Raw genomic sequence first — 71,720 nt, forward strand, 5'->3', positions numbered from 1 at the left:
GTCGAGAACTGAATGCAGAGGAAGTGCTACCTGTTTCCTTCCTTCTTTTCTCTCCTCCCCAGGCAGAGAGATCATATCAGGGACAGGGCCAGCCCAGCCACTCGGAGCCTGAGGCATAAGGAAAAATTGGTCATACAGACTCATTCTTTCTTTAAAATATTGATGCATTTCTTTCATCATGGATTTTTTGGCATTCATTTTCACTTTTTTAAAAAAACTATCATGTGTCATATGGTTTGGATGCTTGGCCCCTCCAAATCTCATGTTGAAATGTGCTCCCCAGTGTTGATTGTGGGGTCTGCTGGGGCGTGTCTGGGTCACGGGAGAGGGTCCCTCATGTTTGGTGCCCTCAGCATGGTGATGAGTGGGTTCTCGCTTTATTAGTTCAAGAGTTGGAGAGTTGGTTGTTTACAAGAGCCCGGCATCACCTCCTCCTGCTCTTTGCTCCTTCTCTGTCCACGTGACATGCCTGCTCCCCTCTCACCTTCCTCCTTGCTTGGAAGTTCCCTGAAGCCCTCACCAGAGCAGATGCTGGCGCCAGGCTTCTCATACAGCCTGCAGAACCGTGATCCAAATAAACCTCTTCTCTGTATAAATTGCCCAGCCTCAGGGATTTTCTTTATAGCAACATAAGTGAACTAATACAATGTGAAAACATTATCTGTCTTGATTATTGACTTTTTAGCACCCCCTTTTAAATTTTTTGCACAGAGACAAGTGCCTGGTTCCCCATACCCCAGTTTGGGCCCTGGCACCCCAAATAATCAACAAAGCCTCTGCTGGCCTGAGTGCAAAGCTGACCAGGATTCTCTGTGGACTTCCCTAACTGCAAAAGTTCCCTGTACCCCAGGTTCTGGCAAGCCGTATATGGAACAATTTGGTCTGCAAGGCAGAATGATTCTCTGGTCCTTGAGGGATGCATTAATTCTTATAGGCATTGGGGTAAATTGTTTTTTTTATTTTTTTCTGAGATGACCTAGGGAAGGGCTCTGGCAGGAAGGGAAATGAGCTACATGCAGGATTTCCGCGATGTGATCTTTGGCCAGTTTTACCTGTGTGTGGCCTGTGTTTCCCTGAGGAATTTTAGTGAACATTGAGAAAAGGAGTATGTGAGCATCATGTGGGTCTGACCTGGGTGAGGCTTTGCGAGCCCCTCCCTGGTGGATCTCTGTTTTCTCCTGGGCATCCCTGCCGTGCCTGCTGTCTGAGATGTCTGTACCTGTCTCTCTCTGCTAGGCTGGGAGCAGCTAGCGGGAAGGCATGAGATCTTAGCCATCTTTAACCCTCTTGCCTCACGTAGGGTCAGCAAGGAAGAGAGAGACGAGAAAGAGGCAGGAGGAGAAATAGAGGAAAAGGAGAAGGGAGCAGAGGGGGAGAAGTTTACCCTGATGTTGTATTTAGAATAACAGTGGTGGTGGTGGTGGTGATGGTACTCGTGGTAAGAGGTGACACCTCCTTCCAGTCACTAAGCAGAGCACTTCACCCTCCTGTCATCTAATCCTCATAACAACACTATGAGGTCATACTATTATTATACTATTTTAAAGAAGCAGAAGCTAAAGTTTAAGGATACTATGTAGTTTACCTAAGGTCACACTACATAACTGAACTTCAAAAGAAGTGCTCAGTAAATGTTGCTTGGCTTGTTCGATAATGGTTGATTGACTTTTGCATTCAACTCTTCTAGATGTGGTTTCCCCAGAGTCTGTCAGAGATCAAGCCCGGCAGTCACTGAGCAACTGTGCCATTTAGAAAGCTGTTTACTTCCTGGAGTCAAAATCCCACATAAGTCATATTTATGAGGAAGCTTTTTTTACTGAATGATGTAACATGTGAATGATATCAAATTTCATGTTGTCCCGAGTATAGCAATTATACTTAGTTGTACTTTTTAATGCCTAAATGAAAAAAAAATTATGAAATTAGTTATTCATTTACACTTTTGTATTTTATTAAACACAAAGCAAGTATGCATACTTGCAAGCAAATTGTGCAAATATAGACAAGATGTATTATTAGTTCCATCCACAGTCTACTGAGTAGACCGCTGCAGGTAGAGCGGATGCTCCCATGCTACACTTGCTATCCTCCAAGCCCAACCAGGGATCCAGGGCTCACGAATTGCAAACTACTATTGTATAGATATCACCTTTTTGCTCAGACATGCTTTCCTGTTTTTCGACTTGTTAATGTTGTATTCCAGTGAAATTTTATGCAAAGGGGATCCAATGCATAACCCCCAAATTGCCTTAAATTAAAATGCTATTTGAACACAGAAGGGAATAGAAAGAGGAGGAAAAAGGGACAAAAGCAGAGAGGAAAGGGAAGGGGAAGGAAGTGGCAGGAAGGAGAACTGCATCATAAAAGGATCACAGAATTTGCCATTAGATAAGATGGACTGGGTTTGTGTTCATGGGCTAGTACATTCCTTCAGACTCAGTTTCTTTTACCGAGGCTGGTAATGAAATCTCTTTTAAGGAGTTATTATTCAGATTAAGTGAGACAAAATACATAAGAGTGCTTGTTAAATAGGCAAGGCTGGTACACATACTAGTTTTTATAAACCTTAATCTGAGCTCCAACGGCCATCCAAGGCCAAGTTGTTAATTGTCTGAATTGGTGCCCAAATGGGATGGAAACTCAATGCATCATTGTTCAGATATCGGTCTGTGACATACTTGTGACATGTCTGCTCTTCCCATACTAAAGGTTGGATTTTTGTAAAAGCTAAAGGGAATCTTAAGTGATCATTTGATTTAGCCTATTTCCTTTGTAAGGAAGGTACTATTATATCCATTCCACATGAGAGACAAGGAAGGTCAGGGAAGTTAATGGCCATTCAAGGCCCCAAAGCTTGCGAAACAGGAGCCAATCTGGCCCCAGGTCTGTCTGTGTGTCAGGTGTGGAAACACTCACAGATTTACCAGAACACAGTCCAAACAGAATCTTTTTACAGTAACCTAGAACTCTAGATAATATGTAAATTCATAGCACTTCCTGGACTAGCTGGTTCATTTTACCTGTTTCACTTTTCTTTATTAGCTGCTCGGCAGCACTGAACAGAATGGGAGACGATTTGCAGCACTCAGAAAATCCCCATATGTTGGGTTTCCCAACCTGCTCTAATTTAAGAACAACAACAAAACTCTCTTGTATCTCATTTCACTTGTAAAGCTATTTTCCTATATGAGAAGAAGAGTTACAAAACCAGGACTTGGGGGAAAAAAATGGTTCCAACATTGCAATTTCTTCTGTGTTCATACATTAGACTTTTCCCAGTGGACCATTTATCCAAAGACAAAAACACATCCTCAGCCTAGCCACGGTAAAACAAACAAACAAAAAGTCATCTTGTAATAGGTACAATTCAAAAGCATCTTGTCAATAAGCAGCTGCTTCTTGAACATGAGCTGTTAAAAAAAATATGAGAAAGGAAATCACCATTCTGGGAGGATTTTAAGCGGGCCATTCAATCTAAAGGTTCAGTCAACTCTAGAAACCTTGGTGACAAGCAATGCGGTGGAGTGGAAAAAAAAATCATATAGTTTCAGAATAAACTCATTTCCCTACCCCTTTCCTCTCCAACACACATACACACGCACACACACCCTCCAGGGCCACCTCGTAATGGGCCATCATGAAATAGATTAATTAGTCCCTCTGGGTCCTGGTTCTTTCATCTGTAAAGTGGGGGTAATAATTTGAAGGGTTGTATAAGAACTAGAGAGAAAGAAAGTGGATGGTCTAGCATTCAAAAGACATAATTAAAGGGTAACTATTATTGAAGTTGGTAATAGAGAAGATTCTCAAAGCAACGGGGCAATTTATGATGTGGAATTAATAGTCAACATGTGCCAAGGCCTAGAAGCAAGCCACAGGCCTCCTCGCCATCTGAAAGGCACCTGGACATGGTGACTACCGCTAAGGTGCAGCACAGCGCGGGCCACGTGAACCTGGCTAAACGTATCTCCCCCCAGTCGCTGTGGCTATGAAGGTGTGCACCCTCTTGCCCAGATTGCTTCCTTCTTCTTGACACAAGCGGATGACAGAAACCATTTACTGAATGAGCAGAATGCTCAAGGAAGGCAACAAGGGGATATGAAATTGAACACAAAGTAATGTAACACTAAAGGTGGAACTAAGCCAGTGGTGGTAACCTGGCTTAAGATAGAGCACCTCCTAAAAACATTCCAGAGCAGGATGTATCCTGATTTGGTTCCCCACACATTGATTAGTTAAATCTTGCATGAAGGAGTAAGCAGGAGCACTTACCTTCTTGGCCACATTTACTGATTCTGCTGGCCAATCTGTTGATTCCATCATTGGGACTATCTAGATGGCAATTGAGGCATTAACATCACAACCCTCCTCACTATTGGCTAAGCACACCTTGCCTTGAGATTGAATAGGCCATTTAAGACTTGAGGCATCTACAAAGCCAAGTAAGAGGACTGGAGAGTGTGACCTTGAGCTGAGGGAGTGCAGCAAGGTGGAGGGAATGTCTTGGAAAGGATTCTAGGGTAGCACAGAGGCACCAGACGTGGATGAGGATAGGACCCTTCTCTGGGTCAGGCACTGTACTGGGCAGCTAGAATCCATGCAGTGGTGAGCTGGTGGGCATGCAACGGAGAAGAGTGAGAGATGAAGCTGTTCTTGAAGTTCTTGAATTCAGGCCAATGAGCCTATGCCCAAGGCTCTAATGTATGCAAGAAGACTGCTGCTATGGTCTGAATGCTTGTGTCTCCTTAAATTTCTCATGTTGAAATTTAATCACTAATGTGATGTTATTAGCAGGTGGGGACTTTGGGAGGTAAACAGGTCACAAGGACAGAGCCCTCGGGAATGGGATTAGTGCCCTTATACTAAAGGCCCCAGGGAGCTGCCTTCCCCTTCTATCATATGAGGACACAGCATGAAAGTACCATCTATGAAGCAGAATTCCAACTTCCCAGACACTGAATTGGCCAATAGCTTGATCTTGGATGTTCCAGCATCTAGAACTGTGAGAAAAAAATTTCTGTTGTTTATGAGCCACTTCATTTATGACATTTTGTTATAGCATCCCAAATGGACTAATCCAAGTGCATTTTGCACAACTTCAATGGTGTCATTCACAGAGCTCTTGATGGAAATGGAATGTTCTGGAGATAAGCAGGCCATAGTCCGCCCATCAGCATTTACGTGGCACACTCTCTGCAGCTCATCCTGGAAGTTTGGCATAGATTTTTGAGTTTAGACATGACTTGCTATAAGAGTTAAAATGGAGGAATGTTGTCACCTGTGATAGATATCAGCCTTAAAGTGATACAGAAGTCTTATGAGTTCTTCTCAAAAACTGTTTATTATTTGATCAACAAACACAGCACTTAGCTTACAGCATCACACTTAGCAAGTACCTACCGTATGTTTGCTAAATAAATGAACTAAAGAGCAATGAAGTGAATGAAGGGGCAGTTAAATACATTTCAGGATAAAGAATGTTCTAGAAAGCATGCACACAAGCCTACTGAGCTGAGATAACTGGAATTGACTGTCTTACAACAGAGTAGACTAGTTAAAATATGTCTTCTTGTAATTATATAATCATTATTTTAATTGTCACATATTTTATTATAATTACATATTATACTATATTTAATCATTCCTGTAACTGTATATTTGACAACTCCCACACATCTTACTGATACTGTAAACATTTTATCCATTATTATTGTTATTATTTCATGTTGGATGGCTTTCTGTGGATGTATTCCAACACCAATAATAATAATAATAATAGTGAATATTTATTGAGTTACTATTACACATAAGACTTTGTACAAGTTGCTTTATACACACCTTCCCTAATACACACATAAACACTTTTCATGGGTTAGGCAATACTCATATTATAATCTCACCTTATAGATGAAGACATTCTAAATTTGACCACAGTCACATGGCTAAAAAGTGAATGAATGAAAATTCCCACCCGGATCTTCCTACTACACATAGGTTTTTTTTTTTCAATTTGAGACAATTACTAAGTATACAGGCATAAAAAAATGTTTAAGGCACTTGGTATAAATTATCTAACTTATTCTGCTTTGTAATAGCTCCATGAATTTGATCAACAAACATAGCACTTAGCCATGAATTTGGCCCTCAAGGATGTGCAGGACAATGGTCTCTGTGTAATTTCATCAGAAGTAATAAATTCACTATCAGTCATGTGTAGCATTAGTGACACATCTCTATAAATTTATATTTTTCTGTTCTCTCCAGGCCATAGGGCGCTTACTTCCCTTGGGAGCCCAGTGGTATTTACTCTACATGGTGTCCAGTATGAGCTTTCTAAATTCCCATAACAACATAACAACCAGGTCGATTCCCAGTGCCGGTCTTGACTCTACATCTCCAACACTAAGAAGACCATGGTCACCAGTTGTGTCCACCAAGCCCTTTCCAATCTAATCCCAACACACTTTGCCAGCCACACGGCAGGCCACTGCTCCAAGCTCCTGATACTGGAACATGGTGAGTTACTAGAAATTTCAGAACATCCCACTCCATTGCTTTTGCACATTCCTTCCCTCTGCCTGAAATGCCAACAACAATCTCTTATTCATTTTATTTTATGACTCATAGACTATTTCAAGGTCCACAAAGCCAGGAAATATATTTTTTAAACCATTGTATCTTCGCATCCAGTGTCTGGCACATAGTAGGTTTCAATAAATATCTGGATTAATTCAAGGTAAAAAAAAAATCACATTTTCTGATAAAACTCAGAGGCTCTGCAAAAGCTGTTCTCTCCTCTGTCCTCCCATGAGGGCTTGATATTCTAATTGCCACGTTATTACACAATGAAATTATTTGTTTCCAGTCTTTCTCTGGGCTAGACTCTGTGCTCTTGGGTGGCAGAGACCAGATCTTACTCATACTTGGATCCTTAACATTCAGCACAGGGCCCGGTTTAGAGTAAGCCTTCATAGATTTCCTGGAATTGAAAATATAATTCTAAAGCAATCACGTGAGGTGAACAGGGTGGGTGTCAGGCTTCTCATTTTACAGATGAAGAAACACGGACTCAAGGAGGAAAAAATATGTTTTGACTCAATCTCCATTTGAAGTCAGAGGCCCAGCCAGGGCTAGAGCTCAGGTCTCCCAAGCCCTAATTATTAGGAATTGCCCTTGTCGGTGGCCACTGAACAGAGGAGGTCAGGCGCTGTTCTCTGTGACCCATCAGCAGAGGTTGCCTGGGGTCTGTGCCTGGCACAGGCCAAGTGCATTCACAAGGCAAGACTGAATTAAGGGCCCCTGCTCAGTCACTGTTCAAGGTGATAGCCTAGGGAAACACATCTATCCCTTAGGATTAGGGACTGAGTCACAGGCAAGTTTGTAGGGAGTCAAATGAAACGTGCCAGGAGACATGGGGCCACTTCTTCACCTTTTTTCAAACTCGGTGCTAATGGGTGGCCGGCTTTGCAGTCAGTGTCCTATCTCCATCTCTCCAAGAGTGACTCCGTTGTGCTAGGTGAGCATAATCACAAATAGCTCTTTTTTACTTTCGAGCACCCTACAGTGGGGAATAAATTACAGAGTCCCCTCCCCCAGTGGAAAATATGCTACATTCATGTAAAAGCTAAGAAGCCTCCAAGAGTTGCCCCAACTCCCCTTTCCCAGTCTCTTGGCTTTTAAAATTTTTATTTTATTTCTTTATTTTTTGCCTTAAAAAAAGAATGTCTCTTAACAGATTGTGTCTCATTTACTAGGATACATGAGTTGAAGGCCCAGCCTCTGAGTTCAAGCCCCCTTCCTCCTGTGTTCCTTTCTAAGCCAGCCAACTGTGGCCTGGAAGCTCCCGAGGAAATTAGATTAATTCAGGAATAATTGGGGGGCGAAACTGTAGCCTTCACCTGGTCCTCAGTATTGGATGTCTGTACAGTGCATGTGGGGGTGGGGGGTCAGAGAGAACTCAGGAAGCCCAGAGCGCTGGCGGGGAGCCAACAGCGCTCCCTGGAGGTGTGGGTGCAAAGGTTTGTCTCACTCGGCCTCCAAGGCCCTCTGGGCACTGCCCTGGAAGGGGAAGAATTAGTAATTAGTGTGGCCTGAGTCAGAAGGTGCCTTCAGCTGGTCTTCTGCTGAAAATACTAGGAGCCCAAGCTGGGGATGGGGCGAGGGTACAGTTGGGGGGGGGGGTGCAGGAGAGGCGGTGATATCACGTTAAAGCAAGCAATGGATTTCTTTTTAAATGGGGAGAAAGGTGCTGGGGAGAGATAATGAAACTAATTCTTGAAACTCCAAGCAGCAATACTGATGCAAGCACATTCTTCCAAAACGGGGACGAGCTGCTCTCTCAGCGCAGCATCTGAGCAGAGGTGGCCCTATATGCTCAGAGGGTGCCTGGTTTGCTGGGGAAAAGCGCCCGGAGGATGAAGTAGGTACGAAGTAGTCTGGGCGCTGCAGGAGCTGCGAGGGCGGACGGGCGGGCGAGCGGCCTCGGCCTGCCACCCCCGCCCGGCAGGAGATCCCCGCGGGGCGCGCAGCCCGCACCCGGCGTGCGGCAGCCCGGGCCCCCGAGCCGCGGAAGGATATAGCACTTTGTTTACCTCCCCGCGCCGGCCGAGGAGCCCCAGCCCACCGCCGGCGCCCCTGCCCCGAGCTGCAATGGCAGCGGCGGCCGTCCGCGCCGCGGGCTGGCGCGGGGAGCAGCCCGGGGACTGGCAGCAGCGAGGCTGATTGATGGGCGCGCGGCTCAATGAGGGGGCCCGGGCGGGGGCGGGGCGGGGCCGGCCCCGGGCCCAGCCAGTCGCGGGGGCGGCGGGGGGGCGGAGGCTCCGTGGAAATGTGTCGGTGACATTGAATGGGGAGCCCGAGCGCGAGCGAGGCGCGCGCGCGCACACTCGGCCCGCTCGCTCCGAGATCCCCGGCCACGTAAGTAACTATTAATACCGCCGCGCCGGGAGATGCGGGCGTGCTGAGCTCGGGGATTGGCCTCGGGCACCGTTGGCCATCCCCTTTAATTTTTAAATACACAGTCCTCTCTTACCTCTGCGGGGCGAGGAAAAAAATTAAAAGAAGAAGAGCGGCCGTCAGTATTCTCCAAAACAAACCCCGCCGGGCAGTTCGGGTTCAGGGCAGGGGGAGACGGAGTGGTTGCAAATTATTCCAAGGCAAGATCCGGCTCTGCAGCGGGAACGGGGGAGAGGAGCGCCGCGCGTTGGCACGGTGGGGCACGCGTCCCCTTCCAGCGCCCGCAGGACCCCCGGAAGCGCGCGTGCAGGGGAACTCGGAGGCCGCCGATCTGCACTTCTCGCCTCTCTCGGAGGAAGACCCGGAGCGCGAGCGAGCGGCGACAGCATGAGCCTGTGCTGACCTCGGCGCGGCGGGCCAAGCCCTGGGCTTTGTCGCGGTACCTGCGCCCGGCCCGCGCCGCAGCTCCGTGCCCGGCTTTTGCAATCTTTTGTTGGCGGCGCTGACCGCTCCAAGTTAAATGCTCCCTTGCTATTTTTCTTTTTTTTGTTTGTTTGCTTAATTTTTGGAGAGCCCTGGCGATCTTGGAAAAGCCTCAGACGCCATCTACAGTTAAAACGTAGGTAACAGACCTCTCCGGCACCCCCCTCATTCCACGCCCCCCACCCTTTCCACCAAAAAAGGGGGTGCAGCGCGGATTCTGGCTGGCGCGCGTCGCGAGCCGGTAGACCCGTGCTTATTTCCTTTTTGTTTGGTTCCTAACGCGTGGAGACCAAGCCGCCGCCGCCGCGCGCTCCCCGAAGACGGCACCAACTGCAGCCCGGCTCCTCCGCCCCGTCTGCCGCTCGGAAGCCTGCCTGGGGATCGCTCCGGGAAGCCCGGCGCTGCGGCTCCCACCTTCGCAGCCCGGTCGCTCGTCTGGGTCCGCGCCGGGGACAGAGAGAAAAAGAGAGAGAGAGAAACTAAGAGCGCGGCGACCCTGCACACTGCGGGCTGCTCTGGGGTAACAAAAGGTCCCGAGTTGCCTGCCGGCCGAGTCACCCCGGGAGCGGGAGCCGGCTCGTAGCAGACGAGGTGCCGGTGGCGCGCATTCGGGGGCTCCCGACTCCTGCTGCACGCAGCCCGTCCCCTCCCGCCCCGCGCGTTCCCTGTGAGACCCGTGGCACGGAGGCGCCTGCAGCCGCTCTCGCCGGCCACTCTTCTCTCCAGCGGGCTTTTTGTTTGTCGCGTGCGATCCCCACACTCATGAACATACACAGGTCTACCCCCATCACAATAGCGAGATATGGGAGATCGCGGAACAAAACCCAGGATTTCGAAGAGTTGTCGTCTATAAGGTCCGCGGAGCCCAGCCAGAGTTTCTGCCCGAACCTCGGCTCCCCGAGCCCGCCCGAGACTCCGAACTTGTCGCATTGCGTTTCTTGCATCGGGAAATACTTATTGTTGGAACCTCTGGAGGGAGACCACGTTTTTCGTGCGGTGCATCTGCACAGCGGAGAGGAGCTGGTGTGCAAGGTAGGGAACCCGGGGTTTGGATTTGCTTTTTTTTTTTTTTTTTTGTCTTTCTAGAAGATACCCCGGCCCTTCCGTGGGGGCTGGAGGGGGCGGGAGGTCGCCGGGCCCGCCAGTCTGCGGAAGGGAGATTCGCAGGGTAATTATCCGTGGCCTGGTTAAATGAATTTATTTATGTGTTTGTTCGTGTTCGACTAGTTGCGAAGTTTTCAGACCGGTTCAGACAATGGGGCGGGCTGCAGCGGGGGCGTTTCGGGGAGAGCCCGGGGACAGGAGGGCGGCGGGACTGGCGGGGCCACGCACACGCGTGCTCCCGGAGGCGCCGGGGTCTGTGCGCGAGGCCGGGTCCCGCCGCCCCGGGGATTTCTTCGTGTGTCCAGCCCCCTCCCCTTGCAGCGTGGAGTAGGGAATCCCCCGTTAATTTTAGGACACCGAAGGCTTGGTTTCTTTCGCAGCCATTGTTCTTAGCTGCGTGCAGGTGTTAAACCTTTGTTCCGAAGGTGCCCTTTAAAAGAGACACACAAAGGTGTCCCCTCAGGCTGAGCCCTGGGGCCCAGCGCGGGGAAGGAGCTTACAAAGACCTTTCTTCTGCCGGGAGCCTAGAAAGGAGGGTTGCGGTGGAAGTCGAAGCCGGTGCATCTTCGGGTTAATAGTGGATCCTTCGGGTCTTTCTCTCCTGTCTCGGTTTCTTCTCATCTCTAGACTTCCCTGCCTGTGCATCACCCTCCTTCTCCTCCCCTTCGACACACCTTTTCCTGTAAGGTTTAGGCTAGCGTTTGGAGCCCTAGGAGTTGGTAGTGCTAATACTAAGATGGACACTTCAGTTTCCTTTTTGTCTTTGACCCTGAACAGTGACTGGCTTGTGTGTGTGAGTGTGTCTGTGTATCTTTGTGTGCACCCACAGGGCCCCAGACAAGGGGATGAGCGGGGAATAGTTGCAAAAACAAACGACTACAGTGGAGCATATGTACTACCCAGAATTTGGCATAGGTCAAGAATTCATTGTCACTTAATTTGAGATTTGCTATATTTTTTTTGGAGGGGGGCGCTTGGTAAGGGAGGAGTGGGGACCCATGCTGCCTTTTAAATGGGCACTGTGCACAGCTGTTCTGCAAATAATGCATCACACTTTGGCCATTCACCACAGGCTGCTTTGTGGACTTGGCTTATTTCATCCTGGACTGGAGTATTTCATTGCAAAATTTGGGTTTAGTGGAGATCTCCAATTTTGTGATTGTTCAATTCAGATCTTGGGGGGAAATTGGAGACTCTTTAAATATTGCTCTTTGCTTGTGTTGAGCATTTGGTATTTTGCATCTTCTGCAAGTTATTGAGATCCAGAGCAACTGTGCCCGGTTAACCAAAATTCAGTAGGCTATTCAGAGCTCAGTTGAATTCTCAGAAGTCCTGCAAGGTTGCACAATAGGATAGTCATCCTTTGAAATGAATGAATTCCACAGAGCTGCCACTCTTGTACAAAGTATGCACAATCACCCAGCAGCGAATGTTTTCACTCCTTTTGCTCAGCTTCAGTACAGCATTTTAATATTTTTCAAAGGCTGGAGATGCTTTTAAGCAAAGGGACCCTGTAGCCAAATTCTGCAGCAACATCTGGCTGTTGTTTCTTTGTTTAAAATCAGAGGTGACTCTGGCCTCTGCTCGCTTTCTCCCTTCAAATTCTTCAAGACACATTTCACTTTGGGCTGACCTTACAGTGTCATTTGCAGACTTGGTCTCTGGCCTAAAACTGTACTTAATCTGTTGGTTTAGTTATTGCACAGATTGAATCAGCCCCTCACCAATTATAGTGTGGCTGCAAGTGGATTTAAGTGCAGTGTCATTGTTCTGCTTGACAGAGGTCATCCCTTTAAGACACAGCAGCTTCTGTTTTCCTGACTTAATACCAAAGCTGACGTGGGGGACTTTCTTATACAAGCATAGTTGTATATATCCTAAGAAGCTCCAAGTGAGTTTTATAAGACTGCTTCTATGAACTACCCTGAGATATACTGTGGGCTCTTAGCTTATTTTAAGGCTCAGTGAAATCTACACATTGAATACAGTTCCTTTTGATGTCTTAAAATACAGGGTTCATGTTTCCTAGCTCTGTGTTGACCAAAGGAGAAGGTCTTTGCAAAAACAGATAAAATGTAAAGATGCTGTTTATCATAGAGGACTGTGTAGTGGGACACTCTTTGGGGGAGGAGAGATTCCAGGGTCAATTCAAACAAAATAATCAAGACTGCTTATTGTTGCCATGTGCCTACTTTTACTAGGCAAATGAAGGAAGGAGCTTTAGGGAGCTTTAACTGTATGTTTTCATGGAAATGCTGGTAGCTACTGTGCAGATTGACATAATTACTGTCTTGGCAGAATGGGCACTTTTTTGCAAACGTTATTAATGATTGTCTAATCTTACTGCCTTATCTGAACTGTCACATTATATAACTAAGGCTCCAAATTAAACATGTAAGAAAAGCTGGCAGCCAGGCTTATGGCTTGATTTTGCACTTGAAGGTGATGGTTTAAATACGAATCCAAGCCCATAAATGCATGTTATAGCTACTAATAAAAGTTTGGCTCCTTCCCATTTGGGCAAACATAAGTACTTATTTTATTTTTCATGCTCTGTCCACCATCTTAGAATTTGGTCTCGTCTACAAAGGGTATGTCTGCATTTTGAAGCTGCCATGGATATTTTAGTTTCTTTTTTCTTTTTTTTTAAATTCTGTGTTCATTCAGTTTTTCTACAGTGGGGCAGGATAACAGGCTAAAAGTGCTGAGCAAAAATCACCATTTATTTTTTTTTAAATGTACCTGGAACAGGAAGTATATTATAAATAATCATAACTCTATGAGCACTATTGACAGAACATGCAGCTTGGGGCTTCAGAACACATCATCTTCATTATATAATGCAGAGTGTTTATGTTAGCCACTGCAAGGCGTTTATCACTCTGAAATTTTTGAGGCTTCCCTGAGTGTCTGTTGCCTGCAGTCTGGGTGTTAAAGTTGACTCAAGCATTTCAGATTCCTAATTGAACAGGCCTCTGAGGTCACTGCTCTTAGGTCATCATTTGACAGTATGAGGGTGTGATTTGTGGTCTCTGGAGATGTTGAAGTGTTCATTCTTAAATTCTGGGTTATAGTGGCAGCAGCTGTGCCGCTTTCCTGAGATGCCTCATTATGGTTCATTCACAACGTTCCTGTTAACTTTGCTGCTTCTGCAGGGTTAGCACCAGCCCTCTTAGCTTCTTACTACCCCTGCTTGACTCACAGATTTTTTTTAATTTATTTTTTGAAGCTTAGAGCGACTTAACTCAAGATTCTTAAGTGGCAGCCTCTGTCCCTGGGTGGGCTTCAGCGGGTCTGTGAATCTTCTTAAAATGAATCCAGTATTGTGCATGCATTTGAGAATGGGCATTGTTAGCTAAGAGGAGACAGAGCTTTCGTCAGATTTTATGTGATATCAGGACCAAAAAAAAAAAAAAAAAGTTAAGGGTGTTCTAAATCAACATCTTCATTTTGTGAAGAGGAGAGCGGTCCAGTAACCCTAAGCTCTTTATCCATCTCATCCAGATTATCGGTGGCCAGGATTACAGCCTCAAGGTTGGAGATTCCCAGTCCTGCATTTTCCCCACCATGGTGCAAAATGATGGTCAAGGAGAGTCTATTTTAACTAGTGCAGAAGCGATTGAAGAAGCTAAACGATTGTGAACTGATAACACAAAGTACATTGTTTGGGTGTTCCTGCCTTAGATGCTTTCCAGCAAAGCACACCCACGCCTGCCCCTGGCTCACGCACAGACACCGAATAGATCTATCTTATCCACACTCCGAGGCAGATAGGAAAACCACATTCCAAACCCAGAGACGTATATTTCTGATTTGTGAAGGTCTTGAAATGAATGAAAGCTTTTTTTTTTAATAACCTCAAAAATTCTCTGTAGTGTTAATTTCTGTTAGATCTGTTCCAAAAGGTATCGATGGTGCATTGTCTTTTTAAGCAAGCCCACGATGAGGAGGCATTTTGCAGGCTAATTTTGATTCATAGAAAATCATTGCATAACTGTTTCATTGAGTTAGCTGTATCTGTGGAGGGAAGAGAGACAGCAGCAAGACAGCTTCCTTATTAAGAAAGACAGTCCTATTCCTAGCCCTGCCACTGGGGGCTGGAGTTCTGGCTCATTCTCTGAGCCTCAGTTCTTACATCTGTAAGATGAACATACTGAATTAGATAACCACTAGGCAAAATCTGGGTACTTACTCTATTGATTGCTGATATTTTATATCCTGCCTGTCGATGTGCATTTTGTTTTGTTTTGCTGAAGGTAAATAAGATTTTGCCTGTATCTCTTGGGTGGGTCATTTCCTCCTAGATTTTGATTTAGTTCTATAAACGGGGGAGGGGGGGCTAGTGAGAAAAATCATACAACTCATCACTTGTGTACTGTATTACATTTTGCAAAGCACTTTTACCTTTGTTTTCTCATATAATCCTCCTAACACTGAGTCAAGTGTCATTTGCCAGTTTTACACATGAAGACTTGGAGGCTCAGAGAGGTCAAGTGACTTGTTCAGAGTCACACAGCTGGGTGAAGGCAGGGCCAGTATGATCTGGGTCTAAGTTGGCCACACCTTCTGTCATCTCAAAAGCCCATGCCAGAGGGAGGTGTCAGCCTTGTGTGTTTTGGTTGTGCAAGAGACACCTGTGACTCTGGTCTTATTCCTGTCCTAGGTGTTTGATATCAGCTGCTACCAGGAGTCCCTGGCACCGTGCTTTTGCCTGTCTGCCCATAGCAACATCAACCAAATCACTGAAATTATCCTGGGTGAGACCAAAGCCTATGTGTTCTTTGAGCGGAGCTATGGGGACATGCATTCCTTCGTCCGTACCTGCAAGAAGCTGAGGGAGGAGGAGGCGGCCAGACTGTTCTACCAGATTGCCTCAGCGGTGGCCCACTGCCACGACGGGGGGCTGGTGCTTCGGGACCTCAAGCTGCGGAAATTCATCTTTAAGGATGAAGAGAGGTAAGTCCCATTCCTGTCTAGACCATTACTCTGATAGGCTGCTTCTGATGGCTTGCCTGAAACACTGGAATGAGTATGTTTTGCCACCTATTGTGCAGATGAAGGGAAGGAGGCTTGGGAGGACAAAAGGGAAGTGACTGTTGCAATTTATAAGTGCCCTTGGAAAACAAATAGCCACCGCTCTAAAGGTGTAATCCAGTGTTCAAAGGACAGGGGCCAGGATATTCTGTGTCCCAGTGAATAGGTATGGTTTCGTGTCATGAACTCTGAAGGTGGCTGCAAACCTGTGTGGCATTTTCAGTGTCCCTACAGGCAGGGTTTTGGAGACTCTCCCTTCAGAACACTCATTGCCAGGAATCAGTCATTTAAAATATATCCATTCATTCACTCATCCAAACGCTATTCCTTAAACATATGTATGTATTAATCACAATTCTCAGTACAATTGGTATCAAAATGAATCAGACAGTCAGCTGACCTATAAAGGAAGTGTTACAGGCACCAGATAGCAGTTTGTGCCGGGTCGGATGAGAACCAGCGTGGGGCAGGGGGTGTTTTAAGCCGGGCGTGGAGAGTCCAGGAAGGGTTTATAGGAGAGGTTATTCTGGAGCTGAGACTTGACAGATGCACAGAGGGAGTGGGGGGCACTGGCATTCCAGGTGAAGGAGCTGCCTGTGTGCGTGCACGGCACCGTGAAGGTCTTGCTTATTTCAGGAGACAGCTGGACAGGGTGCCCGGCATCTGGGTTCTATTCATAGTTCCTCTGCCAACGCTGCATTCCGTGTGGCAGACCCCACTGGGGCCCCGCTTTCTCTTCCGCCGACTTTGATTGTCAGAACTCCTTTGAGCCACTTTTGTTCTTTTTAAGAATGTGATTCTTTTTTTTTTTTTTTTTTAGAGGGATGGAGACAGCAGATTTATATTCATTGCTCACCGTAGTCCAGGAATGGTGCAGGAGGCTCCACCTCTTATAGAGACCAGTGACCCTTTCCAAAGAGGACTAGAAAGGAGTAGCTGATGTGAACGTGAAACCAAAACAGTGCCCTGGAGCAAATGTGTCAGAGCGAAATCCTTAGGGTTCTTCCAACTTTGAAAGAAAATGTAAGGGACCGTTAGGGAGCTGGGCATCACCCTTCGGTGGCGTGTCTGGGACCACCTTGGGCCACTCAGTGCCGCTGTCTCGTGGGCAGCCTGGGCTTGTCACAGGCCTGCGAGACCCTGGGGAGGATGATAGCCCTGCATCTGATGGGTGAGCGACCTTGCTCAAAGTCACATGGCCAGTCTGAGGGTGCAGCCAGCCTGGAAATCCTATCATTTCACTCCAGAGCTCTTTCTCTGCCCCATGCCACACAGATGTCCCAGTGGGCCTGCCTTTCTGGAACATGACGAGTGTCTCTGTCTGGGTATCTCTGAGAAGGTCGCTTCTGTCTTCAAGGACATTCTAAATGTTCTAAGCAGTAGCTGATAGGGACTCTTTTTTAAAACCCCAGCTGTCAACTTTTTGTGAAAGGGAAATATTAGCCTTTTTTCTTCTTGTTGTTGTTTTGTCTTTTAACCTCTTGATTCCCGAATGTGAAACTTCTGGTTTTTGCACCCATGTTATTTCTCCCTCTCTGCTTCCTGGCAGAATAGAGTTTGGTGGCGCATTCTCCGTTATTTGTCCTGGGTAGTGGCTGCATGGAGGATGTTGCTGGCGTTTCCTGAGGGGAGCAGTGTGAGGCCAGGCCTCAGAGGACCTTGGACATCATTGGAGCAGCCACGCTGCTGGCCGCCCTGACTTTCTTTCCTAATTGCATCACTTTGGGTAGAGCGAACGCCCGGAAAGAAACTTGGGGGAGGGGTGCTTCATTAACCTTGCAGTCGTGACACGCCTCTTCTGCACATCCGTCTTCTCTCTTTCAACCATGTGCTGCTTGTTCGCTGACGATCGTGAAAGTGATCGGAGGTGCAGGCGTTACGTAGTAAAATGTACTGAGCCCCACCTGGTGCAGAGCAAGACCTGCCCAGGCCCTGGGTGGTGGGGCCGTGTGTACCTCCGCATCTGTGGCCATCCGTGAAAACATCTTGGTGGAACTGTCAGCGCCTTAAGTCCAGGTCCCCATGGGTAGCTTTGCAAACAGACGTAGATGACGCCGGACGTAGTATCCAGACCCGACGCCAGTGTCCCTTCTGCTGCTGGGCTGAACTGGCAGCAGCCTGGACTCTTCTGCTTCCATGGTACTTTGATTTAGGCTCTAGATTCGGATTCTGAGTCTACCACTTTTTTAGCTACTTGGTCTTGGGTATGTTGTTTAATGTTTCTGAGCTGCCGCATCCTCAAAGCAGAAATAATAATGGCATTCCCTCCAACCGTAGGGCGGGTATGGGGGTTAAGTGAGATGATCTGTGACTCGAGGGGAGGGCAGGCACTCACGCAGAGGCGGCTGTGCCCGGAATCGATCAAACAGGGCCACTGTGGGCCAGCAGTTCCGGCGCGCAGTGGGTTCCCGAGGAATGAAGTCGCTCTCTTTGGCAGCCTGTTCTGCGAAGAGTGGCACCTCGGGATGAAGGGGTTCAAATTTAGGCCGTATCCTCCTCTCTCTTCCTTTTGTTTATAATCATTAAATTAGTGCCGAGAGGGTGACCAGCAAGTCACATGCACCTGCTGCGGAGCATGGTGCTCAGAAAGGCCAGAGAGCTGCATGTACCCCGCAGATGGCCACGGGCTTGTGCAGGGAGGGAGGGAGGGAAGGAGGGTCCTGCCCCTCCAGGCCTAGACCCGCCACTGTGCCGCATCCCTGGCTGCTGCTTCTCCTTCATCCCTGGGATGTGTCGTGCAGGGCAGAGCCTCTGTTCTTTTGTTCGAACTGCTGAAAGGGAAAAACATCAGGGCCCACAGGCCTTGAGCAGCATTTTGAGGAAGTTAGGCCCCCAACCCCAGTTGAACTCGCCTGGACACGCCCTTTGCATCCACAGTGGCTATGGTAAAATCTGAGATGTTCTGTGTGACCTGGAGGGGCTGGCCGGGCCCTCAGTTGGATAGAAGGCAGTGCCCAAATCCCCACGGGGCGCCCGGCTCCCTCCAGCTTTGCACCTCCTGCTGTGGTGTTGGGGTAGTCTGCTTGATCGGCCTGTGCTCAGAGGCCCCCTGTTTCAAGGGGGGGGGGTGTTGAGCTTGGGAGAGGGCCTGTTACTGTCCCGTGGAGTCAGAGGTGACCCTGCATCCCAGTCCCTGTTCTTGCACTTATCAGGGAACTTAACCTTGACGGGTTTCCTCCCCTCTGTGCCCAGACTGCCTCATCTGTGAAGGGACAAGACTTTCCTCCTAGAAGCAAATGAATCAACACAGGTGAACCCGGTGCGTGGCACGTCCGTCAGCCATAGCTGCCTCTGCACGCGCTGGCTCTTTGTGTCACACAGGGCCAGGTCCCTAATTCGGGGCGCAGAGAGCGCTTTTGAGCTGGGGCACCCTTGGCGGCCTGGTGAAGGAGGATGGGAAGCTGCCCCCGCGGCACCCCCTGCTTGCCCCTGCCCAGCTGGATTGCTCTCCTGGTCGAGGCCTCTTGCCACCCCCCACCCCCAATTCCACTCCTGGTCTCTGCTCAGTGTTGACGTTCCTTGCATGGTAACGCCCCATGTGAACTGAGAAACATGCCTCTTTACGTGTTTCTTCTTTGGCCGGGAGATCTTTATCTCTTGACGGGGCAGGTTTCACTTCCTCTGCTTGGTGCCTCTTCGGGATGGAAGCCGGGACCCTTTGCGGACACTCAGCGGCCCTGGGGCTCTTGTTGTTCTCAAGGCCACCTGCCCAGATGTGCAGACCTGCGCCTCCCCAGCTGGAGGCCTTTGTCCCTCCCCGAGCCACAGAGGAGGAGAAGGAGGTCAAGGCTCTGTTTCTCAGGTGTTGGCTCTAGATTGGCTCTTGCTTCACATCTTCATGTTGCTCCCACCTCTGCTGAGGTTTCAATATCTAGCAAAGTGCAGAGGGCCGGGGTCGGAGCCCCGGAGACCAGACTCAGCTTTTCTTCTTTCATTAATAGCTGTGTACAGTTTTTCAAGTTGTGGTCTTTTTTTGTATTTTAGAAAAATGCCTTACCTTTCTGCTTATAGGGAGACAGCTCGTGACTTCCCTTAGTTGGGAAGGACCACCTTTGTGCACCTGAGGCACTGCTAACCCCTGGGGAGGGCTGGCCTCCCCTCCCCATCCCCCGGGGTGGGTAAGTGACCCCCCTCCCATAGCACCCCTCACATCTGTCATAGCTCGTGTCCTACTCTTCTGAGCATACATTTGTGCATCTCTGGGCTGTCCTGGTGCCCTGCTGGACAGGGAGCTTCCTGGGGGCAGGGGCTGCCTCATGTCCACTGCTCTTGGAACATGGTGGGCCTTGCTATTTGTTGAAGGAATGAAAATCTTTTCTAGGTAGGAACAGCTCAGATTGGCTTTCAATGACGAGAGAGGCAGGGGATAAGTAGAGATCATTAGCATCTAGGTCATCGCCTAGAGCCCAGAAAACTTGTAAATCCCCCATGGAGATACCTTTTCAAAGAGAGCTATTTTCACAGTTTCCCATTAAGTGAGAAATTAACCCATCATTCCCATTTTGATTTAATGATTTATGCAAAAGTGACATTTATTTAAGACACTGTTTTCAGTGTCTATGGCAGGTTGTAATTTTATTCATGAAGGGCTTTTCTAATCACAATCAGAGAGGAGAGAGCTTCTTCAAGGTTCTGTGCTCAGACGTAGACTAAATAGTAGGGATTCTTCGGCAGGATTTCTGGCTGGGCTGTTGACTATTTGCACTTAATGAATTAGCTGTTGGGCTAGTCTGAGGCCCCGGACAAACCGATTGTAGGGACAGTGGTAAGATCGTTTGGTTCTTCCCCTTAGCCCTGTGATCTTGACCTACCTTCCCTGAAATTGCTTAGAGGCAGTGTAGGTACAGAGCCCAGCACAGATTGCAGGTACTTAAAAACGTAGTTGTCATTACTGCTATCAGCCATCATCTCATGGCTTTGAGCCTCATAACCCAACAACCTGGAGACTCATGCACTTGTTCAACAAATATTTGTTGGGCACCTATTATGTGCCAGGCACTATTCTAGGTGCTGAGGATTCTGCAGTGCCCAGGGAAACAGAAACCCTGCTCTCGGCAGACTTACATTTCAACGAAATAATACCTAGGGCCCTCCGTGTGCCACGCCCCATTCTAACTGCAATGCGTAATTAACTAATTTAATTCTAACTAGCTGATATATTTAAATTAACCAATTAAAACCCGGTGAGTAAGGGACTTTGTTGCCACTATTTTACCCAGGTGAGGAAATTGAGGCCCAGGGTCTTACAGCTAATGAGTGGCAGAGCCAGAGTTTGTACCCGGGAGACCTGGCTCCAAAGCGTAGGCTCTCAAATGCTAGTTTGGCTCCAGGAAGCAGACACCAGGTAAAACACTACTACCTCTTGTGCCTAACGCTTTCAGAGAATTTTCTCACGCCGTTAGGTAAGCAGCGTGCCCCCCCCCCCCCCAGGAGGACCCCACCAGCCAGCGTCTGAATAAAGTTTGGTCCTCGGTTTTTCTGAGCAGTTGTGGCAGTTGTTAATGGGGCCACCAATTAACCACCCCCATGGGAAGTCCTGATAGGCCCTGTCGTTCCATTTTATGGGATTGGCTAGAACCCCATAACCTGGAACTGTAAGATGGGGTTCATTTGTCTTTCTCTCCCCTATGCCTAGCACAGGACTTAGCATCATACTACTTAATGAATGACAACTGACAGAATGGATGTGTGAATAGCCCCTTATGCCCAGAGGCATGAATATTGTAAGAAAAATCCCTGTAGCTATATTGAAAGTGGAAGGCAGTGGATGGAAACACATTTTAAATGTTTTTTACTCAGCAGTCAGGTGTTACTCTGAATCCTGGGAACAGAGTCTAATGTATTTGAAATGTCTTTGGACGTAAACATTGGAGTTCATGAGTAGAGTCATGGCTGGGTGCCCTAAACTCCAGATGGAATGTTGGAGCTGGGGGGATCTTAGGCGTGTGGGGGGGGGGTCACACTATCTTGCAAACATTTATTAAGCACCTATTGTGTCCTTATAGTGTTAGGTATGGGTGGTGCAAGAATCCGTACAAGAGAAACCTAATGGAAGAGACCTTGTAATAGTTATTTAACAATTCCAGAGTGGAGCAGGTATGGAGAATGCTCACCTCTCGGGGGCAGTGGGAGGGTCCCGAACACCTGAGCAAAGGAGCTGTGTGTCGAGAGGGACGTGCTGCTGGAGGGTCCTGTGTCAGAGGTGTAGGGCCTGGAACGCCCACCTCTGACCTCCAACTTGCCCTGAAATCCAGGAGGAGACATTGAGGACTTTTTTTAGATGTCAGGGAAAGGGACCGGTTTGTGATTGTGGGCGTGCAGGTGAAGGACGGACCCAGGGTGGCGAGACTAGTGGCTGGGCATCGACTTCAGGGTGATGTGGCTCGATCTGGGACGGTGGCAGTGGGATTGGAGAGGCGGGTGGGTAAGTGGGGGTTAAACTCAACACTTTTATCTTAACAGACAAGGAAATAGGGAGGGGAAGGTGCGTACCCGAGGTCCCAGTTGTATTCCTGGCATGACCAAGAGCAGAACCCAGGCTTCCTGGCTCCCTGGCCCAGTGGAGTCTGTGCCCAGGCATGTCGTGCTCACAGGGCTCCCCAAGTCCTGCTTCCGCCCCACTGCTTGGGCAAGGACAGGAACATTCTGGACCCCCAATCAGTCTAAGCTGCACAGCAGCAGCAGTGGCGACACCTCTGGGTGCTCCCGGCCGGAACTGAGCCTGCACGAGCTTTTCTGAGCAGCCCATCGATTGATTTGGGGAGGGGGGGGTCCCTCAGGGGCCATGTCTGGACACAGGCAGCCGGCGGTGAATGGCGTATTGATGAGGAATTCCTGTTAGCCTGGCCCCGTCTGTCTGGGGTTTCCCTGTCTGTTCCTATGGCGACGGGACGCACTTCCCCCGGAAGCCCCTGTGCCCGCAGGCTGCAGTTGTGTGATGTGTGCGGGGGACTGGGGAGGGGTGCCACGCTGGTGGCCCCTCCCCGTTGCTCAGGGGCACGAATGTGCACCTGCATGTGGACAGCGTCGGCGCTCCCTCGGGCTGGGCAGATGGTGCCGTGGAAAACACCTGAGTGTTGGAGTCAGCTTGGGCTTTTCATCCCAACTGTGCTGTTCCCCCGCAGTGCCCTCCTCTCTCTAAGCTGGAGTGGCCTCGTGCGGCAGGTCAGTGCGGGACACCCGCTCCCAGGTTGTGTGGTGTCGTGTGTGATGAGAGCCTCGTGCCACCAGCCCCTCCCCTCTGTCCCCTTCCCTGTGGACTTCTCGCCCTCCACCCAGAAGCCTGAGATGTTTCCCTGAGGACTGACCTGCTGCTCTGCCTGCCACTGCGTGAGCCACCTGCGGTAGGACTTGGGGCATTTTACTGAATCCACAGGACCTGGTGCAGAGGGGCTTCCAGCGGTGACTGCTGGAAAAACCTGTGCACGTGTGAAGCAGAGAATTAAATGAGTGACAGTTTGTTTGGCTTAGATTAGTGGCCTGTCAGTTTCCAGTGGGGGTAGCCAGGTCAGCATGATGCCCCCCGTGGTGCCAGGACCTTCCTTCCCTGGGCTCCCATTAGCAGTCACCCGGGTGGGCTCCTTGCCTGCACAGCTGCACTGGCTGCCATGGGCAGTTTTCAGTAATGGGCAGAGCAAGGCCAGACCTGGCCGCAGCTGACCTTTCTCCCCTGACCCTTAGCCTGCTTGGACCCCTCGACCACATGGCCTTCAGTGACTTCCCTGGGTTTCACGGACCTCAGGCCACCGGACTTCCCCTCCCTGCCAGGCCCACGTTGTCTGGCTGAACTCCCAGCTCAGCCCAGCCCCACCCCGGCCCACCCTGTCCTGGTCTCTTCCTGCCAAGAGCCCAGGGAGATGCTGAGAGGTTTCAGAGCAAAGCATGGTTTGCTTGTGGAGCCCATTTTTGGTATTGTGGACAGAACTCTGAACTCGGAGACTAGAAACCTAGCTTTGAATCTCAGCTCTGCCATTCACTTGCTGGGTGGCCTTGGGGAAGCCACGTCTGCTTTCTGTGCCTCAGTTAACGGGCAGGTCCACCCACCTCTGTCTACCTCCTGAGCTGCAGCAACTAGATGACGCATGGGATGGTTTCATGCCTGCTCTAGTGCTGAATAAACCTTGCACCGTGTCTGTCTCCATCAACTCAGGATCTGCCTTTAGAAGTTTCTCTCTTTTGACACCAAGTAAATCTGTGATTTTGGTGCTAGAATGTATGTTGGAGAGGGCAATGGCCTTAGGATCCTCCTGACGTAGATGCAGAACTCAGCTTTTTCATTTACCCTATGTGTGGCCTAGAACATTTACTTTTCCGTGCCTCAGTTTCCTTATTTGTTAGGAAGTATGCATATATCATAATACTTGTCTTTCACTTTTGTTATGTGAAATGACGGTGTAAGCTGTAAAAATGCCTGCATCTAGTAGATGTTTAATACATAGTTATTATTATTGTTACTGTAATTATTATTATTAGAATGTCACATAGGATGCCTTATAATCACTATAGCTTAAGAATTAAAGGAAACTTTAAAATTAGGAATTTAAGGCTGGAGGAGCCCTTTGAGGCCATGTTGCTATTTGTTCTAATTTAATAGAAGGGAAATTGAGGCTGAAAGATAGCGGCCCATGGGAACCTCCCAGCCTTTGCCGAGAGTGACTGGGGAATCGGGGCGTTCAGGGCCATCCATGCTGCTCTGCAGATGCCAGGAGAGGAGCCGCATGCTGCTGGCTCTGGCTTCCTCACCTGGCACCGGGATCCAGTGACACAAGGCCTGGCCCTGGGCTGGGCCGTCACTGAGTTCGTAGGCTGCCCACGTGTGTGCCGTGTTCATTCATCAGATCGAAAGCAAAGCAGGCTGCTCTCTTCCTATGCCAAGCACAGTTTGCAAAAGGCACGCACGCAGGGATCTGGCTTCTCTGGCCAAGTCAGTCCTACCCTAGCCTGTGGCTTGCAGAGAGATGTTCCTTCCACTGAGCAGCTGGAGGAGATAACCACTGTCATTTACAGCTTTTTGGTCACAAAAATTGCCACCACCACCCTTCACCTTTGTCACTTTCAGGAATTATTTTTCTTGGACCATCTCTGCTACTACCACCTCCACGAAGCACATTCCGATTGCCAGAGTCAGAATTGAATAAAGTGAGGGGCTGAGCTGGACACATAGCTGGGGAAGAACATTCTAGTCCAGGCAGGAGGAGGAACAAGTGCAAAAGGCCCAGGAAGAAACATAGTGACAGAATTTACATCTGCTGCCAGGTGCCTGGAGCTGGCCAGGTCCACTGTGCTAGGTTCTTTGTAGACGCTGTACTTGCATTATGGCATTTCATTCTCACAAAAACTGAGAGGGGACAGGTGTTACTTGTCATGCCTGTGCCTGGTTTGCGGAGCTCAAGCCGAGTAAATGCTCGAGAAATGTCTTTGTAATGCCCGAATGGTGCGTGGGGCATTGGCATCACTAGGTCCATAGTCAGCAAGCCTGTTGACTTTTATGGAAATGGACTCCTTTGCCTGGAAAATTCCCAACGCCCAGACTGTTCAGGGGTTTAGGGGCCATCGACAGTTGCAAGACTGTTCATTCATTTCTGCTCCCTTTCCTGACGGGAGCTCGTGCACTGCGCAGGCGCAGTCTGGGAGGAGCCAGTGGCAGCCCTGCTTCCCCAGCGGGGAGCCACGGCCCCGGGCCTGCAGCAGCTCCCTGTGGTGGCATAGCAAGTCCACAGGGACCCGCCGGCCTGACTCCCCTCCGCTCCCCTGCCCTGTGATGTGCACCCTGAAAGGTCCTTGTTCAGAGATGTAATCCAGAGCCGTGGCCTCCACCCCTGACTGCTTGTGATGTCAGCAAGTTCAGAATGTTCCCAGGAGGGAGCAAGGTCAGAGAAATGCCGCAGGTGCAGCGCTTCCTGCCCGACTGGCCTCCAGGCTTCTCTTCCCTTCTCCCCTGTTCCCTTGGGATGCAGACACTCCCCTAAGGAAAGAGCAGGCTCCTGCCCCGAGGGCCAGCTCTCCCTGACCCCAGGGAGCACGTGTACTGATCCCTGAATTGAGAGTCCCTGGGTGTGGTTTCCCTTGTCGGCTGCCCAGTGGGGCCTGAGGAAGGTGAGCGCCCCGCGCTTACTCAGTCTCTCTGAGTGCTGGGCTCCTGCCCCAGACGAAATCACAGGACCTGCCTCGGAGGCTCATCTCATAAACTTTAAAGAGAATATGTACGGAAATGCCTAGCACGCATTAGGTGCATAGGTGACATTTCATGTTTGGTTCTTAATGATTTTCAAAGCCAGAACTTGAACCCAGGTCTCTCTGACTTCAAGACGTCGCTTTGCTCTCTGACCTGGCCTGGGTTTTTCCGTGGTTGCACCGGGACAGCATGTGGTGACAAGCAGACCAGAAGGTCCCCGCTAAACCCCCCAGCCTCCGAAGGGAAGAAGGGGGCAGTGCTGGGTGGGTCAGCATTGGGGCAGCTGAACTTCATCAGCACGTGGAGTGGACGCTGAACGTCATTCTCAAACGTATTAAGAATCTGTGTAGCTTCTGAGTCCTCCTCTTGAGGAAGGGGGAGGAGAAAGTGAACTCCGGTTTGGGGGCATATGGACAATGTGGGGGTCTCTGCCGTTTTTGAGGCCCTGATCTATTATGTGGAGGAGGCTTCCAGGGACTGGGATGCAGATGCCCTGAATGTGGGGACACTGCTCTCTCAGGGAGGGAGGGTGACAGAGTCAGAATCTAAAGCTGTGACCTTGAAGGGGATAAAAAGGAGAAGGGCTTCAGATCTGGCCTGGCGCAGGGAGCCTGGGGTCGTGAGGTCTGTCCCCCAACAAGGCCAGGCTAAGAGCAGTCCAAGTCCCTGAAATTGTATCTCCCTCCCCCTGCTACCTGGACAGGTGTCTAGCTCTTGTCATTCACGTGATCTCTCACTTGACCACCACGCAGCCCTGGCCAGGTGGGCAGGGCACGGGCCCGTCTTCCTTTCCAGGTGAGCACGTTGAAGCTCCCTCCGAGGGTAACAGCGTGGTCGCCCCTGTCCTTGTACTGAGCACCTGCTCTTTGGCCGGGTGCTCAGGGTACAGCAGCAGACACGGGTGTTGTTCTCTACGTATGAGGTGACTTCAGCCATATGCCCACCAGGCCCTGGAGGTGGGGAAGAAGGTGACCACCCTGAGATAACCACAAAAATGAATACGTAGCGTGTCACTGCAAATCCATCCAAATGTGACTGCATACATAGCATCTCCCATGGTGACAGGGGTGGGGGTGTGCTTCTTTATGACTGGCAAGGCCTTTTTAATAAAGTTCATCTGAGCAGAGACCTGACAACAGCGAGCTGCCACATACTGGGAAGAGCATTCCAGGCCGGCGGGGTGACCAACATGGCAAAGGCCCCCAGAAGGACAGGGCCAAGCAGTGCATTTGAGGCTCAGAGGAGAGGCTGGGATGGCAAGAGGGATTGTGGCCGAAGAAGCAGTGGCGGTCACCCCGCAGTGTGGCCAGAGTGGCCAGGACACCACTGGTAGGTTTTGGCAGAGGAACCCGGTCCCAAACCTGGATATCTTTCATTCCAACACTTGCACTTATTGCCCTGGACAGCCCCTGTCACACAGATGGGAGAGCTTATCTTTATTATTATTATTATTTCCACAGTTGTAATTATTCCCACAGCTACTCTGCTGCCAAGGCAGTGAAGCTGGGGCTGAGGTATCTGGCTCACTCCTGCAGTCAGGCAAGAGTCTTAAGGCTGGGCGTGGGGGGAGGAAGCTGTGAAAGAATCACTGGTGCTCTGCCCCCCCTCTGCAGAGGGTTTCTCTGGGTCACCTCCATCTGGTCTCAGGACAGCTAGCAAGGTTGGAGGGGCCGCTCCACCTGCCACCTTAGATTAGAAAAAGCAAATGGAAGAAAGAGATTTATTTTTAATCAGCTCAATTCCAGATTAGCACATCTAGATCCTTCCTATTTTTATAGAGCATTAGCTATAGGCGCAGCAGAAGAACATGTATTCTATAGATTTTAATAGAATTTGGGTGAGCAAATAAAAAAGGAAAAGAGATGTTGCTGTATATTACAGAATCCCAGAATGTTAAAACTGGCAGGGACTTTGAAGACTGCCTCCTCCAGATGGTTGTACGGCAGTATGAATGTACTCAATGCCAGTGAACTGTACACTTAAAAATGGTTAAGACGGTAAATTTTGTGTTATGTATATTTTAGCCACATAAATTAAAAAAAGAAAAAAGATTACCTTTTCCAATGCTCTTCCTTAAGGCTGAGAAACAGATTGAGTGACTCAGCCATGCAACAGGTGAGAGATGGAGCCAGGCCTAGAACCTGCCCTCCTCGCTCCCTGCCATTGTCTTTTCCCACGCCCACACCATTTGTTGTTCATTGGTGGAGATGAGTATGGATAAGTAGTCGCTCCTTGATTTCTGGAGCTCCTGAATTCCAAATACGAGATCTTAGAGTCAACCCGGGATGTGATGTTACCAACCCTTTTGCTAGAGAGAGCTCCCCCAGCAGCGCTCCTTGGATTAATTTGAACCTCATTACCCTGCCAGGCTAAGGCCCGTGGGCCAAGGGAAGAAGAAAAGCAGCAGGGGATGGACTTAGGTCCTTAGCTCTGACTTAAGCCCCCATTGTGGTTTTTCCAGGCAACTTTCTTATTCTCTGCTCATTCGAGCTTCGTAACTCTCTGGGGCAAACAGGGGAGATGCTTGGATGTGCACTTTCGAGGTGAAGGGAAGAAGTCACGGGAGTGGCACGGCCCTGTGGGTGCTGTCTGAACCCTAACTCCACTGCTCCCCATTCCCTCCACCTGTGCAGCAAGCCCGAGTTGGGGGGATGATGGGATGGGCCCGAGAACTCCCAGAATTCTGCAGGGTAGTGCCCTGGCCCGGGGAGCGAGGGGAGGATTTCAGTGTCAGGCCCTGGGAAGCAGTAATTCCTAACTTCCAAATCATAAAGAACAGTGGGGCAGGACAACAGGAATTCTCAGGAGGCACCGGGCTTAAGAGAGGAATCTGGGCTGGGAGCTGAGGGCCGGGCAGAGGACAGTCACTCTGCTCCCTGGTCCTCACCTTCTCCCGTGGTAAAGTAGGTGCAGTTAATGATAAAAAATCAGCCCACATCCAGAAGTATTTTCCGAGCACTTTATTTATTTTATACCCAATGATGACATCGAGCCTTACCGTGTAAGGATGAATGCCAGGTTCCAGGGAGTCAGAGTTGAAAGTGGGACTTTTTCATCTCTTTCCCCGAGCACCCCCAGGAGAGTCCTGCATTCCCGTCAGTAACCGCGATAGTCCTACGGTGGCAGGGGCAGATTGGGGGCCAGGTGAATGTTTGAGAAGGGTCTCGGGCTCACACGGCTCACATACACCCCCGTGCGTACAAGCACGTGAGGAGTCAGAATCACAGATGTGCGGCACAGGCCGAAGATACAGGTAGCCTAAGTCAGGTGTTAAGTACCAGGGCAGGGACCAGGACCTAGTACTGTGATGGGCAGGACAGGAGACAACCGCAGCAGGAAATCTGGGAAGGAAAATGGACTCAATAGTAGGATATTGGCCTCAGAACTAGGTGATGGGAGTCCACTCCTGCTGGAACCTTCCCTGCTTCCTGCCTGTGTCCTAAAGAGAGGATACTGGAGTAGAAGAGCAACAGCATGTGAGCTTAGGAAAATGTAGGGTCAAGTCTTCTGGATTTCCCAACTAAAAGGTTTGGACAAGTTACTCAGACTCTTGCACCTTGATATTCTAGTCTGCATCTGCAAAATGGGATAGTAAAATCCTACATGCACTGTTGTGCGGCAAAAGTGCGAGTACAGTAACATGAAAAGCCTTGGGCAGACTGTGTTCTCTCGTCTTAGCCAGAGTGTACGCAAGTTGCGGGCAGAGCTGCTGTGGGCTTCCCAGTTGGTTATATCTGAATTGGAGTCCTGTGCAGCCTTGTCCTTACATGAATGTGACGTTCAGAAAATACTTAATCTCTTGTTTCCTCGTCCCCAAGACAGGGGTGGTGGGGATGTGATTTATGATTTGCTTAGTTGTTAAAGGTTTGAGTTCCCCAGTAGATTGTAAGTGTCACGGAAAGACCTTATCAGTCGTGTTCACCGTGTGGCCCAAGCCCTAGAAGACTGTCAGGCAGCTGGCAGGTGCTCAGGAAGCAATGTTTGGCTGGTCAGATGAGTGAATGAATGAATATGCATGAGCAGTCTTTGGAAACATTATAGCAGGAGCTGTATTATGATGATGGTATTAATGTGTTTCGAGGCACCCTCAGGAGCTTATTATTTTTTTTCTCCCTTTCTTGCAGGACTCGGGTCAAGCTGGAAAGCCTGGAAGATGCCTACATTCTGCGGGGAGACGATGATTCTCTCTCCGACAAGCACGGCTGCCCGGCCTACGTGAGCCCGGAGATCTTGAACACCAGTGGCAGCTACTCGGGCAAAGCAGCCGACGTGTGGAGCCTGGGAGTGATGCTGTACACCATGTTGGTGGGCCGGTACCCTTTCCATGACATTGAGCCCAGCTCCCTCTTCAGCAAGATCCGGCGTGGCCAGTTCAACATTCCAGAGACTCTGTCGCCCAAGGCCAAGTGCCTCATCCGAAGCATCCTGCGGCGGGAGCCCTCAGAGCGGCTGACCTCGCAGGAAATTCTGGACCATCCTTGGTTTTCTACAGATTTTAGCGTCTCGAATTCAGGATATGGTGCTAAGGAAGTGTCTGACCAGCTGGTGCCGGACGTCAACATGGAAGAGAACTTGGACCCTTTCTTTAACTGAGCTCGCGCCCTACAGAGACTTAGCAGGTACCAGGAGGGCAGCGGAAGGAGGTTCTTCCGGGGACACGCGTTGCCTGCCTTGGTAGCAAAAAAGACACACTCATAACGTTTCTTGGTTCAGAGAAGGAGCACCTTTGAGGAGCTGACTAAACATGTAGCATGGGGGCAGAAGACGTGGGGTGGGGGTTGGGGTCAGATGGACGGGAGTCCCCCCCACCCAGCTTGTCTTTTCTCACGTAGCCTGGGGGACCACCCCTCAACAGGAGGGCCACTTCCACTCACCCCACTTTTCGTTTTGTTCCAAAATAGTTGCAGATCCTGACAGAATCAAAACTCTCTGCCTCAAACACACATCTTGGCATGGCACTGTTAGCATTTAACTTCTTGTTACGATTCAGGGAAGGAACAATTGGCTGAGGCATTTTGTTTTTTTTTTAAACAAGCCAACCACCTATCTGACAGTTAATGGGGTTCACCTGAAAAAAAATTCGGTGCACACAGACTGACAGGAAACCTGGGTGCTAAACTAAAAGAAAGCAAAAGTCCAGTTTGTGTCTCTCTTAACCACTCTCTCTTTAACTCATTTCTTCTAAATAAACAATTTAATATCCTGGTCAGGATATGACATGTTAATGCTTTGCTCCCTGAAGGGGGAAAAAAAAAATCTGTCCTCTAACAAGCTATTCTGTTTCGTGTCAGTTGGTTTGTGGCAGGAAGCTATTTGAAGTCAAACTTCCAGATGCATTACTGCTATCATAGTGTAAAGAGGGAAAGGAGAAAGGAAAAAAAGAAATCCAACTCCTTTCTGGTTTTTTTCTCTTGAGCGATGAGGGTTTGTGTTGCAGGCATTCCTCTGGGCTGAGACGGTAGCGATGGCCCCAGACATCAGCGAGCTCCCGGAGTCTGCCGCTTTCTCGACACTCTGATCGCAACTCAACATTTGTCTTTGTTTTATTAGAAACTAGTGAAACAAGCAGGTTGTCCCACGTGTATAAAATACAGGGCAGCTATTTAGTTTTCTTTACGAAGAATGATCCTTTTTTGGCTTGGAAGGCCCCTCTGGTTTGGACAAAAACCCTCAGTAAAGGCAAGCAAGAAGGATAAGAAGCTGAAAGCTAGGATGATATAAATAAAAAAAAAAACAGCTCTCTGTCCCAAATACGCACCTTTGGATTTTCAAGAACTCTTCTATTTATTAAGGAAAATGTCACATTGTGATGTATTAAGCCAGTACTTCAATTACGGGTTGACTTGGGGTGACATGTTACATGCTGTAGTTAAACATTTATAATTTCTTTATTCCTTGTTTCGAGTATTTCTGTCCCTGAAATAACCTTTATTTGGCTTTTCTAGGTAGCTTTATTTGATTTCGAGTGGCAAAAACGTTTTGTTTTTTTTTTTATTATGGCTTTTCTATTGCTGTATGATACAGAACTCTTTTGGCATAAATATTTGTGTTCCCAGTACCTCAGTTGTTTGGATTTTACTGCCTGTATATGTTTTGTGAAATGGTCATGTTTTTGGGTAGGTGACACATGGACTCTAGTATGTAAATGTTACTTGAATCTGTGCTTCATTATAGTATGTGGCATGTATGTGCAGACTCTTGGATGCTTTGTGCCTGCCCAGCAGGTGCTCTGTCCTTCCCATCCCCAGGAGGGTGGCTGCGCCATTCATAATCAGGAGACAAGGCGGCCATGGATTTGCCCTGGATTCTATTTTGCTAATGGAAGATACAAAGCGGAGCAGTTTTTTTTTACATTCTGAAGATGGTGCTGTGTCGAGAAGGACCTTTTTTTTTTTTCTTTCCCTCTCCCCTATTTTTTCAGTCCCTTGTAGGAGGAGAGATTGCTGATGTGCATGGTGGAATCTGTGGCCTCTGGTGCTTTGTCCTGTATTTGGTTTAATGTTTTTGTCCTAATCTCTTCAATCAATAAAATTGTGCGTATTTAACTAAAATTCTGGGGTCTGGAAATGATGTTTTTTTATTTTTCCTGCCATCTGTTGTTTGTAGCCACCATATACCAACCAGGAACTCACACCTTCGGTTAATAGTAGGCATTCACTCATTCTGCGTGAGCCACTACTGCTGTTTATTAAAAGTGAAATCTATCATCATGCGGAAGCGTATGCTAGCCAGGCTACATGAACGACCATCACAACTGTGGGAGATGCAGATCACGTTCTTAGAACAGATTAGGAAATAAGCCCAGAACAGTCCCCTGCTTGTCCGAGGTTGAACAACCTGTGGGAGACCCAAGACTGGGCCCCAAATCTGTTTAGCCCTAAAACTTGTTTACTCTTTGTACGATGTTAGAGTCTGGAGGTTCTCGGGGAGACTTCTTTGGAGCAACTAGGTATATTGGGGGTGCAAATAATCCAAGGTTCCCCCTGGATTCCCTAGGAAAAGCAGCACACGCTGCAAGCCTGATCGGAAGGCCCCAGAAGGAGACCAGCCAGCTCCCAGCGACTGTGGTCTGCCCAGCAGCCGTCCCTTCAGACTCCACATCCACGGCACAGCTGGATGGGCCGGACGGGTGGTCCCATCCACAGAGCACCTCATTCCACCGCGGAACCGTGGCCCAGAGGGGCTCGGTCCTGTCCCGAAACGCTCAGTAAACACCTCTGCTGTTTCTGTGCGGGCCGGGGAGCCAGACATGGAAACAGACGAATGTGGTGAGTGGAATCAAGGGGCAAAATAAACACACACGAGATTCACAGAAGCTCCTAGGCTGGGCACCCCTCCTGTCTAGGCCTGTCGGGAGGTGTCCTGGAAGGGGTGGTACCTGAATCAGTGTCCAGAAAGCAAAGGATCTGGGGAATGAAGTAAGAGAAGCAGCAGGAGCCCTCTGTGCAGAGGAACTGTGCATGAAAAGTATTTAGAAATTTGCCCAAGGTGACACCACTAATGGAAGTTCTTGCAAAGAGAGTTTGAGGAGCGTGGGAGGATGTCATCGAAGCAGAGACCTTCTGGCCCAGTGGGCCAGGCTTCTAAATTCGCGAAGGGCATGTTGTTCAGTGGTACCACTTCTGTATCCTCAGCATCTGCCCCAGTGCCTGGCACGTGGAAGGTGTTCGGTAAATAACTGTTCATTGATGTATAATTTGTGCCGGGGGGACTCTATATGCTGCTAAATCTCCTTCCAACCTCAGGTTTCTAATGTGCGCTTCGTTAGAAAACAGGCTTCGCAAGCACCGGAGCCTACCAGTGGCTTTTGCTAGGGCACATATAGGCTGATCCAATTTCACTGCTCTTTCCCCGCCTGTGATTAAGCAGAAATGGGCCTGCTGCCTAATGAATGCCTGTTTGAATTGTGTTCTGTCAAACCCTCGCCTGTGTGGCTGCCGGGGGTGGGAGGTGTTGGCACGCACCGCGTCCCGAGCCTCATATAATGAGCCTCCACCTTGGTGGGAACCCAGACTCCGCAAGCTCCCTCCCCTCCCTATGTCTGCAGACGTAGCCAGTAGAAACCTTTCATTTTCGAATCCCTTCGAGGGTAGATACCTTGTCCTTTTTCTCCCAATCTAGATCTGGAGCAGGACAGGGGCCTGGTCCACAGGAGTGAGGGCAGAGTGAGGGAGGCAGCAGGCCTGGGCTCTGAGTCCTTACTCCCTTGGTAGCTGTGACCGGGCAAGTCACTTATGTTTTATAAGCACCAAGGGTGTTATGAGGGTTGACTGAGTTAAGCGGTGGGATGAACTTAGCCCTGTGCCAGGCTGGACGGGTGACTTGTTACTATGTCAGCCCAGAGGATGCTAGGGCGCAGTTCTTTACTGCACAGCGATGCTGGAGCTGAGAACCTACTAGGCCCATCAGTGACAGGGGAGACGGACCCTCCCCTGCTACAAGCAAAGCAAACCCAGTTTCACATGTGTAGTTCTAAATGTGGGACTTACAGGGAGGAAAATAAAAAATGCTTATTCGATATATGTGCTATGGTCTGAATGTTTGTGTCTCTCCAAAGTTCTTAGGCTGGAACCTAATCCCCAGTGTGATCATATTAAAAGGTAGGGCCTTTTAAAAGTGATTTAAGTCATGAGGGCTCCACCCTCAGGCATGGAATTCATGCCTTCATCAAAGGAGTTGAAGGGGGCAGCCCTGTCCCTCTCACCGCGGGAGGACACAGTAAGAGGGTGAGGACACCAAGCCCTTCCCAGACACTGAGTCTGCCGGTGCCTTAGTCTGGGACTTCCCAGCCTTCCTGGGAGAAATAAATTTCTATTATTTATAAGTTATAAAGTTTCAGGTACTTTGCTATAACAGCCTGAACAGATTGACATAATATGTTTGAAAATCATTGATCAGGTTCAATTTTATGTTTTTTGATGGAGAAACTAAAGCCCAGAAGAAAGGACCAGAGTCACCCAGGGAGTGGGCGATGGAGTGTGACCCAGGGAATCAAAGTGCACAAGAGCTCTGTGAGCACATGGCCCTCCACAGCCGCCAGGGGCTCTCGTCACTCTCCCAGCTCTTCCCACCTTCCCACGTGATCCCAGGTCCACAGCCCTGTGGTCTTCCCTGGCCCCGCCCATCCTCTTCGGTGACTAGCCCAGTGACTAGCCTTAATGGGGGTCAGATAATAATCTACAATAATTATGAATTATTGGTTAGACATCAAGTGTCATAAACAAAGTGTTCTTATTCATCTGTGGTTTTTAGATGCCTCCATTTAACCAATGGATAATTATCCATCCAATGTCCCAACAACAAACAAGGTCCAGGGAACTCAAGTTTGGACTCTGAGTAGCTCACTGAGCCCATGAATGTCCCTTGTCAGGTCTGCATCATTTCTGTGCAGGTGTATATATAGCCAGATGGTAGGAAACCAACTCCTGAAACAAGAGACCTGTCCTAAGAGAGGAAGGGAAGGATGACATCTATTTAATCCATAGACCAGCCTTTCAAGCTAGGCAGCAAGTGTTACAAATGAGGACGGTGAGCCTCAGAAAGATAACTGAATTGAAGAGGTTGTCCAGCTAATAAATGGAGAATCTTCTATTTGATCAGAGGTGGCACACTTCCCAAAACTGTTCCTCACTGGTGCTTCTAGACCCAAAGACCTACGTACTAAAACATGGGAGCTATGTCCAGGGCCCCCCCTCTCCCCTTCACACCCATCCCGAGAATGTTTCTGCAGCTCCCACACCCAGGGGCATAGAGAGGAGTTGAGAATGTTATTGAGGCTAAATGACTCTTTCGCCTTTCCCTGAACTTAATCACCATTTAACCAGATTTGGACAGAAACCTTTGAACACCTGAATCTTCCTCCTTCTCCAAATAACAGCTTCTCTTCACTCTGGCAGTCAAAGTTTTTAAAGTATGAGCATTATCTTAGTCTGCTTGGGCTTCTGTAACAGAACACCATAGACTAGGTGGCTTAAACAACAGACATTTATTTCTCACAGTTCCTGAGCCTAGGAAGTCCAAGATCAGGATGCAGGCAGATTCAGCGTCTGGCAAGGGCCTGATTCCCGGTTTACAGACAGCTGTCTTCCTGCAGTGTCTTTACATGGAGGAGGGAGGGAGGGAGGAAGCAATCTGTCTCCTGTCTCCTTTTTTTCTTTTTTGAGTCAGGGTCTTGTTCTGTTGCTTGGACTAGAGTGCAATGATGTCATCATAGCTCACAGCAACCTCAAACTCCTGGGCTCAAGAAATCCTTCTATCTCAGCCTCCTGAGTAGTTAGAACTACAGGTGCCTGCCACCACACTTGCCTGATTTTTCTATTCTTTTTAATTTTTTTTTTTTTTTTTTTTTTTTTTTTTTTTAGTGTTGGAGTTTTACTATGTTGCTCAGGCTGGACTTAAACTCCTAGCCTCAAGCCATCCCCCTGTCTAGGGCTCCCAAAGTGGTAGAATCACAGGCTTCAGCCACCATGCTGGCCATCTGGCCACTCCTGTTTCTTCTTATTAAGGGAATTAGTCCCATTAATGAGGGCTCCACTTTCTTGACCTAATTACCTCCCAAGGCCCCACCTCCAAATTTTAGCACCTTGGGAATGACGGTTACAACATTTGAATTTTCAGGGGACATGCATATTCACTCCATAGCAAGCATTTAAAGATGTAACGAAGAGAGAACAGAATTTGGAATTGCAAGACCTTGGCTCCATTTCCTATTCTGCCATTTATTTACATTGTGCTCTGTGACAAGTCACTTCACTTGTTGGGTCTCCACTTTCTCATATATAAAATAGAAACAAAGGGTTATTGTGAAGATAACTAATTTCTTGTAAGTTACCATGCTGCATAAACTGTAAAGCGGCCTACAAATGCTTTTACAAGGACAGATGGTCTCAGCAATACCACACTGTTTAGGTACTAAAATTGAAATTCTAAGTTGGAGTCAAGGCTGAAGGCAAAAGAGGACTCAGCTAGAGGTGAGTCAGTGGCAGTGGGGGATGATCCCTGGGGTTCCCCACCCCAAGGTGTGCTGCTCCTCCTTTGAGCATAGGATTGCCCCAGAGCTCCTGATCCAAGAGCCCAGGCTCTGAGGTCTCACGTGAGGAGGAGAAGCAGAGATGCAGGGAGGGCCACCAAAGAAAGGACCCAGCCTATCAGACTAAGCCTCCCCAGCTGTGCTGTCTGTGACTGTAACCTCTTAGACCTACAGTCCAGAGCATGCCTGCAAGAACCTCCAAGAGATTGTCCCAGCCCTTTTTTGTTTATCTTATGTTCTAGGCACTCCTATCTGCATGCAGACAGAGAAGTGGAGTGCCTTTACCTTATCTCTTTAATTTATTCTTTTATGAAGTCATAGTATTTTCTGGTGCTATGGGTTGAATTATGTCCACCAAAAAGATACAATGATTCCCTAACCCTGGCACCTATAAATGTGACTTTATTTGGAAATAGGGTCTTTGCAGATGTAATCAAGTTAAGATGAGGTCACACTTAATCAGGGTGGGTCCTAATCCACTATGACCAGTGTCCTTACAAGAAGAGGGGAAGGGATATATATATATATATATATATATATATATATATATATATATATATATATATGGATATATAGATCTCCTTCCTACCCAGAGGAAGGAGATCTATGCGAAGATGGAAGCAGAGATTAGGATGATGTTGCCACAAGCCAAGGAAGGCCCAGGGCCACCTGAAGCCGGAAGATGCCAGGAAGCTACCTCCCCTTGAGGCTTTGGAGGGACTGCAGCCCGGCTAGCACCGTGATTTCAAACTTCTCAAACTTCTCGTCTCCCAAACTGTGAGTGGATAAATGTCCATTGCTTTAGCTACCCAATTTGTGGTACCCTGGTATTCTATGATTCTAGAATATTCCTGGACTCTAGGACTACAAAGAAGAATAAAACCTGGTCCCTCCTCTCAAAAATTGTATTTTATACTTATAGCATTCATGAGTAGTGTAGCCTTGGGTGGCCTGGTGTTCCCGTGGGAGTGGCAAAGCACTCTAAAAGGTCAGGCTGCTGCCATTGCTTGGGGACCAGTGCAGAAGACAAAGGCCACGAGGAAAGTAAGCATCTTCATTTTCTAGTCACAAAGGATTTACAGGAAGTGATACTGACAGGTAAGCAGAGAACCCTGTGTGGCTATCAGCTATGGGTACCTGCCAAGGTTCCAGGTACGTATCACATCCAAAAGCACAAGACAGCCCATTTATGAATAGCAAATTCTCCTCCTCCTGACCTCACTCCTTCATTCTGGGGCAAAACCTTCCTGTGAGGCTCTTACCTTCTCCCAAGACCATGTGTGGTTAATTGCTATTTACTAAATATTCATGAGGTTTTCTCATCATAATATGTTCATAGAGTAGAGGTCCTATTATACAGGCAATCAGCAGTGTTGTGCACATACAGGAACTTCAATTATTGCACACTCTGCTACATTCGCTCAATCTTCAACTGAGACGTCGGCACTACAAACTCACTTTGATAGTCTTAAGAGTCTGAAGCACTCCACAGTTCTGTCAGCTTTTTGTCTCTCCTTAAGATCTTTGTAAAACAGATTTATTGAGGTACATCGACATACAGTAAACTGCACATACTTAAAAGTATACAATTTGATAAGTTTGACATGTGTATACACCCATGAGACTAATAATTTTTGTATTTGATTTTGTATTCTGCAGTTTTGCTAAACTTACTTGCTCTGGTAGCTTTTCAGACATTCCATATGGGTTTCTACATAGATGATCACGCCACCTGCAAATGAGCAGTTTTACTTCTTTCAGTTGGATGGCTTTAATTTCTTTCTTCTCTCTCTCTCTCTCTCTTTTTTTTTTTTTTTTGCCTGTTGCACTCCTCTGACCATAGTTATTGGTTTTTGCAGTTCTATCAGTTTTGCTTCATGTAAGTTGCAGCTTTGTTATTAGATACATAAATGTGTAGGACTATTAAGTTCTTTGAATGAATTGACCCCTTTATAATTATGAGATTATCTTTTTCATTCTTGGGAATAGTCTTTGCTCTGAAATTTACATTGTTTGATATCAGTGTAGCCACTTTGGTTTCCTTTTCGTTTCCATCATCATACTATATCTCCCCTCCCCTCCCCTCCCCTCCCCTCCTCTCCTCTTTTCTTTTCTTTATAGAGATAATCTCATACCATTGCCCTGAGTAGAGTGCCAGAGTGCTGTGGCATAATCCTAGCTCACAGCAACCTCAAACTCCTGGGCTCAAGCAATCCTTCTGCCTCAGCCTCCCAGGTAGCTGGAACTATAGGTGCATGCCATGATGCCTAGTAATTTTTCTATTTTTAGTAGAGACCAATCTCGAACTCCTAATCTCAAGTGATCCTCCTGCCTTGGCCTCCCAGAGTGCTAGGATTACAGGTGTGAGCCACCACGCCCAGCCCATCATGATATATCCTTTTTCTATTCACTTACTCTTAACCTATTTATATATGCATGTTTATAGTGGTTTCCTTATAGGCAGCTTATAGTTTTTTTCTTGCTTTTTTTTATCCAATCTACCTTTTAGTAACATTTAATGTCCTTATTGGCATGATTGGGGTTGAATCAACCAACTTGATCTTTATCTCCTATTTGTCCCATCTGTTCTTTTGTTGCCCTTTTCTATCTTTTACTACATTCTTTTGGATTTTTTTTAATAATTCTATTTTCTCTTTTGTGTTGGCTTATTAGCTGTAAGTGTGTTTTGTTATGTCAGTGGTTGCTTAAGGATTTACAGTTTACATCCTTAAGTCTACATTCAAGTGACATTATACTACTTTACATACTGTATAAGAACTTTGTAACAGTAAGTTTCCAATTGTTTCCTCATATCTCTTGTGTTCCTTTTGTTATGCATTTTATTTCTACATGGCATCAAACCCATAACATATGATTATTATTGTTTTTACTTAAAACTTTTGATTCTTTTAATTCATTTAAAGTAATATAAACACATATCTTTATATTTCCTTTTTTTATTCCTTTATAAACCCAAAGAGGCCTAATAGACATTTTGCTTCTTCACTTAAAGTAGGGGATGAAAGATGCAGCCATCTCTATTTTACTTTGAAGATAGTGTCCCTGACCATTGGGTCTTTAAAACTCTGGTGAAGTGGCAGGGCCCCAAATCTTCTCAAGGTTTATTTCCCACTGTCTGAATTATAGGCATCATAATAAGGCTAGCCAGCCCTTGTTCATTCTTCTTGACCAGCACGATGTTCCCAATGTAACAGAACAATGTGATATTCCGCGGGATGTCTAGATGGTCCTTATCTCCTAGACTACATTGTTAAAGAAAGCAATAGAGTGAACACTGCTGGGAAAACTGGTGAACATATGTTGTTGTGCATTCCATGTCAATGCAACTGCTTTGAATCTTCTTGTGTGATTTGGTTAGAAAATAACTCATTTACCAAATCAATGTCCTCACACCACGTGCCTCAGCCCATTTTAATCTGCTCTGCAATGATTCCACAAACTGGCAAAGCATCTTTGGTTGAGGCTAATGGTTGGTTGAGCTTATGGTATTCTACAGGCATTCTCCAGGCTTCTGCAGGAAGCAAATCATTGTTCTAAATAGAAAGGTGACAGAGACCGTCGCTCTTTCCTCCATTAGAGTCTTTTGGATGGCACTAATTACCACCATCTGCCTGAGGAATCGATGTTGTTTTCTTATTTACTTTTTGACTAGGGGGAAGTGGGTAACCGATTCCATAGCCTTTACTTTGGCCTTCGCTACTATGCCGGCTCTTACTCCACAGGTATAGGACCCAATGTGGAGGTTATTATGACTGGTAAGTGTGTAAAATCCAATTGCACATTTTGGGAATGGAAAAATGACCATCAAGTATGTCTTCAGAGCCTGTGGGCCCAGTTGCAGCTGAGTGTTGTCAAGGACTCATTATTCTTTGGCCTCCTTACGTCTCCACTTTAACAGAGAGCCATGATAGCACTCTGGGATTCTGGGTGTCAGAGTCAATCTTGCCCTGTGTCCAGAGGTCCTTGAAAAGTAGATATTCTTGTTTCCCCATGATAGTCACCCAATAAGTGGCTATCATTCCATTAGGAAAGGTCTGAAGAATCACTGTGGTATATACTTGTGAAGTTCAGGGTCCTTCCACCTGAGAATCCAGGTACCTTTAATGTTAATGGGTCTGGATCAAAAACCTTACTCGAATATAGAAACGGGGCAAAATTTTATGACATTTTATCGGGTTCATTTTATTCCCCTCAGTCTCTCTTCTCATCATTCTTACTTTCTTTTAAATGTCTTGCAGGCAGCGTGGTAATTGTGGCCTCTGAGGCTTTGAGAATTCGTTGTCAACATCTTACCTGCATTGCTTTGGGCGCCATCATCCCCTTGCAGTTACTATCTGCAAGCTCAGCCCATAGCAGCCTCTTGTCCCCAGCCATGACCTCTGGGAAAGAGCCACCACTGATCTCCTTAGTGATGGCTATTGCCAGCTCATTGTAGTACCAAGCATCTCTATTCCCAGGACATTCCTGATGGTCTTGATGGAGACTTTGCACTACCGTGAATCACGATCCTCTCAGGTCTCCCAGCCTCACATCATACAACCACTCCAACCTGCCCTTTCCCTGAGGCTCTAATCCCTTTATATACTGTTTGCCATAATAATTCAGGCATTCTACCTTGGCTCAGTGTTGGCCATTTCTTTGTCCAGGTTTCTAGGAAGCACCCTGATGACCTGTTTCCACCATCCCCTGGGGTCCTTGCTGGGATGCGCAATAGTTTTCTATTGCTGCTGTGACTTACGATGACAAACTTAGTGTGGGTTAGAAGTCACATACAAGTCTCACTGGGTTAAAATGAAGGTGTTAGAAAGCTGTGTTCTTTTTGGAGGCACTAAGGGAGAATCCACGCTCTTGTCTTTTCCAGCTTTTGGAAACCAACTGCGCTCATTAGTTTCCCTCCTCCAGCGACACAGCACCTCTCTGGTTTCCTTCCGTCGTCACCTCTCCTTCTCTGGCCCTTCTTTTGCCTTCCCCTTCTATTTCTAAGGGACCTTGTGAGTACATGGGGCCCACATGGATAACCCAGTATAATCTCTATATTTTTAAGGTCAGCTGATTAGAAATGTTAATTTCATCTTCCATCTAGATTTATTCTTGCCATGTCATCTAACATATTCACAGGTTCTGGGGATTAGTACTGGACATCTTTGAAGGGTCATTATCCTTCCTACCACAAGTAGTAGATCCTATATCTAAGGAGAGTGTCCTCAAGTCAGTAGTAAATTCTTGCTTATCTAGTTTTATGTCCTAGACCCTTGATCAGGAATATTTAAAATCCAGGACCACAAATATTCACTGGTTCTAAGTAATACATGCTAGCTAATTCTTGTAGCTATTTTTGGAGTGTACAGGCAGTCCCTGACTTACTATGGTTTGACTGTGATTTTTCAACTTTATATGGGATGAAAATGATAAACATTCAATAGAAACCAGATTTTGAGTACCCATACAACCATTCTGTTTCTCACTTTCAGTATAGAATTCAGTGAATTACATGATATATTCAACATGTTGTTATAAAATGGGCTTTGTGTTAGATGATTTTGCCCAGCTGTAGACTAATGCAAGTTTTCTGAGCATGTTTAAGGTAGGCTAGGCTAAGCTATGATGTTTGGTGGGTTAGGTGCATTAAATACATTTTTGACTTATGATATTTCCAACTTACCATGGGTTTATTAGGACATAACTCCATCATAACTTGAGGAGAAAAGAAGTCCCTTTCCTCCCTGATCAGATGCTATATGGAGCCATGATGACACTTTGGGTTTCTTGGTATCTGTCAGTCCTGCCCGGTGTCTAAGGATCCTTGAAATATGTAGGTGTTCCTGTTTCCCAGAGTACAGTTACCCAAGTGAGTAGCCACAGTCCCTCTAGGGGAAGGACTGAGAAGTCATTAAATTATTCACATGTATGGATTATGCAACTGGGTTATGCAACTCTTAACATAAACTATTGACCTGATACCCAAAACAGGAGGTTTTAAAGGGAGCCATGCTGTCTTGCCAGGGAAAGCCTTTGCAAATGTCTTTTTATGCAGGAGGCGATGCTAGCTCTTAGTAGGGAGCGAAGGTCCACTTCTTTGAACATTGAGGCTTCAGGATTCTGGGGAGCTAAAATCTTTGGGGGAAATACAGCAAGATGTATCAGGGACCCAGATTTTCCCAAGTAGGGCCTTGACTTTAGTAAAAGAGACCTGTCTTGGTTGAATGTTCAATTTTCTTTGAAGGTCTACAGTAAGTATTAAATCCTGATTTTGAACTTCAGCATTTTGTGTTCTCCTACTACAGTGGACTGAATGCTTATATTACATCAAAAATTCATATGTTGAAATTTTAAGCCCCAGGGTGATAGTACTAGGAGGTGGGGGCTCTGTGTTATGATCGGGTCATGGGGCAGAGAACTCATGAATGGGTTTACTGCTCTTATAAGAAGAGGCCAGAGAGCTAGTTTTGCCATCTTTCTCCTTTGTAAGGATACAATAAGTGAGCCATCTGCAACCCAGAAGAAAGCCTTCACCAGAATTTGATAATCCTGGCACCCTGATTTTAGACTTCTAGTGTCCATAACTATGAGAAATATATTTCTGTTGTTTGTAAGCCACTGAGTTTAAGGTATTTTTATCATAGTATCCTGAGTGGACTAAGATGCCCATCAAGCCAGATAAGAACATTTTTGTAAGCTACCCAAGAGTCCCTCTGGTCTTAACACTGAGTTTTAAATTCTTCATTAACTACCCTCAACTTTTCATTATCCCTTGGTTCTATATAATGCAATCCCGTTGTCCTCTGCATTCTTCTTCCAACCTTTTCAAATGCTTAAATTAATGTGTTGGCCAGGGCATAACTCTTCACTAGAGCGCTCTCCTAAAGTTACCGCTAGTAGAATTTTTAGCAATTGGGCTAGCACTTTATACTAGGAACTATCTGTGCCCCACATACCACCTGGGATGGGATTCTCATTACCCACAGAGTGATGAGTGATCTAATCCCCCGAACTCATCTTACCACTGGCTGTCTTGGATCTCCCACTTCTAGTATCACTGTGTCAGTTGGGTCTTCTCCAAGCAGAAGCTAAACTGGAATCAAACATGCAGGTAAGTCCATTTGGGAGAATACTTCTTGCAGAAAGCCAGAGGAAGCAGGGTTTGGCAGGAGTCATCAGTCGTTGATACAGAGCTGACAAAGTCTCTGTCAGCCCAACAGGGAGCTCCACAGCAAACACGACCCATCTGAGGCCTGGCCTTTGTACTAAAATCTTGCTTAGTCATTGGCTGGGCCACTCTGAGAAGAGCACAACCTCAGGTCCAAAGCTGAGACAGACTTGAAAGAGTTAACCTCTGGAGGCTGCTAACTAGTCACACTCCAGCTATCCTTTCTTGAAGGGAGATCTGAGCTTCCTTCCTGGGTCTGCCACCTTCAGCCACACCATTTGCTGGGCAGGACGAAGCAGATAATTCTTGGGGAAATGGAAATTCCACTCTGAAGATTTTGTTTCCTGGTTTAACTGTGTCCTGCTTACCTCTTCTGTAGGAGGCCAGCGTGAGGAATGGCTCATGTGAGGAAGGGGCTCAGAAGCTAGTTGGGGTAACACAAGTGGGCATTCTATTTTCAGAGCCAATGGGATTCCGAGGTTTCTGATTATCTCTCATTAAAATCATGATAAATTGAGACTTCAAAGGGAAATACATATCCTTCCTGGAACAATTGGCTGGAAGGAAGGAGAAACAATGGAGTTACATCTTAGGCTAGCTTTTCCTCTTCTGGGAAGGAACTGTGACATCTACGGGCCTGGCAAGAATCCCTGCACCCTGGCTGCAGAGGCAGATGCTTGGGACGGTAGAGGAAGCTAGAAAGGTGGCCTGGGATGACTTCCTGGAAGGGAAGGAGGGGGAGGAGACCCATCCACCTCATGAGTATTGCTGAAATTTATCCTTTTCCTCCAACTGCTTTCATTCCCACAGGGCCTTAGAAAGCAGAGATAGGGAGAGGAAGAGATTTGCCCTGTGAGGCCAGCATCCCTGTGAAGTTCTCGGTTAACATCCTTTCCCAGGAAGACACAGAGCCAGGGTCAGGGGCCAGGCCTTTTGACTTCTAGTATACTTCTCATCTAACAGAGCCAGTCTTAGGGGATAAAAAGGAATTTAAAAATATAATATCCTTTATAACTGTAAAAACCACCACTTATCCTAAGCCTTCTCTACTCCTTATTGTGCAGGTGCTGTCTTTATATACTCCCCACCTGGCAAAGGGATTTAAGAAATACCTCGTTTGAGCCCTGTTTATATGGCTGAGGACAGTGAAGGTCAAGGAAGGAGAGAAGCAAAGTGGCTATACTCCCAACCTCATCCTTCAAGACAGTTCTGGAGCCACTTCTTCCAGAAAATTGTGCTTGCATTTATCAGTAGATTCCCAGAGGTCCACATGCGTCCTGGTGCTGCAGTGCTCATCAAAGTGTGTTGCATGAATGAACATAAATCAGAGACATCCTTAGGGTCCACCCAGAGAAACATGTCTAACAGTTACTCACAGGAGTAATCGATATCTCTCAGTGACAGTGGTCATGCCAAGGGAAGGAAGACAGTTACAGAAGAGGAAAGCAAGGAACAACCAGTCAGTTAGAGGAATTATCTTTTCTAAAATTTACCAACAACTTTCTCCATTACATAGCAGACTTTGTAGTTTTTAATATATTGAATCCAGCTAAGAGCTGGGTTAGTTTGCAAAGCTGTGAACGCTGAAATACAGCCGTGATCGAGATCTGATTGAACACCCAAGTGCTTTATACCAGTTAAAGGACTAAAATCTGGGAGATCAGAATTATTTGAGCAGGCATGTTTGTTCCTGAACTTTCATATAGGAGCCAGTCAATGGCTGGCCATCGGCAAGCGTTTGTGGAAAGAATGAACTTTAGGTTTAACACACTGTTTCATCTTCATGAAGCTGATGCAGTCTGATATCTTTTTTCCAGGGATGATATTCAGGAGAATCATTTGGAAGGAGCCTCACTGTGAGTGAGATTCTTTTGCATGATTTGTACAATACTCACCAGAGTCAGTTTGAGATCTCTGGACAAAGTTAGAGTCCTGGCCTGGGGGTGGTTAGCCCGGTGCATGTATGAGGCTGTGCCTGGTATCCAAACGTCCCATGGGACATTGCTCCTTTGACAAATTTGACAATCTCTGAACTCCACCCATGTAGCTACATTTTCTGATATTTTCCCCAAGAGTTTATTTTCAGTTTATTGTCATTATGAGGAGAATTTTGTGAAAATTTATTTTCCATAGTTTTCATTTTTTTAGTCTGCATATCTCTTCTTCTCAAAATATAAACTTGCTACATTATTTAACATGCTTTTTAAAGCCATACACATATCACCCATCTCAAATGAGATTCTGACATGACTCCGTGGGAAACACCTCCATGAGCCTTAACTTATCAAATTGCCAGAGCAGACCACTGGACTCAATAACCCATATGATTGAGTCCTGCAAAGATCTAAGTGGTCCTTGGCAATTAAAAGGCCAAGTATGATGTTGTAGAAAAATCATGGATTTTAGAATGAGAAGAAACATGGCTCAAATTCCAACACTGCAACTCTCTCAATATGTGAATTTGGCTGTCACTTAAACCCTCTGAGCCCAACTGTCATTTATAAAATTGGAATCTTGATAAGTTTTTTGTTGATTTCTAAAATAACCTGTAGATAGAACTAGCTTTGTAGGGGTAAGCGGACAAGAACTGCAGACATGGAGGAAGGGAGAAAGGGCCAGGCTGTCTTGTCCTTTAGTTGGAGCTGTTCAGCGGCAGATTGTCCCAAGAGACATTCTCAGAGGCTTCAACATTCCCACTGGCTTGCAAATATCTTTCCCAGGGAGACGGGCCTGAAAGCTATGTCTTGGATATTAGACTCAGCTTTGCTTTCTTATCCGTGATGGCTGCTGACTCAGTTTCCCTATGGTCTATTTGCTAGCAGTAGCTTAACCCCCCTGGTATGGATGCATAAATCATTCACTTCCATGAATGGTATTCCTGGGGGGTTGTAAAATTCTCAGTCGTATTGATTATTAAAGCTAAGTCATCCCACGAAGATCCTATCTTTATAAGTTTTCTTGTCACTCCTTGAAAAACTAGTTACATGTAACTTTAAGAATAGAAATCAAAGACAAAAAGAGTAAAAGAGGGAAAAGTAAAGAGCTTAAAAATCTAAGGTGATCATCTTTAGGATTGAGCATAGATTCAGTTCTCTCCTCCCCCATCCTCATTTCCTCTCTCTCTCTTCCCTTCTCTCCCTCCCTTCCATCCTTCCTTTGTGTATTTATTCAGTCACACAATCAATCAGCAAATATTCCTGAGAAATTTTGCTGCATCACACATTGTGCAGGAAATGGAGGACTAGGATATCTAGAAAATTCCTGTGCACAGAAGACTCAGGGTTTAAGGGAGGGGGAGTGGCCAAGAAGCGAGAGGACCACAGCGCCCCGTGAGCATGGCTGGTACACCGGCAAGCATGAGGAGTAAGGGAGGACCTGATCCAGCCTGCGGGAGATAAAGATGGATTCATCCGGAAAGATTACGGCCAAATCGCATCCTGAAGGATGGGAGCTTGTGAGACAAAAAGAAGTATTTTTAGGCAGAGGTATCAGAAGGCCCCTAGGTGAGAGACGATGGTATGTTCCAGGCAGCTAAACACAACTGGCTGTGAAATGTACCATGTCTGAGTAAATAAAAATTATTAAGTAATCAGGGAAACACATTTTTCCTGTCACTGAATTCTGAAAGAAAAAATTCTTTCTCAGGAATTATAGGGCATACAGTGATATGATAAACAGTGTTCTCAGGATCAATTTTGTCACGGACATAGATACAGGTTTTGCCTGAATGTATCTTACAGTCTCTTAAAGTTCCTAAAGAGCATGTACTCAGCATTGAAATGGGTGGTACAAGATGCCAGAGAACATGGCCGGGCGCAGCAGTCCACGCCCGTAATCCTAGCACTCTGGCAGGCCAAGGCAGGAGGATTGCTTGGGGTCAGGAGTTCAAGACCAGCCTCAGCAAGAGTGAGACTCTATCTCTTATTAAAAACAGAAAAATTAGCTGGGTGTGGTGGCGCATGCCTGTAGTCCCAGTTACGTGAAAGGCTGAGGCAGGAGGATAGCTTGAGCCCAGGAGCCTGAGGCTGCTGTGAGCTAGGGTGACACCACAGCACTCTAGTCCAGGCCACAGAGTGAGGAGACTCTGTATCAAAAAATAAATAAATAAATAAATAAATAATAGAAAGATGCCAGGGAACATATAAGCTTAAGGAAAGGAGATAGGCCGATGGGGGACTGGGGTTATCTAGGAAGATTCTCTGGAAAGATGCTTCTAGATTTTAGCCTTGATTAATTTTCCAAAATTAAAATATATGCCAAAAGCGGTTTTACATCACTCTAGCTGCTGAGTTTGCTTATAGCTGGGCCTCAGCCTCAAGTTTTGGGGTGCTCATGTTTATACAGCAACCTGAGAGGTTAGCCCAGACTGGGCAGAATCCATGCAGGGGCATTTAGAGTGAATTCCATTCGTGCTATCAACTCAGGGAGTTAAGCAGAACTTCGTTCACTCGGGCCCATTCTCCTTCTGGATGCCAGGTCTAACACAGCGACCTGCTGTCACCAAGACTCAGGTTTACATTGTCAGTATTGTACCACCTGGAGAAAATTGTTTCATTATTTTTAAGGTTATTTTCTCACATATGCTAGAGAAAACCATAGCCTCACATGCCTGTAGGCATATGAAGAATTGCAAAGGACTGAATGTTTGAGTCCCTCTCAAATACATATGTTAAAATTCTACCCCTTTAGGTGATAGTATTAGAAGGTGATGCTTTTGGAAGGTGATTAGGTCACCGGAGCAGAGCCCTCATAAATGGGATTAGTGCCCTTGTAAAAGAGACCCCATAGAGACCCCGGCTCCCCCAGCCACATGAGGTTACAGTGACCATCTGTGAGAGGGCAGATCCTCACCAGACACGGAACCTGCTGGTGCCTTGCTCAAGAACTTCTCAGCCTCCAAACTGTGAGAGATACATTTCTCTTGTTTTATAAAGCACCCAGTTTATGGCAGTTTGTTATAGAGGGCTGAATAGACTCAGACAGGGGTTGAAAACATAGGAATGAACTAAAATGCTCTTGGTCTGAAGTTTGGTTTCATCTCGTTGAAGCTGAATGATGTCAGGCAAGTTACTTAGCTTCTCTGTGTTCCAGTTTCTTCATCTGTAATTGGGGGGTAATATTCATGTGCCTATTTGTGATGTTTGCATGGCACAGTAAACACAAGGGCTGCAATAATGGTTTGTTATTACTATTTTTAGATGGCCAATTTTCATCTATCTTAATTTGTTTCCTATGAACCCTAGGAAGCTGTGGAGCAGACACTTGCTTGGAGGGTAGAAAAAGAAAGAGTGATTAGGAACTTGCTGCAGAGAATCCACATCTCCCTGGGAGGCCTTTGTGAGCGAGTCCTCATGTTCCACTTACCCAGTAGGCCCAACAGACAGAAGCGGCAAAATGCAAAGAGTGTGTTGACCTGGGCTGGAGCTAGAAGTGACCTCAGGTGTCCTCATGCATAGCAGTTAAAGCACTCAGGAGAGATCCTATGGAAACTAGGGTGGGCTGCCAGGAGGTGTTGCAATATTATTTTAGAGGATTCATCTGCTTAGTATTATGCTTCCCCTCATTTAACCCTCAGAGGTTTTGGATTCTGTCTGGTGTGAAAATTTTTTTCTGTTTAGAAAGAGTTCCGCTCATTACTTTAGCAGACTGCACATGGGGAGAAGTTGTTTATCCTGCTGCATGAGTCATCAATATCCTGCTCTATACTGAGCCATGGAATGGCAGACTTGGAAGGGATCTCAGGGCTCACCCAGCTCAGCCCCCTCATGTTGCTGGTGGGGAAATGGAGGCCCTGAGCAGAGAGGGGCTTGCCTAAAACCACATCACAGTAGAGCTGGCCCTGACATAAGAGTTCCCTGATTCCAAGTCTTGTGTGTATTCTAGTAAATACAACAGATACCTACAGAATTTCGGAGGGATGAGGGGCAAAGGGAACAATACTAGACACCATACACACTGTGGTCCAAGGTAACCTCTCAGCATCTTTGGAAGCAATTCATATTTAAGAAGGTAAGTACAGCACTTAGTTAAAGAGACACGTATAGAAGTAGCTAGCTCCATCATTCATTCTATGTACAAAAGATTTGTGTACTTACACCCAGCCGCTGCACCAGGTGCTAGAATATGGAAGAGAAGAAGACAGATACCACATACAGTCTTTGACTTCACTGAGTTTGCAGTCTAGTGATCTCTAGAATCTATACTGCACAGGTGGTTTTAAAATTGGTTACTTGAAGTACCAGATTCCCATAGAGCTGCCTCAAGGTCTACTGTGGGCTGCAAAGAAGATCAACCTGGTCTCTTGTTTCTCCTCCCACATCAACAATAGAGATGCCATTTTGTCTCTTCCTATGCAGGGACTTCCTGAAACATCTTATTGGAAGACAGGATTCCTTTGGTTAACCCACTAAGGTGATTCATGATGCTTCTTTTGTATTGTTCAGAAAATCTTCAGCCGTTAGCGCAAAAACTCCACTCAAAGTATCTTGACAGCAACAACAGAAACAATAGAATTTATTGGAAATATTTGGAGACATCGAGTTTTAGGCTCAGCCAGGTCAGGAGGTTCCAACTTTGATGGAGCCATCTCCCTCTGTTTGGCTTCAAATAAATCTAGGTCCAAGAACTGAAATAAGAACATCAGGATTTGCTCTCTCTTTCTCTTGCCTTTCTGTTTATCTCTGCTTGGCTTCATTAGTCATAGTCAACCCCTAAATAGCAGATGATATGGTTGTTGGCAGCCCCAGATTTCTAACCTTCAGCAGGAAGAAGCATTTCCTCTCCCTCTATCTGCATAGCAATCCCAGGGAAGAACATCGTTGGTTCTGCGTGAACCCCTTACTTATCTCTGAACGATTCACTGGAGAGAGGATGTAGGGACACTCTCACTGGTCAGCCAGTGCTCAGGTGCCAGCCCCTGTGGTAGGGATGAGACACTGTTATTGATGCCCCTGCCCCAGGATCAAAGAGAATGGAAGAATAGCCTTATGGAAAGACAGGATGAGAATGTGTAAGCAGGTGGGAAGACCAAGAAGCCTATCATACTTTTTCTTTCTCTTTAAGATTATATAGATATATTTCTTGATAACCTATGACCTTATTATATTTATTGTGAGTTTTTTTTTTCAATATTAACATTTTGCAGAGATGATTCCAGGCAGCTCAAAATAACACATAGGAAAGATGAATCTCAAATCCCTGATCTTGATGTAAAAGGTAAGAATGGAGCCATCACTGTGCTATCCTAGATGTCCTAGCTGGAAAAGACATGAACACTGAGAATACAATCTTAGCCTTGAGTTTCTAGGACTCTAGGCAAAAAAACAAAACAAAACAAAACAAAAAAAAAAAAAACCAAAAAACAAAACAAAACAAAAAAACCAAAAAACAAAACAAAACAAAAACCAGAAGAATGAGAGCAAGATTCTTATTGTCCAATGTTAGAACCTAGTTGCCAAGGGGTAACAAACTTTTTTTCTAATACTGAAATCCAGTTTAGTTTGTCACTTTTGTCTATAAGGCATTCATGTATTTTTTTTCTGAACCAGTAGATAATGCTATCCAATCTCTGCAACCCAAGATGGCCCTTTTATTAGCCTTTTGTGAAAAATACAGATATCCAGCATCTTTTAAATATGTTATTCATGTGAGTGAGCCATGCTAGTGAGAGAGCTGGAGAGTGCTGAGGATTAATGATTATATTAAGGAATAAATGATCAATGCAGATGTTTCAGACTCATGAGAAGGACCAGCTATAGCCATCTTCTCTACAGAGGGATTGTTTCCTTCCTGTCTTAATAAGAAGACGGGAACAATGAGAACTTATAGTAAATAAGGTCAATTTAATTGAGGAAGTCACTGCAAAGAAGTTACCTCTAGAAAATTTTGACATCAACAGCAGAATGCTCAGTGTATCGTTATTATATTGTCCTTCTAGAGACAGGAAATGCAAATCAGAGCAATCTCTACTTTCTATGTACAGAAATGCACGGAAATTCTATGAAAAGGCAAAAAGAGCCTGGTGCATCTAAAAATTCATGATCCTGAGAGCCAGCTAATATAAATACTGTTTCTGACTAAGCTCTTATTTTCTGTGGCCCTGTCAAAAACCCTTCCTTATTTGGACTTTGTCTTCAAAACCTGCAAAATACAAGTCATGGTTTATATGATTACTAGGATTTCTTCTGGCTTTAAATGTCCATGTGTAGATCATATTTTAATAACATCGATTCTAGAAAAGTATGCCTATTTGATTAAGTTCCAATATTGTTTTCCACATGTAGTTTTTGGAAATTAGTCTTAATTTATAATAAAGTCTCATATTTCCAAACTATACTATCTTTATTCTGCTTTTCTTAACAAGAAATATCTTTTGCTGAGAAGGATTTTGAATATCCCTCACTCCTAATAATTTCCTCTTCATGGATAACCACCTTCCTCAGTATACAAGGAATAAGAAAGATGAAAAGTTTCCTTAAAGCTCTTTTCCTCGGTAGCCTCTCTTTATGACATGTGCTTGTCTATCAGTTGTCAAAAAGGCTTGTTTCACCTCACCCGCCTTGTAGGGGTGCACTCCAAAGTCAAGGTTAGCTTTCCCTGCCTCCAGAGAAGGGGCCAGAGACTCCTCCACAAGAGCAAGACAATGTTTACAGTTGGCTCTTCCACCTGCATGAGGGACAGCTGTTGAGAATGAGGACCAAAGGCTTCATCTAAGAAGGCTGAGATTCTTCTCCCACTTCTGCTAAGAAACTACCTAAATATATAAGAATTAATGCTGGTATGAGTTCCCTTTGGAGTATGCAACACCCTTCCATGCATATTATTTCATATGCCCTTCACAAATAACCCTGCAAACAAGCAGTGTTCGTTATATTTCTTAAATGAAGCAACGGAGCTCCGGATGGTTTGACTGAAGTGCCAAGATAGTGAGTGAGGAAGGGGGAGCCTGGCTAGAGCCCAGCTCTCACCAACCCAGTGCAGGAGCTCAGGCTAGCCCTGTACAGCCCTAGGACTCAGTAGCCCCATAGGTAAACCAGGAACCACAACCCTAGTCTACCTCGTTCACAGGTATGAGTGTGTTCTGAGCAAACACAAATGCCATTCATTTACGACTGACGAAAATCCAAGTCTCTTTCAATAGCTCCGAAACATGGTCAAATATCAAAGACCTGAATTTAGCAACTCCTAACGTCAAAACAAACCAAGCGCCACACAAGCCCTGCCTTCTCCTCGGAACAAGGTAGTAGTATTAAGCCCAGAGCCTACCTAGGAATCTCTCCAGTGGGATCTGAGAGGGGAGAAATGAACTTCACATTTGCAATTTCGGTGCGGTTTGAGACTCCATTTGCAAAAAAGAAGCTACTTTCATAGAGGAGAGACATTCTTGTGGACACAAGAGCTGGAGAGACACAACAGGAAAAAAAAATCATAGATTTGAAACACTCACAAAAATAACAAATGAATAATTTACACTTTTCCTTGGTTTATTGAAAAACATTGGAACATGTTCTTACTCAATGCAACTCTTGAGTTCTCTTCTTGCAGCTATTACTCACTGAGTCATCTCCATTTTTTTTAAGACATGTATTTGGAGTCTGCTGCTCCTGGCTTTTTGTAAGACACCATCAGGAGAAGTGTGGATTTGAGCACCCGCCTCCAGGCTCCTGCCAGCCCAGGCTGCAGCCTTCAGGGGCGGCGTCTTCTTGTCTCTGTCGTCCCCCAGACTGCCCTGCTGCTGGCTGTCGCCTCCAAGAGAAGCTTGTGATGCCCTTGAGCCTCAGCTCATCACTCATTCACCCTGAGCCCTTCCTGCCCTTAAACAAGTCCCAAGTCTTATTCCTGTGATCCAGACTGCCCTACGCCTTACGTTTGTTGATCCCTTAGTATATATAGGGTTGCCGGATTTAGCAAACACAAACAGGAGATACCCAGTTCAATTTGAATTTCAGATAAATAAATGACTTTTAGTGGATGCACATCCTGTGTACACTTGTGACCCTACACTTGTGAGAGCAGCAGGGTAGGAATTACGATTCCCATCCTTCAGAGTGAAGAACTGAGGTCCACGAGAATTAAAGAAATGGCCCAAGATCACATAGCTCGGAAGCGCAATTCGAACCCAGCCTGGCTCACCTCAAAGCCCGTGCTTTTCCATGGCAGTGCGCTGCTGCCATCAAATATAACAGCATAGCTACAGTACTTAACAGCTTTCAAAACACTTTCAGATGCATGATTTTAATTAATCTTCACAGGAACCCTCGGAGGCAGGTGCCACATTGCATTTTTTTTCTGACATTTTTTTTCTTTTTTAACGTTTAACATCTCTGATTTTAGGATACATTTATTGTCAATAGTGTCTCAGTTTAATTGGTAGCATTGTTTTTTTATTTTTTATTTATTTTTTTGGTACTGCATAAAATAATAACATCTTGGATTCAATTATTCGCAACATTATTCTGTACTTTCTATGGCTGAGCAGACAAGCTCAGAGGAGGCTGGTCTCTAGCCCAAGGTGATAGACACTGTAATTAAACCTATGTCTTTCTGACCTTCTTCTACTACTACCCTCATGCTGAAAGCAAATTACACAGACGTTCTCCCCAAGGCAATGAGTGGAGCCGGTGGGTTCGGTGAACCGTGCTGGTTATAAAACTCCGCTGCTAGCAGCAGGGCAGCAAGGTGTCCTCACCCCCGAATCCCCCTCTCCTAAGCTTCTATGTGAGTTTAAAGAGCTTAAAGACTGGGCAGGTGAAATGCAGACTCTGGCAAGGGAAGGCATTCCCCCACTTCCTCTAGATCTTCCAGGGGAAATATACAGAGAAAACCCCAGCTAGATGTAATGTCATACAAATGAGGGATTTGAAGAAATGGGAGATGGAAGCCCGCCTTGGTCAAGTCCTCCTGAGCCTGGCCTGGCCAGCTGGAGCGCGCTCCTGACAATGTGCAAGCTGTTTGGTCCAAGCCTGTCATTAGCCCAACCGCCTAATGACTCAGGCAGCGGCGCTACCGCCACTTCCCCTTGGAGGCTGGGTCCACAGGCCAGACTGTGCTGGAGGCAATCATTTCTGATGTTGGGCCCACATTTCCCAGCGTGTAGTCAGAGAACCTCATTCCAAGTGCTGGATTCTTGGACTCCAAACAGCTACCAGGAGGGAACCTTCGTTAGAAAAGAGAAACACATTTTGCATCAAGAAGAATAAGAAAAATTAGGCACTGACTGCAAGCAGACAGGTCTGAGACTGAGCTGATCTACACTTGCAGAGCCTAAGGGGCGAGGGGCCTCTGAGGGAAAGACTATCATTTTGAAAGAGACGATTTGAAAGTTACAGAATTAAAGGCATGCGACACCATCTTTCCTTTACAGAAAGAGATTCCCTCAGATCCGAAGCATATCTGCAGATTGCAACTGCGGTGTCGGCAGCAATCGCATGCATCCTACTGCACTCTCCGTAATAAGTCACATCAATGAGCCTCGCGTCACGCCTGTGGGGTCAATGTTAAGGTTCTCGTTTTCGAGACACAAAAACAAAGACCTCAGTCACCTTGTTGGAGTTGACAGACTATGCATGGCTGAGTTGGGAGCTGCTTCTGACTCTGGGTGGTTCACCCATAGCTGCCAGCTTCTCATGAATACAGGAACAGAGACCAAGTTTGGTTGGGTGCATTTGGGAGAAAGCTGGGGACAGGTTAGGTAGAGTGGAGTGACAGGGGTAGATTGTGGGAAGGACTTAAGAATGTGTAGTGTGTCTTGTAGGCACTGATTTGATGGAGTCTTCAGCGTGTCTATGAACAGGAGAGAGGGGGTAGCCCGCACCAGGAAAACACTGTCTTAATCTAGGAGGATGAAGTCTTAGACTGGGGAGGAGATCTCACAGTGAAAGGCTTTTGAAGAGGAGTTTTATCTCTTCACTCCAAGAATTTTGATGCAGATATATATATTTTTTTAAATAGCATCAAATTTCCTCCCATGAAGCCAACTTTGCTCAGAACAGTGTGGTGGAAATGGAAGAATCTTTTGAATCAAACACCGTCGAGTCCAGGCTATCAACTTATTGGTTTTTGACCTTAGGCAAGTCATCCAACCCTCCTCACTATCAGTTTCCCCATCTGTAAAATAGAAGTCATACCACTCCTCTAAAAAGCTTTCCTTACAATCCTTTATATAAAACGGGTTGGTTTACTCTCTTCTTGGGCTTCCTGGGTCTGGCACTCGCTCTGTTAGCGCCTTGCACATCATATTTGAGTTTCGTTTTGCTTTTCTCTACTCTTTTGCACTGTTGGCTCCTTGAAGGTTCCACATCATTGCATCTCCAGCCCCTGCATCAGTGTCTGGAAGAGGAGACACGCAGCCTCCTCACAGAGGAAGGCTGGGAGGGTAGGAAGCAGGAAAGACAGGAAAGAAGGGGTTTAGTTCAGCAAAGTCCAGGAGTCTAGACACCGCTGCCCTTTACTCTGAAACCTTCAGCTTCCCCCTCTCCTTCCGATTTCTTAAGCCCAGGTCACAACCTCTGCCTCTAATCCACGTAGAGATGACATCTACAGGGAGTAGTTTTAGGATAAAAAAGGGAAATATCTTTTCACAGGGGTTAGTAAACTATCACAAGGAAACATCGGTGCTTCACAGTTGGCAACGCCCTTTCGCTCACAGTATCGTCTCTTTTGAGTTTAGCAAGTGGGCAGGCGAGACTATCTTCACTGTGCAGATCAGGAAACTGAGTCTCAGGGAGGTAAGAACAAATATCGCACAGGTACTTGTGACCACACTGCAACCTGAAGCCCAGCCCTCCGATGCCCTCCCTCTTTGCCTGCCTGAACCTCCTCTCCCAAAGATAATGCAAAGCCAATAAGGCTAAAAATACTGACGGGAGAAAAGTTCCATCGACATCTCGGATGTGAGCCGGCTCTCCCGGAGTCTCAGCTGGGAGGACTGCGCAGCCTACACTTCCTGCTCACTCATTACACAGGCCTTCCAGTCCCCGGGAGGGGAGCGGGTCCTGCAGAGCTGAGATGGGAGCTGAATCACGGCGAGCCCGACTGTTTGATCAGAAGAGAATGGTGTGGGTGGTCACGTCCCAGACAGAAGATGCTCGGCCAGATGGAGACGCGCCTGTGCGCTTGGATCTGCATCCCCTGCTGCTGCTCTCTTTTCAGAATAGACTGCTGAGCTGGATGCAGCCACAGAGACACTTGCAGGTCATGGAGCCCCCGGACCCCTCAGGTAGGGCCATGGCCCAGCGTAACCAGGGGCCACAGCCAGCCAGGGCGAGAGGCCATGGCACCCAGGAGTGCAGACACAACCTAGTTCTCAGGAAGGAAATTTGGGCAGTGACAACAGCGTGGCAAAGATGCTATTTATACAACACCCATCTGGTGCGCATTCTGGGTGCTTCCCTCAGACACACAACTCAAAGACAGCGGGTTCTCGGGCTGCAGTGAAGGACTCACTCTGCCAGTGCTGAATGGCCTGCAGGAGTGTCCTTTCCAGAATCATCCTGCTTAAATGGAGGGCTATGTGACATGCCCCTCCCTTTCCCCTCTGTGATGGCCATTATGATCATTAAGACAGCTACCATTATTCTGTACTCTATGCTGACCCTTTCTAATCTTTATAGTAACCCTGCTGAGCAGGTGTCTTCATATCCATGATGTATACAGGGAGATGGAGATTCACCAAGATTAATTAACTTACCCAAGGTCCACCTGACTTGGGCCGCCCTGGAATGATAAGACCGGCCAACCTACCAATTGCCTCTGCTGCTAGAATGGGAACCAGGTCTCTGACTCCAAAGCCCAGCCTTGCTGGCTCTGTTTCACCCCCTGCACCCCCACTTGCCTCCTCCTCTCTGTTCCCTCCCCATTTCCTGGATGAAAAGAACCCCTGAAATTCATCTCCAGCGTGAGGCAAGATAACTGTTGCTTTCACTGGCCCAGCACTGAGATTCTCTATGGCTTCAGTCCTCTGGAATTTGTAGGCAAATGTTACCCTTTTGTCTTTGGCAAACCGACTGCACGTTGCATATTCCCAGCGCCTGGCTGAGACACTGAGAAGCAGGAACGCCTCCGCCTGCCACCTCCAACTTCCTCCGCTCTTTCTCTGCCTGTCCTGTTCTTCCTCATGAGCACATCCAGGCGGTGCCAGCAGCGCGGGAGTCTGTAGCTTAGCCGGGCATGTGTCTGGCTCCTGTGCGCTCCTTCCGGAGCCTGGTTGGTGTCTGAAGATGATTTGGGAAGTCATTTGTTTAGGTCAGCCCTCCACCCTGTGTAGAATCGGAAGAAAAGAGGTCAGAAAAGAGATCTCAGAAGCCCTTTGAGTGCATTTATAGACATGAATGAAAAAAGAAATTTACAGATCTATAAATCAAATCAAAGTTGGAAAAATCCCAGGAAACACGAACTAAGTGCTTATAACTTACTTTAATCTGATGAGAAAGAAGGAACGGAGAGAGCAAGGGGCGGGGGGATCGGAAAAAAGGATGCAGAAGCAGCATTCACTGCCTTCTCCTGTGTGTCTCGTGCCATGTTGGGTGCTTTCAGACCAGAATGAGAGACAGACTTTGTTTTCAGTTTAGGGTTGTCACTAAGTGATATGTGGCTCTTGGCAAGTCATTTCCCTCTATGGGCTTTGTTTTACATTCTAAAAAGCGTTGGGGTAGATAATCTCTAAACTCCCACCCAGGCTGGTGCATCTAGAGATCTAGAGTCTGTACAGACCGGTACTTCCACTGTACAGCACTGGCCCTGAGTGGACAGCGGCGGACCCCACACCCCGTTATTTCACACGGGGGCAGCCGCAGTACCACCACGAGTGTTTGCTCTGGGGCTCAGTGCTGGTGCTGAGGAAGGATGCCTCTTGTTTTTCGTTCTGGGATGCTACTCTTTCTTCTTACCCAGGACTAAGATCTGGTTAGGTTGATGGCCACCAGACTGGGAAGGCCACCAGATGTCACTGGCAGGTCTGAGCCATCTGCAAGGATAAGGGGTCTAAGCTGGTGCATGGAGATCAGGCAGGAGAGAAGGAGGAAGAGACACAAAGCGTGGGCTGGCAGAGGTCAGCTGCCGAGTTGGGCCTGCGTGGAAGGCCTTCAGCCAAATCTCTTGGCAAGAACAGCTTGCTTTACTTAGGGAGATAAATATTATTTAGCAGAGTACAATGGACTAAGATTGTAATTATTGTCAAGGGACTTCAGCTCTAGACTTGGTTCAGGAACTAATGGACACACGTCTTTCCCTTCTTCTGCTCCTCTGCAAAAGGAGGGCTGTGCACGGGCCTTTCCAGTGATGCCCGGCCACTGTAGTATCTTGCTTATTTGCCCTGACTCCCTGCAAAACACCTAGAATCACATCACACAAGTGCCCAGCTACTGTGCCATGATGACTTTCATGCCTCTCAGCTTTCTCTCTGGACCCAAGTGAGTGCCTACAGAGAGTGCTCACCTTAGAGCTGGCAGACTCCCTGCAGACTCCACTCTTCCAACCCGGGTGCTGAGCTAAGCCACCTGGCTCCCCCCGACTCTCCTTGACTCTTTTCTGCCACATCAGGGTATATTTGACCATGATCTGGAGGATGCGAGTTCAGGGTGTTGCCAGGGTGATTCCTGCATCGGCTGGAATTGAACTAGGCATTCTCTGAGATTCCTCAATTTCTGAGATGGAAAGACTGAAATCATTTCTAGAATCGGACGGAAGAGGCATAGAAGAGAGAGAGCAGGACATGGCTTCTAGGATATATACATATATATATTTTTTAAATTATAGTTAAGCCTTTTTTTTCTTCTTTCTTTTTCTTTTCTTTTCTTTATTTTTCCCCCTTTCTTTCTTTTTCTTTTTCTTTTTTTTTTTTTGGTAAAACTGGGTAATGTTTTGTGCTGAACACTCTAGTTGCAGAGCTTCAGAAAGCAAGAAAGCAAGCAAAAAGATAGGAAAGGAGGAGGAAAGAAGGGAGTAAGGAAGGAAGGCTAACAGAGGAAGGAAATAAGAGAAGGCAGGGAAACAAAGAAGAATGGAAGGAAGGAGCAAGCGTAGCTTACAGGAAGGGAAATAGGGAGGCTGGAAATAACAGATGTAACGGAGGAGGAGGAGGGGGGAGAAAAGAGGAGAGGAAGAGAAAAAGAAGAAGGAAGAGCAGAGAGCGAGGAAAGGAAACTAGACGAATGTGCCACTTGAGGACGGGTTTCCAGGCAGCCGCAGCCCGGCCGCCCCCGTGCGAGGCGATGACTTCCTCTGAGGAAGAACTCGTGCGACTGTGGGGCCCACCAGGCTGTCCTGGCCGCCTTTCAGCACAGTCACTGCAGCTTCTGAAGGATGCTGGAAGTGGAATAATTAACGCTCGTTCCCCTGCCAGTGTTGTACCAGGAGAATCAGGCAGTCGGGGTGCACCGTTGGGCTCCTGGCTGGCTGACCTCCCGTGCTGCCCGGGGGCTTGCCTGTGCAGTGGAGCTCCTCAGCAAGCGTGGAGATGACTTGGAAGGAGGCTGCTGGAAGTGGGCACTCCAGGCCCAGACTTCACATCTCCCTGAGGAGCCCAACGAGACTAAGCAAAGCAGTGAAATGGTGGAGGAGAGACGGCTTTCACAGAAGGAAGATAGCAGAGCTCTGTGCAAAATCCTTTCAGAATCATCTTTATCAATTTTGCAAACATTAATGAACCTCTCTTTAAAATAAAAGGAGTCTATTTCAGCATCACGCGAAGCTGGATGCGAAGCTCGCTTCATCTGCAGCGAGTCCTTTAACTTTTCAGAGCCGTGGTCTTCCTGCCTGCGTGATGGAATAACACTATACCAATGGTGTAGAGCTGTACGAACGAGAGACTTGGGTTTTCTAGGCTAAGCCATTTTTGCTTCTACAGGGGCTGGTTGCTTCTCGGTGTGCTACTTGGCACTTGGCAGGCAGGTGCTCAGCAAATGTTGGTTCTCAAGCCCTTTAAGCTTCTGACTCCACTTCTTTCTCTGCGTTACCATTCAATGCGGTACACCAATGCACATGCAATACTAACAAATGATCACTTACTTTGAAAAGCAAAAAAATTTTAAAAAAAAGGTTTTATGCAGAGGTTCCATGATGTTCATTCCTGTTTCTGAGAAGTCCATGTCTTCTCAATATCACCTACTATTTCCTACTGTCCCTCTGGTACTGAGCTTCGATGTTATCTCAACTCAGCGAATTTCTTTCCCCTGAGGGTGAGGGCATCTTATCACTCTGCCACTTCCAGCCTTCTCTAAACTCTCTTCCCCATCAAGTTGAACCCCCAGAATTGGTTTTCTTCATGTGTGGTTTTTACACTCTTCTGCCCATTTTTTTGTTTTCTCTCCTGAAACTTTGGAAAAGTATTTTTGCATTCTTCTATTTTCTGCCTTTTCTTACTAATTTTTCTAAGGAGAGTCAGCTGTTCATGCCATCTGGTCATAGAATTCTCAAAAATTAGAGAAGAGCTTTTAGTGATAAGAAATTTCAGTGTTACTTGCTTCAGGTATGCGGGCGGGACTCAAGAGATCAGAGAACTCTCGGGCTTCATCCCGCCGGGTGACGCCGCTGTTTAATTCAGGAGAGTTGCTTAAAGGTCGTGTCGTACAACTACCCACATGTATGTAGACACATTCCCACACATACGTGTGGGCGGAGAACCCACAACAGGTTATAAACGAGAAAGGTCACACCTCTAATTCCACTTCTGTCACTAACTTGCAGGATGACTTTGGAATAACTACATAACACATAAAGCACATCATATATTCCAATCTTATAGATGAGAATACGGAAGTGCAGAGTTGTGATTTTTTGCTCTCATTACCACATTTCTATTATATAGATGAGAAAATATTCACATTTAGCTTTGCTAGTGCCCAAACCAAGTGTTCAAAGTTTAGATTTGAAGGAAGGAGCATGCAGGTGACCATACAGGTGTCTTTAACTCAACACCTACACTATTTTGACTCCTTTGGGCTATTTTCCCTGGTCCAGCCGGCTAGTCCCTGCTCCTAACCAAAGAGAAATCTGGCAAACCCAGTCCATTCAGACTCCACCTGTGGGCACCCTTTTCACTTCTCATCCATGTTACCGAATCAAATGTATTTAGAGTCAACCCTGCGCCAGACAATTAGGCACTTGGGATAAAGAAGTAAAAAGACAAAATTTCTTCACATCATGAATATACACTATAGTGGGAGTTTGGGGGGAAAACAGAATATAAACAAATCATTAGCAAAATAAATTCAGATTATAATATCAAGAAAATAAATGGGGTGATGTGATTCACAACAATATCAGGGGGGAGGGAAGTGATCTTATTATAGATAGCCTGCTTATGAAAACCTCCCGAAGAGACAGCAACTAAGCTGGGAGTTGGAGGCAGGAAGCAGCGACTGTGAGCAGAGTCTGGGGACACTGGTCCAGGGAATGGGGACAGCAGGAGCAAAGGCCCCAAGACGGGAGTGAACTTCACCTCTTCAGAAAAAAAGGTGTGCAGCCTTGCCTGACCTTCCTGAAGGTGGGAGAGGGAGGTACAAGTGAGGCTTGAAGAAGTCATGTGGGCCTTGCAGGCAGAGTATAGGGAAGAGTTTAGATTGTGTTTTGAATGTCATGAGGTGACAGAAAGGTTATTAAGCCTGGGAAGTGAATAATCTGAATTTTGCTCTTGAGACAGCACTCTAAAGCAGAAGGATTGTTTAGGAGGTCATTGCGGTAGGACAGGTGAGAGAGGCTGCTAGCTCAGGCTGCGGCAGTGGCCGTGGAGATTGGAGACTGGGAAGGCTGCAGGGTGTAGTTCAGACACATCTGACAAAGCACGTGTGTGGGCTGGAGCTGGATGTGGGGCATGGCCCGTCCTTCTCCTAACAATTGCAAGGGGCAAGTTTACAAAGATAATAGTTTACAAAGTTAGATACAAGTTTACAAAGTTAGATGGTAAGTTCTAGTATTTGACAGTAGAGTAGGGGAATTACTGCTAACAATAATTTATTGTATGTTTAAAAATAGCTAAAAGAGAAGGATTGTAATGTTCCCAACACGAAGAAATGATAACTGTTTGAGGTGATGGATACCCTGATTTCATCATTGCACACTGTGTACAGGCTTCAAAATATCACATGTGCCCCCCAAATATGTGCAACTGCTATATGTAAATAAAAAATTTAAAGAGGTAAAGTGAACAATAAAATCACTAGGGAAAAAGTAAATAACTAAAGGGTGGCCTGAGGGAGGAGAAGGGTAGACGGATCTGCAGAGGAGACCAAAGGGAGCAGACCTTGAGGTGTATGGAGTGACTGAGCTCAGTGCCGGATGCGGTCCTCGCATGCACAGGAGCCAACGCCGTGGTGCTAGTGTTCGAGAAAGGAAAGGCTTTATTGCAAAACTGGCAAGGAGATAGGAGCTGGGCTCAAATCTGTCTCCCGATTTGGGGTTTGGGGAAACCTTGAGAAGGGTTAGGAAGAGGAAGGGGGCAATATGTGGTACCTAGAGGTAACTAGAGGAGAATGCAAAGCTTGGGCAGAAGGACTTTACTCTTCCAGTGAGATGTTAGAGCCAACCTCCTGAGCAGGGGCCAAGGGGAAATTCCAGCCAAGAGCAATGGCAGAAGGAAATACTTACCTTCCAAGGCGGGTTTGGCCCCTCTCCTCTCAGGGACCTTTGTTTCTCTTTTTGACTTCTGAGCTCCTCTCCTCTCACCTCCTTTCCTCTCTCCCTCTCACCTCCTTTGTCATCAAACTGCATTGTTTGAAATGATTGCTCAGAGCCAGGTATTAGGAAGGAAGCATCCGATTGAATAAATTTGCACTAAAGTGTTGGTGAATGGGAGTCTCCACATATTTCCTAGGGTGTTTGTGTTTTAAAACAGAGCCTAAGTAAACCCAACTGACATTCTCATAAGCAAAGGATTCTTCAGAATGTTGGAAAACCTGGGGGTGGTACACTGATTGTGAGTGATTTATGACCAGAGAATGTCTAGAGACCTAGCTTCAAATCACCCCCCAGGGACACCCACTTTCCTTGGCCATCTCTGAGCCTACATTTGTCCTTCCCAAAGCTGCTTCTAAAGATTCCTTAATTGTAAAATGCGAGTGTCTTTAACACTGGAAGAATCCCACCCGATATGTATTTTATCAAGTGCTCTAGATGCTTTTGGCATCCTCGAGGGATGGGGGTTGGAGGAGGAAATGTCCAAAAGCAATACTGGGAGGCTGAACACGAAAACAGGAGGATTCAATTAGGAAAAAAGCCTCCGTATCACCCCGCTGGGACCACACGGCCTCATTCCTGCAGGAGATTCCATCTTTGAAATGTCTTCTATACAAAACTCCCTCCCTGCCCCCTTTGAAATTTCGCAGCTGTGATACAGAGGGACTTTGAAGGGCGGAAAGACAAGGGGTATTTTTTCTTCCTTCATGGTCATATTTAACAGCCAGTTTCCAAATGGTATTAATAAACATTTAAACTTCAAAAACTGAACTTGACATTTCTACATCCTTTCCATCGTTGACATGTTTTTGTCTTACAAAATGTCCTACACGAATGATTTTTTACTGCATACTCACCACTAGAGTGGGTTCAATCCACAACCCATTATGGATTCAGACACGGGTATGTTTGTTTGTTTGTTGAAATTTCTATAGGTGCTCCAGAACTATACTATTGCCCTGGCGATTATTCTTTTAGGCATAGGCATTGAAAGAAATTAGAAACATTTTTGCCCTCCAATATGGCATTTTGACATACTGGATTGACTGAAAAAGCCTCCCTGTTCCCTCAATATCCATGGCAGGAAGGAAGATCAAGAACGTAACCAGATATGCTCCAATCCATTAAAAAAATCGTATCTATCTCTCAGGTCAATTTAATTTCCAAGGAGAATCATTTGCAAGTCAATTTCTTTCCCCCGCCCATTCTTTCTGCTAAGTATCCATTCATCCTTCCTAGTAATCATTTATTGCCCCTTACCAGAATTACCTGTATTTCTCATCTCCCCCTTCCCTGTAAAATGAGAGAACTCACTGGAATATTGGGTAATCACTCTGTGATTCTCCTTGTGAGCATGGTAAATAAATTTGTAATCTCTTTCTCTTATTAATCTGCCTTATTGTGAGTTGATCTCTCAACGAAGCTTCCGTAGACAAAGGGGAAGTTTCCCCTTCTTCCTCACAGCATCCAAAGGTATGAGTCCAATGACTAGATTGAATGTTCAAGATCAGTAGATGGGGGGCATGAAAATGCCTATATTCTTTTGGCAAAAGGGCCAAAGGGCACAGTGGTACAGTGAGTACCAGCTTACAATCTTTCATTTGAATCCTAGGTATGCTACTGGCCACCTGTGTGATCGTAAGTCACTTAATCATTCTGCCTCAGTTTTCTCACCTGTAAAATGAAATAATTGTGCTTTCCTGCAGAAAGCCTTGAAATTTCAATTAAATGATAATGTATTTCAGTGACTTACATGTAGATGTTGGTCAGTAAATACAATTATCATGAATGATTTAATAACAGTATTTATAGCTACAGGAAGCAAATGAGTGGTAGGTTGAGGCACAAAGATCATTAGTATCTATGCAATTTAGTAGCTCCAAAATTCTCCAGGAAGGCTAGGACTTAATGCCAGGAAACCTAAGCACAGGGGATGGAGTGCAAGAAACAAAGAGCAGTGAAGACTCTTAGAGCACCTCACATTTCTGGAGCGCCCGTGTCTGGGAGACTTCAGCCTGTTGGAAAACCTATGGGGTGACGGCTCCAGGGGTGAGTAGCTTCGGTCACGTGGCTGGGCAAATGCTGGACACACTGGCTCCGTCTGCTGCTTGCCTGATCTGAGGTGCCAGACTCTCCCCTCGGAAGTCCCTTGTGGATAGTGTGACTCAAGTTAAAGTGTGGGCCACGATGACTCTGAGTGACAATGGGAGCTGGGGCTGGGGAAGAAGGGTGGCGTTGAGCCACATGGCTTTATTTCCTACCTTTCCTGGAGTCAGGCAGAGCAAGGGAGACACTTCTATGAACTCACGTCTGTGGATGCCCATCTGCAGGAACATGGTCATCACCTTTCACTTGGGGAAAAGGAAGTGAGGTTTTGCACTCACCTGTAGGATACCATTTCTCAGAAGTCCCCAGATCTACCCTTTTGCTTCATAGGAGGGGAAGGTCTGGTGCTGAGAGACCATGTCAAAGAAGGAAGGGGTTTTGGAACCAGGCAGCATGGGGTTGAATCCTCCTCCACCACTTCTTACCTGTGTGATGAGAAGAACTTTCTTCTTCTGGCTCTCTGCTTGTTTATATGTCAGAATAGGCCTGCTGATTACAGGATTGGTGGCAGGGTTGCATTGGAAATCATATATATTCTCTACGACACTCTTAAGACACAACCGGCAGGTAGCAGCAGAATGGGGCTCTATTCTATTAGCTCTTAACGGTGTGGTGGTTGACCTGTGGAGCTCCATGAGCTTATTAGCCAACCTGTACTTTTGCCTGGGTCAGAAATGCTCGATGTAAATGGCTCTATTCGATCAAGGACCTCAGAGTTCAGGGACTCAAACAGGTGAAGGAAGCTGAGGAGGTCACAGACAGTTCATTCTTTTATAACTGAGCTTTAATCACACTGTTGTCTTGATGAAAACCTCCCACTTGTTCCTGATCACTTTCGGAATAAATTCCCACCTTCCCCTCAGAGCCTGCAAGGATAGGCAGGGTGGCTTCTTGTTCTGCTCTCACCCTGTCTCATTCCTCCTGCCTTCAGAATCATTGTACTGGCATTTCCCTCCCGTTTCCAGCTTGCCTCTCTGGTCCTAGATTTCCATGTTCCAGTCCCTCTACCTAGAATGACCTGTCCGTTCTTCCTGGACCAGGAATTCACCATTTGAAACCAAGCTCTGTGGTCTGGGCCGCGGTGAAGCCAACCTTGATAGGTTACACGCTCTTTCAAGTGTAAACGTGTTATTGCCCTTGGCCCAGCACTGACGGTTGTTTCTTTTAGGGTTGTTGACTCACAAGACTGTGAACCTCCCAGGGTAGAGAGGTCAGCGTGTTTCATCTCTTCATGTCCTGAACCTAATACCTAGCCTGCAAAATATTTGTCAAAGAGATAAGTGACTGAATCACTTGGTTTTCAGCCCATAGCACCATATTTCTCATAGTCTGATGCTCGGACCACCTGCATCAGCATCTCCTTGGGGAGCCTATTAAAACCGGGAGGTTCTGAGCCTCACCCTAGCCCTACAGCTTGTCTTGGGTAGGGCCCTGCTATCTGCATTGCTGACAAACCTGCCAGTTAATTGTGGTCCCAGTGGTGTGGAGACTCGCTGCTAGAGCAGGTCAAAGCAGAGAAAGGCTGTAGAGACAGACATTGGCAGAAGCTCAGGGCCCGACGGGTGAGTGGGGGGAGAGCAGTCCAAGTCAGAACCGTCTCACTGTAGAGCTCTCTCATTGACAGTCATAGTAACGGCACCATGTCATCAAAGAACACTTTAAATTTATAGCCAGTAATCTCTCTTTAAGAAAGAAGAGCAGTATATAAATCCTTTTAGGAAGAATTTCCATCCAAAGCTAGAATTTTAAAAGCTGAAAATTAAGAAGTAAATTATTTGGATCATTAAGTCACACACACAAAAAGTTCATGGGTGAACTTCATAGGGAATAACTCGTGCACTACAGAGATACTAAGTTCATTTTAAGGGGCTATTTTTGCCATTGTCACTATCACTAATTGGCCTCACCAACTGAGCCACACAGAGGAAGAGTCTAGGAGAACCAAACAACTCATGGAAAAGAGTGTTGAGCTCACAACAGACAGTGCCGGAATCTGCAGGGCACCCAGAGCCTGGCAGATCTGGGCTCAGATGTCACCCTCAGCTCTTACCCACCTGGAGCCCTTGAGGACTTATCTCTTCTGCTCTAAAATGGCCAATGATACTTCAATTATGCAGTTGTTATGAGTAGTATGTTTAGTAGTAGGTAAATGCTAAGTACTTTGTGTTATTATTATAAAAGAAATTGTTATTTCCTATCTGAGAAAACTGAGATTTGAAGAGCATAAGAACTGTCTCACGGCTGTCAGATAGCAAGTGGGGCAGTTCAACTTGCATCCCAGGTTTGTTGCAATAATGTGTATATCTATGCTCAGTGCCTGGTAGGATATCAGTAATTTAAATCCTTTCTTTCCCATTGCTAAAGTATAAAACAAGATGCTCGGAGCATCTCAGTTCTCTTTCAAACCACATTTTGGCTACATCACAGGAGCATCTCTCTTTCTCTCCCGGATTCTTTCCATCTGGAAATATGAAACACTCCTGTCTCAGGGCACAGGTGACTACCCTGGTGGGAGGGGCCAGCTGCTGAAAGATTGACCTCAAAGGTGACCAGGATCAAAGTGGACATGGGCTTTGTAGATCAAAAGCGTTGCCTCCCCCATGGAGCGACCCAGAGAGCCAAAGTCAGGGCAGCGGCAAGCCCAGGCTGCCAGAACATCATGCTCCCATCAGAGCATGTTCCTCATTAGGCAGCCAAGTGCATCAGCTGAGGCTTCTGGGTGGTCTGAGTGTGACGCTCGCGTTGCCAACCATTGCTGGAGATCTCAGGGGGAGGTCCCCAGGCGTGCAGAGCGGTGCTCAGGGCCAGCCAGGGAAGGAAAGGTCCCACCACTCAGACGGGACAGTCAGCTCTCAGCCCTGTGGTCACTACGGTTGTAGAAATTTCTGCTGTCTTCAGAGGCCTGCTTGAAACTAGTTGTTGGTTTTTATAGTTCTGGCTTAAAGAGGTGTTCAGATCCCCCCAAGGCATGCTCACCTCATGGTGTTGGTTTTCAACTCCTTAATCGAGTGCATATCTCATCTGCACTGTGAAAATCATAGGATAAGGACTCCCAAGCAGGGGCAGAGTAAGTGATCATTGCAGCTTCCAGTTACTGAAAACTTATTAATTACCAGCATTTTACACATGCCTCTAATCCCCATAAAACTCTGGCTGGGTGAGGATGATTCTCCCCATTTTATAGATAATAAAAATGGGCTCAGAAAGATGAAATGATTTTCACAAGGACACATAGCTCAGAAGGGGGGGCTACTAGGACTTAAATCGGTCACGTGGATTCCCAGCCTGCGTCTATTACCTAGGGCCACAGTATTAGTGCGTGGCAAACAACCCAAAACGACAGTCGCCATGTAGTTTTGCTCACTGGTCCAGCAGGAGGTGGGGAGTTCTGCTGATTAGGGCAAGGCTTGCTGGTTGGGACTTGGCTCATTCCTGTGTCTTTGCTCAGCTGCTGTGTTGGCTGGGGCCAGGCTTACCTTGGATGGTTTTAGCTGGGACGACTCCTGTCTGCACCACGTGGCTCCAGAACGCCAGCGTGGGCTTGTTCTCTGGGAGCGGCAGGGTCCATGGGCAAGAGCATAAGCAGCACAGGCCTGGGTTTGGAACTATCACACTGTCAAGTCCACGTCACCTGATTCTATTGGCCAACACGAGGGACAGATTCAAGCCTGGAGACGCAGATTACATTGGTAGATGGGAAGGCCTCTGAAGCCACACTTGTAAAGATGTTTGGATAGAGAGAGGCCATTGGTTGGGGCCCTTAATGCCATCATTTTTATCACAAAAGCTGTAATCTTTCCACTACACCAGTGTGCCGCTCATGCAGAATATTGGGGAGTTTTGCACGTTTCTTCTATTTTCCATAAAGATGCTAGAACTTCAACAATGCCTTTCTTTTGGCTAAAGTAGCACGTATATTTAAGTTGAGAGATGTACAATAAAATTCTCATCAATGTATTCATATTATAATTGATACCTAAAGAAAAGTAGAAGAAAACAAAGTGAATGACTCTTTAGTCATGGTGTTTTATAATTACAGAGTGAGACCTTTAGGCTCATGAAGCACTGCAATGGTTTTTTGTTGCTTTCAATGGAAAATGCCAAGTTCTCTGTTTAGTACGTGAGTGTGTTATCCATCTGGCCCTTGTCTTCTCTCTGATCCCATCTCGTAGCAGGTCCACCCTCCACCCAGCTTCCTTCCTCCAGCCACAGTAAGTGGTTTGTTTTCCCCAATATTGCCTCACTCTCATTGTCTCCGTGACCGTGCACATGCTGTTCCTTTTGTCTGGGGTGTCCTTCCTGTTTGCCTTCTTGGCTAACTCTGACTCATCCTTGATAGCTCAAGGGGACCCTTTCCCGAGCACACACACCTGAGTTAGTGCTACCTCACCCATCGTAACACTCCTTACACCATGTTGCCTTGCGTTTGCTTGAACTCTCTGTCTAGACTGTGAGTCCCGTGGGGACAGAGATGGGTTTTGTCTCCATACTCCCAGTGCTTCCCTTAGTCATAGTCTGTGGCTAGTCGTTATTTGTCAAATAAATGGATAAATGATCCAACTGTCTTGAATGTTATTTATTCTTTCAGGAAATGACTTTTACAGTTTTTCATTTCATAACTTCTTGTGCAATTTTTTTTCAATAAAATCATATTTTCCTTAATTGTTCCTCCATGCCATGGGTTCGGGGCCTTTCTTAGCAGTCACACATGTTGGGTTGGCTGGTAAGCCATCTAGGTTGAACAGAGACACGTTATTTAAGGAAACGAAGCCTCAAGCCCCGCCATGTAGTTTCAGATGCACAAGCTCTGTCAGAGCTCGGGGGAACATCTTTATGAGTTGTTCCTAGAGTAAGTAGCTTTCCAGCCCCAACATCATGCTGTTTGTCTCCTCTCCTGGGTCGATCTGAACATTTGAGTATTGGCCTCTCCCTCTGGAATACAGACAGCACTAACAAGGGAGTGTAGTTTAAAGAATGAGGGTGTGTGCAGGCATTTCAATAAACAGTCCCATCCTGGAGGGTTTACTGATGAAGTAGCGTGGAGTGAAGCATGCCAAGGCTATCAGGGAGGAAAACCAAATGAATCAATACAGAAGTTTAAAATAGTTCGTGTATATGTCTATGTAGATTTATGCATACTTATTTTCTATGTATAGCATATATATGCATGTACACATGTTCATGTATTTGACATATAGATGTATATTTAAATGTATGCATTTATCTCTCTAGCTTTGCATATGTATATGTATGCATATATGTATATCTCTGTATATATGCCTGCATGTGGACATGTGCATAAATGTATACATATGTGTGCATTTGACTTGCATGTCACATACATATCAGACACTATGCATGCACAGCTCTGATTAATTTTCTACATAGAGGCATAGCAAGGCTCATTTATATACATGCATGCACATAAATATCTATATTCATAAATATGTAACGCTTTATATGCAAATGTAGTTACCTGTGTGTCTATATGGGTGTGATATAGCCATCTCAGATTAACCATATGAGTAAGTATGCACAAATGTTTTTATACATATGCAGAAATAGAGACACACACTGGCATGTAACCTTGTCAAGTCCTAGATTTAAAATATATAACATGGCTATTTTTGTAGAGGCAACATAATAAGGAGGAAATCCAAGGCTGTATTTAACATCCTGTTTTATTTCCAAGTGTGTCTGGGAAAGTGCTTTGCATTTAGTAGGCACCCATGAATAGCCCTGTTGGTTATATCTTTCAAAACGAACAGGATTTGTGAAGGTAAATGCTAGTTGCTGGAACAAATAAACCTAAAATCTCAGTGGGACTCTGGAGACCTGGATTCTTTCCTGCTGTGCTACCCACCAGGGTGTCATCCCCAATGCACATTCCCTTCCCTGGGTTCTGTTTCTTCCCCTTTAACATGAGCATATTTATGAAACGGCTCCCGGATTCTTTGCCAGTGGCTAACGTGCTTTGCTTTTTTATTTTTGGCAGGTCT

At 46.5% G+C, this 71,720-nt stretch overlaps 1 protein-coding gene across 1 annotated transcript; it reads left to right on the plus strand.

Moving 5' to 3' along the window:
- The first annotated feature begins 8,849 nt into the window (after nucleotides 1-8,849).
- On the plus strand, nucleotides 8,850-32,301 carry TRIB2 (tribbles pseudokinase 2). Its single transcript, XM_012781064.2, has 3 exons — nucleotides 8,850-10,470; nucleotides 15,206-15,498; nucleotides 29,875-32,301. Exons 1-3 carry the CDS (start codon nucleotides 10,201-10,203, stop codon nucleotides 30,341-30,343), a joined length of 1,032 nt encoding a protein of 343 aa, XP_012636518.1. The 5' UTR covers nucleotides 8,850-10,200; the 3' UTR covers nucleotides 30,344-32,301.
- The last annotated feature ends 39,419 nt before the right edge of the window (nucleotides 32,302-71,720 follow it).

This window comes from Microcebus murinus, chromosome 3 (genome assembly GCF_040939455.1).
Source record: "Microcebus murinus isolate Inina chromosome 3, M.murinus_Inina_mat1.0, whole genome shotgun sequence".
Classification (NCBI taxonomy): domain Eukaryota; kingdom Metazoa; phylum Chordata; class Mammalia; order Primates; family Cheirogaleidae; genus Microcebus; species Microcebus murinus.

Bases quoted from the DNA above. Each gene is read 5' to 3' on its own strand.
- TRIB2 (XM_012781064.2), top strand. From the start codon at position 10,201: ATGAACATACACAGGTCTACCCCCATCACAATAGCGAGATATGGGAGA. The intron at 10,471-15,205 runs GTAGGGAACCCG...TTCCTGTCCTAG, and splicing joins GAGAGGAGCTGGTGTGCAAG to GTGTTTGATATCAGCTGCTA. The intron at 15,499-29,874 runs GTAAGTCCCATT...CCTTTCTTGCAG, and splicing joins ATCTTTAAGGATGAAGAGAG to GACTCGGGTCAAGCTGGAAA.